Below are 71,651 nucleotides of genomic sequence, written 5' to 3' on the forward strand. Positions count from 1 at the left end.
CATTGCCGAAGCTGAAGGAGCGCCAATCGAGGGGCGTGATCACATCGAAGCAGGCCACGCACCCTCGCCCCTAGGCTCACTTCCAGGCGGCGCAGCCTGTACCGCGAGCCACGCGCTCCTCTGTTCGCATTTCATTTTTCCCCGATAGTACATCAAAACGTCGCATACCACAAGCCGTCCACATTCGTCCGACACTATCGAGAGTTCAGATAACCTTATACTTTTCCTTAGAAAGAGCAAGCACCCTGCTGACACGCCCACAGCGTGACTGACGCAGACATCGTACGCGGGAAGAAATGGTTTAACCAATCGGGCAATGCTTTCGTCATCCGATAGTTTGGTTTCTTGTACTGCAACGATGTCTAGGTCTTCGTCAAGCAGGAGACGTTGCAGCTGATACTGCTTTCTACTCGCACCTAAGCCGCGAGCATTTAGGGTAGCAATACGTACCGCGTTTCCCGGCTCGGGCTTCATTAAGTAGTAACTAATACACGCACAAAAAACACATGTAAACAGGTTGCAGATCCGTGCTAAACTGACAAAAAAACAAAACAGACCTAGTGTCTTGGCTCTTCTCTGGGGTCGTCATGGAGCGTCCGTGCTTTCGGTTGAAATCGTCCTGTTTTGTACATCACCTCCTTCCACCGAAGCTGGTGTTTCCGTTCTTCTTCCGCATGATCTAACGATGGTGTCTCGCTCAGTAGTCGTTTTACCGGTTGAGATCCTGCTTCGCTCATTTCCACTGTGTTGACCTCGTCCACGGGTTCCTGCACTTGCTGGGTGCTACGGAGTTGGATTTGGTCATGGGGCAGGTCCAGACGTTCCAGTACTTGGTTCGCCTCCGTGTCGCTTTGCTGTGTTGGGTCGCCAGTCGTTGTTAGCTGCCGTCCTGCCGTATCGTCCTTTCCAGGCGCCTCGGCGTCTCCTGTCGACTTGTGTACTCCAGCCACAAAAGCTGATGGGCCAGGGCTGGGGTCGGGCGTCACGTCGACAGCTTGGCTTGGAAGTTCCGGCCGTTGTCCAGTGGTTGCTTGGCTTTCTGTCGGAGCCACTGCTTCGTTTCCAGCTGCCGCCTCTGCCTCTGCCTCGTCCATTTCCATTTCCGAAGTAGCTTCCGACGCCGCAGTCCGCAGAGCGGCCGCATAGGTCCGCGGGCAGTCTTCTTCTACGTGCCCGAATCCACGACACGCGTTACAGCACGGAACACGGCAGTCCTTTCGTATATGCCCTGTCCTTTTACAGCGTAGACACAAAGGAGGCCTTCCAGGGACGACTACCAACGTGTTAGCTCCCAGCACACGTAACTGGTGGGGCAGTGTTTCGATGGTGACTCCTTCCTTCAGCGCCAGTGTCACCGTCCTTGTGTTCGTTCGCACTACCCGAAATCCTTCCGTGCGCCAGACTTCCCTTGTGACTTAGCTCGCTTTTCCAAAAGGTTCGAACGCCTTTCGTAAAGCCTCGTCAGTCACGTGGAAAGGCACCCAATGTAACTTTAGTCAAACGTCTTGTCTGTCTGGATCAATCACCAGACACCGCTTCCCCTTCACTTCCAGCTTACTGGCTTTCACCAAGCGCTGCTTGGCCGCAGATGAGCGCAGGGTTACCAGCCAAACATGGTTCATTTGGTAAGCCCCTATCGCAAGGACGTCACTAAGTACACTCAACCTCTGCAGTTCTTCTCGGAAATCGTCGATTTTGTAAGGTCGCCCTGAGACGTCGCAATGCAAAAATACAGAGTTCAAGGCGACAGTACCTGATAGCAGCGTGGGCAGGACAACGCGATATTCCTGGGTATCGTTGATAACAGTTGCACCGCGGCCTGACACGGCCGTTTTTGCCGCTCCAACGGAGCACATTATCGCACGTCCGCACTGCGCGGCAGCCGGAAGTGGAATCGAGCTAAACAGGAGTTGGACGTCAGTAGAACAAAAAGAGCTGCTACCAGTCTAACACCAACAAGGGTGAACGGCCTGCATTTTTAAGGTTATAATGATAATACAATTAATGCAAGGGTTTTAGTATATTCTAGCATTATTTCAGTGTGATTTTGTACCTAAAATAACCATTCACGGCTGTATGTGCTGTCTTTCATCAATCATCTCGCTGTTACTGTGTCTGGTGCTTCTACACGCAAGCAAATAGCTAGTTCTGTGTTTAAGGGAATCGCTCCTGCTGTGCCATTGACGCTAACAAAAGGTTACACGTAAGTGACAAGGCAAAGTAAACATTGCCTCTTAGTTGCACAGGCCAACACATTAATCTTAACATAATATTTGCAGTGAAATGAATGAAAATAAAGTGTACGCTTATGCTACCAAAGCTCTCTTTGCCGCTCCAAGAGCTGCTCCACACTGAATCGGACCAGTTGCATCACTGCTAAATGAACTAACAGGCCACTTTTCACACCCTCGTAACCCTTTCTCCTATATGTGAAGGATCACAGACATGGTACTTGACCTTGAGACCTATTAACATGTATACTGGGGGTTTCAGTGAAAGCCTTAAAAATTCCTAAGGATAGGGTAATTGAAAAACAAATGAACTCTTTTCAAAAACCAAATGTTAGGAATTGCAAAAATATATAAAAATTAGCTATGTAACTAAAAGTTGTAACTTTATAATTAGCAGTTTATAGGTCTATGTTGCAATTAGAATTTTAAAAGCTATCACCACGGAAGGCTAAAGCAATTTATGGAAAGTAAAAAAAAGTAACCGGCTTGGAGATATTCGCCGACAAACTTTGCTCTGTAATAGGTATGATAAGACAAGCACGCAGCGATATCGAATTTCAGAAATCATACCAATTACAGTGCAGAGTTCATCGGCGAATATCATCAAGCCGGTGTCTTCTTTTTACTTTCTGTAAATTGCTTTAGCCTTCCATGATGGTAACCTTCAAAATTATAATTGCAACATGAACCTGAAAACTGCTTATTACAAAGTAGATTAGCACATTTCAGTTACTTAGATAGGTAATTTTTATATATTTTGTGATTCCCAAAGTCTCTCGCAGCTCATATTTGGTTTTCGAAAAGAGTTTCTTTGTTTTTCCATTACTCTATTCTTCAGAATTTTTGAACGTTTTTGCTGAAACACCCAGTAGGTGCAACATTCCACAACACTTTGCTCAATTCTATGTCATTCCATGGCTTTATTTTCTTGTTTGAATTTCCTAAACTTCTATTAGCTTAGGAACATAAGACTTTTGTACCATGTGCCCCCTTTTTTAGAATCTGAGAGTGCAATATTTTCTGTACGCTGTAATGAGAGTTGAGAGACACCACCTATCGTAACACTGTAACCGAGTATGTCAGGTAACGCAGTGACAGCTACCATAAAAAATGCTAATACACCAAAGGGCTGGGTCCCTAACAAGGCAGCAAATTTATACCCTAAACTTATAAGCAATATCTGCTATGTTAACTTCCCTTCGAATACATTTTCTCTTGATTGCAGCATGGTTCTCTCATATTGAAACCCTTTGTTATGCAATGGAAGAGCTCTGTGACGGATTACCTTAGGTAGCTCTCATCCTGAGATGGCTCATAAGTTGTGTCTGCATCCTCCACCAGCACAGGGCTTGAACACATTCTTGGAGTTTCAAATGAAATGTCCCCAAGCAGGAAGTCTTCTTCTGCCGGCTTGTGTGAAGGGGCAACCCGTTCTTCAAAGAAACTTTCCTTGCTTGCCCTCTCAGTAGTCGATGGCGGCGCAAGTAGTGGCTCCATAGCAGGTGGCGCAGGACTTGCACATGGCAGCACAGGTGTTGGCTCTGTGGTGGTTGGAGCAGAACTTGTGTCTGGTGGCGCAGGTGCTGGTTGCCACGGGTCTGTTTGGGTTTCTTTTGACTCTTTCGTGCAGACGTTCACTTGTGTAGCTGAAATGTGTGTAAAAACTTGCACTTTGTTTGTTCCACCAGGTTTCCGTTGGGCTATGTCCACAATGTTTGCTACACAATGTTTTTATGTGAAGTCATTGAGAATACTAAATACAACGAAGTCCGAAACTACTTGGCTTTATGTCTTCAGAGCAGCTGTTGACAATGATAATAAAGGCCTAGAATATATTGTACCTATGCGAGTTAATATAAAGTCTTGCCCGAGCAAAAATATGTCCAGAATTACACATGGCACGCTGCTCGTTTAAAAAGTTCAAAGTGGAGAAAATTTGTATAAAACTGGGATGTATACACCTTTTCATTTCCGCAATTGTATAGAGAATACTGGCGTACCTGTCGCCATTAAGTAGCTTCACTGCTGTTCGTTCTGATTTCAGCGCGCTCGCGGCTATTTTGCTGTGTTATGTGGCACTCGTTTAGCTCTATAATATAAATATTTATTATTTATTGAAGCCACCTTATGACTGCCATGTTAGCTGATTTCAATAAGGCAGCGCCCATGCGACAGTAAATGAAAAGAATACAACACTGTCAAGCCTAGACATAGTTGGAACTCCACGTCAGTTTAATAACAAAAACCTTTGCCAAAAAACGAGGGACAGGAATGCGAGGAGCACCGACAGAGTGCTGACTAACAACTGAAGTTAATATCTGCATAGAACAGGACAATAGACATTGAAACAAATCAGATAGGAAAGGATTGAGGAAATAACCCGACAAGACCCGTCGCACCAAGCCTCCAAGCATATATACATATCTGCCGCACTCGATGTCAGACTTAGCCCAAATAGGCTTGAATGATTTACATACAAGGCATGATGTAAGCAGTGCTCACCTTTGTTTTCAAACTTTTTTTCGATGCTGTATGTGTGATCAGCAGATGCCAGAGATATGCTGTTCCCATAATCGCTGCTAGCTGTGAGCTGGAGCTCCTGCAAGCAAAGAAAATGTATCCAAAGTTATCTTTGAGTTTTTGCCTGGTGGTTAACTCTAAAACAGCCTGGTTCGCATTCCCCATACAAAAGATTGAAAATTAGCAAAACATATTTTAAACAATAGAAGGGTGTGCACTTGGGCTAGTTGGCAGTTCATGGTTCAGAGGGTAAAAGCGCTAAAAAACAATGGACAAGTGAAAGACGAACAACACAGAGCACTAGGCTCCGAGGTGGCGTTTTTAAAATCTTTCGTAAAATAGATAGTAGATAGATAAGCATTGATTTGATGATGTCGCATTTCTGTCATCACATCTTGATTTCACGGTGTGTGCATATAGATATGTTTTTCTGTGAGTAAACTTCAGTTGCAAGAAGTGCTCTGTGTTGTTCGTCTCTTTCACTTAGCATACATCTACTTTGGCAAAATTAGCATCTTGTACAAAAACAAGTTAACATGAAACAAATCTCTCACTTCTATTGTGTATCATTTTATCTTTGAGTACTCCCTCCTGCGTCTGGCCAGTGGGTGTGGCGACGAAGGCGCTGGAGAGGAGAAAAATGGAGGAGAGCACCAAAGGAGCGAAAGAGGAAGAAGGGAGCTAAAAGGAGACGACCGGCGTCTTGACGCAACACGCCTCCCGTACAGAGCACGGTTGAAGCTACGCGTCGTCTGCTATGGGTCGACTTCTTTTTCACCTGAATAAAAGTTGTCAGTCAAACGTCAAGAAAACTTATTCGTTAGCTTGTTAACCCACCGAGGAATAACGGTAAATTATTTTGTCAGAGCCTGCGATATAAAAGGAAATAATCAAAATTTAGATGTTGATCCCATGCATTCCAACGGGCAAATGAATGAAAATGGCGGCCCTCCTCGCTCAGCTAGGAGCAGCCGGGAGTTCACGCGCATGCGCTCATGCCTCTCGCTCCGCGCCGCGGGCTGGTTGGCTCACGCGGGAGGGGGGCGTTGCGGCGGCGAGATCATAGACTGGCCAAACTCTCCTCATATACGGCTCTGCTCCCTCCCTCTCATGTTCACCACCGCATACTTACAGAACAACGTAGAGAGTCTGGTACATCCTCCTCAGCAGGCACGATTTCAATGGGGCTCACTGCCAAGTCTTGCCCGGACAGCACCTGTGAAGAATAACTTTTCATGTTGCTGTGGTACAGGCATGCAGCCAGGATATTGATTCGGAGAATGGGGTGAGGGGGGGGGGGAGAGAGAGAGAGAGAGAGGGGAGAGGAGGTCCCAGCAAAATGAAAGATTTCGGCGTTGGGGGGGGGGGGGGGGCAGGGGCCCCCCTCCTCTTTGGGATCCGTGACTGCTGTGGTATTCATGTGACATCGAAGTAGTAATTAACCCAGTGGAACATTTAGTGCTGATAGTATTTAGCTACCAACCACTACTTACAATGGTGTGTTCTGGACCGTGATCTGTTCTCATGTGTTCCTTGCATTTTGCCGGTGTTTCTGGATCATCCTACGGAAGAATTTTAAGATTAGTGTTAATATTTGTAACTAAGGTAGTGTGGTCATACAGAACACATGATCCAGATGGAAAACATATGAACAAATCAAAAGCTTCAGGCATGACCAACTCTTTTTCCATGGCTTTTGTGATCAATTGTATACAGCTGGACAAGGATGTTAAGGTACCATTTGAAATTGTTAACTTGAAGGTGATATCTGTGCACCATCCCCCCCCCCCCCCTTTGGGATACATGACTGCTCTGGTATCCATGTGACATCGAAGTAGTAATTAAGCCTGCGGTACATTTAGTGCTGATAGTATTTAGCTACCAACCACTACTTACAATGGTGTGTTCTGGACCATGATCTGTTCTCATGTCATCCTTGCATGTTGCCGGTGTTTCTGGATCATCCTATGGAAGAATTTTCATCTTGGCATTAATATTTGTAACTAAGATGGTGTGGTCATACAGAACACATGATCTAGATGGAAAACATATGAACAATTCAAAAGCTGCAGGTATGACCAACTCTTTTTCCATGGGTTCAGAGATCAATTGTATACAGCTGGACAAGGATGTTGAGGTACCATCCAACGTTGTCAACTTCAAGGTGATATCTTTAAGTGATTGCAAAAATCACACTCGACGGGTAGACATTTTATGAACAGGTCGCCAAAGTAAGATCCATCGAGTGTCAATTATCGTGACAAGATGCATATGCCAAGAGAAAGTTGTCTGCTTCTTGCACAGGAGTTGTGGTGAAGTCAGAACGACACCAAGCTCTGATTGAATATAAAAGAATAGTGGGTAGCCCTGATACTGAGTGCCACCCGAGGGTGGGTGGTAGGGAGGGAGGGGGGGGGGGGGGGGGGCGGGCGGGCTTTTTTCCAAATTTAGCCGACCCTATAATATACACCTGCATTTTGAACCCCCACCCCTCCTGCGTACCCCAAGTAGTGGACATCCAAGCCACCTCAACCCCCCCCCCCCCCCCCCCCCGCATTCCTGGATACGCCACTGGTTTACTATTTTTTTTATTTTTTTTTTCAATTGGCCAATAAGAGCTCGTGATTCTGACGCTACCGCAACAGCTGTGCAAGAAGCAGACGAACTTGCGCTCCGTTTCTAAAGACTTCCACGGCTCACGAGCAGCAATGATTGCAATGACTGTGTAAGTCACAGCGGAGCAGCTTGCACAAAAAAAGTGCTCGCGTTCTAGAACTAGTGAAAACTATCGGCGTATAAATTGGTTATTCACCGTCCTGCGCCGCTTGCCCACTGCAGTAGGTGCGGCGCCCATGTGAAGTGACGGGACCGAATCGTCGCTCAGGCGCTTACGTTTTAGCTCAAAGCCCATTTTCTTGGAGACGTCCCACGACAAGTACGACTCCGCCGAGAAATGGTCGGAGCACACACGTTCGACTCCCGGTAGGCGGGTGTCGCTGCTCATTCCAAGTGCCTCCAGCCAGTGACTTCGTAGTGGCTCCTTGGTAGGCACGCGATGAAATGTGACGCTGGCATCACCTTTACGGAGCACCCGCCCGCAGCCTTTTGTGAGGCACTTCATCCTTAGGGCGCCGGAACCGAAAGTGCAATTGTCATTTTTCTGCAGAAAACATAATCCCTGTAAACTGCGAGGGCATCTACAGGCAAGCAGTAAAGTTCTTTTGAACGCTGCACCGTCAACCGCACTTATCCTCGATGTATCAGGAATCTGGAACTTGCCGCACAGCGCGAGACCACGGGAGACAAATTCGTACTTTGGTTTCTCGCAAAATGCGCCGCCGGCGTCGTGCGTCGTCTGCTGGGATCCGCGAAGGAGCCCGCGCGCCCGCGCCGCCTCTTCCACCGCTTGGTGGCGTGTATGTCGACGGGTCATTTCTTGTTTCCGTACTTTATAAACTGCATTTGTATCTTTTCTGATCTAAACTAGTGAACAAAAACTACTTTTATAAATAATTGAAACGGTTCGCGCCACTTATATTTTGTATTTCGACCAAAAAAAAGCTCTTAGCGGCTCTGGCCAGTAGGAAGGCCAGGACCAAAACGTCACATTTCGCGCGCTTTAGGCACCGTAGGTCGCCCCCGTAGGTGGAGGAGGTTTCCGCGTCGTCCGGTTAAAATATGACGGACTCGTATTTAATTACTCTCTCCGTGCTGGCTGGCTTGCCCGAACCCCGAGGGACGTGGAAACCGCAAAAAAGATAGACGTTTAAATATTATTGCAGGGCCCCTTTAAGGGCGGCACTGATTTGTTTGCCCCTTTATTCGAGCATACATTTCATCTCCGAGAAATCATGATCTTCCATTGTGCTGGAAGAGGTCTCGTAGTACAAGTAAAGGACGCTGGTGACATGTATAGGGTAGAGTCATTACCCAGTTTCCTTACTGTATGCTAGTTTGAAAGTGTCTAGATAGTTATACACAGACATGGTCTTTTTACTCCAGTTAAAGCACTATTCAATGCAATATGTTTTCGAAGGTTGCTCAGGAAAAACTATTTTATGTAAATTTGAATACACAGCACCATTTGTTGTTGACGGAAGAAAGTTCATAAAATTTATTCAGATTTATAACATGCTTTTGATAAGATCAATCACAAATTGGTTTCGTAAAAACATTTATTGCATGGTGTAGCACTGTCACGTTCGCCCGGTCCGACACGCGAAATGATTGAGACAAGACCAGGTGAGACAAAGGCATGTACATACGTAATGATATAATGAAAGAAAATCAGGAGGTAGTTATCAACAATAAAGAAAGAAAAGGAAAAGTTCAAAGCAGACCGGAGTCCCCGTGGTCAAGTCCCCACAAAAGCTCGACTCACGCCTGACGTGGCGGGGCTTCAGGAGCGTGGCGGGGCTCGTCGTGGCCTCAGGAATCGGAGCGTTGCCGGGTTCTTCGTGGCTTGAGGAACTGTAGCGTTTCTGGGCTCTCAGGAACCGGAGCGTTGCTGGGCTCTCAGGAACCGGAGCGGGGCCGGTCACGTTGAGGCTTCAGGAGCCGGAGCGTGGCCGGGTTCTCGGGAACCGGAGCGGGGCCGGCTTCGGTGAGGCTTCAGAAGCCGGAGCGTGGCCGGGGTCTCAGGAACCGGAGCGGAGCCGGTTTCTGTGAAGCTTCAGTAGCCGGAGCGTTGCCGGCTTCAACAAGCGACGGGTCCGAACTCCCGCCCCTGCCCGTCGTTTCTCGCGATCCTCTTCTTCCTCTCTTCTCTTCTTTTTCTTCTTTTCTTCCCAGCTCCACACCCGTGACAATGCCCCCCAACTTTGAGAAGTTCATCGTTGAACTTCTTCTACACCGTCAATCTTGAAGTCCATTGGTAAAGTCTCGGACTGACAGTAATTCCCGCCGGCACTTGCGCAGCACTCACTCTTGGCCTGGGCGATCTCGAGCCTTGGCAAAGACCGCATCCGTTCTCGTAGCACTTGCACGCGCAGCACCAGTCTACACTCTTGACCGCCCCCGATGTAACACAGCTCCTTCATTTCACGCTCGCGCGCAAAGTACCAAAAAAAAAAAATCATGCGTGAAGCATTTCGAGATAAAACTCAATTCACATTAAATTGCGTCCCTTTTCCCCCCTCAAAAAAAGAACCATGTTTTCACTTCGAAACCATGGATCACCGAAATCTAAGCTACTTATCTTTTTACTCCACCAAATCTGGTAAATAAACCTTGTCTTGGTTCGAGGATTCCTTTGTCGGAAACTTGTACAAACTCTGGGCTCCATTAGGAAGAAAGGGGGGGAGGGAGAGAGCATGCAGTAACTCGATCCCCGTATTACCCCATGCGCTATCGAGCAAGAAAAAAAAAATAGGCACGAGGGCATTCTAAGTCTAAATTCCTTATTTACATCCGACTTAAGTAGTCTGCACCTACATTATCCTTCCCCTTAATGTATTCGACGTGAAAACTATAGTCTTGCATCTTCATGCTCCATCGCATGACTCGACTATTGGTGTGTTTAGCCTTATTTAAGAATTCCAACGGCTGGTGGTCAGTTTGCACTCGGAAATGCTTTCCATATAAATATAGTGCAAACTTTTCAACGGCCCAAACTAGTGCCAGGCATTCCCTTTCAATCGTGGCATAATTCTTTTCCGCCCTGATGAACCGTCTGCTTGCGTACGCGACAGGGTGCAGTACGCTATCTTTTTCCTGTAGAAGGACTGCTCCCAAACTGACGCTTGATGCGCCTGTACGTAGCACAAATTCCTTGTCTAGGTCGAGAGCCATGAGGATGGGAGGTTTACACAATTCCTCCTTCAGGCGCTTGAATGCCCTTTCCCGCTCGTCGTCCCACTGCACCTCGTTGCGAGTTCCCTTTTGGGTCAACACTGTCAGAGGAGACGCCACCTCTGCGTAGTTAGGAATGAATTCTCTGTAGAATCCAGTCAAACCCAGGAAGGACCTGACCTGTCGTTTTGTTGTCGGCCTTTGCGCCTCTTGGATCTTCGTCAGGATCTACTGTCTTGGGGCTACTTGGCCTGATCCTAATCTGTGGCCGAGAAAGCTGATTTCGTGAAATCCAATTTCACACTTTTTTGGCGTGACTGTGATCCCCGCATCGCGCAGCCTTCCGAATATAGCCTTTAGTGCATATATGTGCTCCTCCCAGGAGTCCGTTGCCACCAGAACATCATCGATATAGTGGTGTGCATTCGGTATGCCTCTTAGCAGGATCCGGATCAGCTTCGTGAAAGTCGCGGAAGCTGTCTTTAAGCCGAACGGCATGAATCTGAAATGATACAGACCGCTCAAAGCTGAGAACGCTGTTTTATGCTTCGATGATTCTGTCATGGGAATCTGCCAATATCCTTTGGCTAAGTCTAACTTTGTGAAGAAACGTTTACATCCCACTTTAGCAAACGTGACATCTACCCTGGGAATGGGCTTGCCATCGGCTACCAACACGTCATTTAGCCGCCTAAAGTCAATGCAGAATCTGCTGGACCCATCCGAATTCTTCACTAATACTATAGGCGCGTTGAATGGTGATGTTGATCTCTCGATCACTCCCAGCCGCAACATCTCTGTTATTTCCTTTTCCACTGTTTCGTGTACCTTTATCGGCAGAGGGTACTGTTTAACATGCACTGGTGCCTCAGTTGTCAGCTTCAGATCGCACTCAATCAAGTTTGTTTTTCCGGGTAGATCAGAGAAGATTTCTTCGAATTCTCCAATCAAAGTCGCAACTTGTTTCTTCTCCTCTGTACTCAGGGCCGTATTCACCAGTACGTCTTGCCCGTTTTGTTGTCGTGTCAGGGACAGAGTCGGGACATCGTCTATGGCGTCTTCCTCGTCGTTTTTGTTGTCATCGTCAGTTGCTGTTGCCGCGCTGCACCTCGGTGCCGCCGGGTCCATTTCGGTCCTCTCTTCATATTTTTTGAGCATATTTACATGGAAGGCTTTTCTCGTTCCTGCAATCTCCAGCTCATAGTCAACTTCATTTCTTCGTGCCGTGACGATGAAGGGACCCTTCCATTGTATGAGCAACTTGTTATTGTCGCTTGGAAGGAGGATTAGTGCTTTATCCCCTACCGTCATTTCTCGGTTGACTTTCTTCCGATCATAATACGCCTTGTATTTTACCTTGGCTTCATCCAAGCATTGGTGTGCCAGTTTGCAGGTCTCCTCCAGTTTGTCTCTCAGTTCCATGACGTAGCTGTACGACGTTTTTGTTTCCTCGTTCAACGCCTCGTTGGACCACACTTCTCTCAGTATAGTTAATGGCCCCCGTACCGTTCTCCCATATAACAACTCGAATGGAGAGAATCTCAAACTGGACTGGGGTACCTCCCGGTAAGCGAACAACAGCGCTGGCAGGTACCGGTCCCAATCCTTGGGCCTCTCCTGACACATTCTACGTAGCATCAACTTTAAAGTTCCATTGAATTTCTCTACCAACCCGTTGCTCATGGGATGATAGGGAGTAGTCAAAAGGCGTCTCACTGACAGCAGGCGACCCACCTCCTTCATCAGGTCGGAAGTAAACGCGCTACCACGGTCACTAAGGACCTCCCTCGGTACGCCGTATCGCGTAAACATGTCAACTAAAGCTTCCGCTACTAGCGGAGTCCCGATGGTTTTCAAGGCTACCGCGTCGGGGTATCGAGTAGCCACATCCACCATGGTTAAGATGTATCGGTTCCCCGAGTCTGATTTGGGAGCAATCGGACCAATGATGTCAATGGCCACCCTCTGAAAGGGAGTTACAATCGTCGGCATGGTACCTAAGGGGGCCTTGCCTACTCTCCCTTTGGGGACCGTCCGTTGGCAAATGTCACACGACCGCACGTACCTCTTAATGTCGCTTTGGACACCCGGCCAAAAGAACTCTTCAGACACTAGTGCTATTGTGTTGCTCACGCCCTGGTGGCCTGACATTATTCCGTCATGTGCCATCCCGGTGACAGTTCGCCGAAACGTGTTCGGGAGAACCATCTGGTCGGTTTTTCTTCCGGAACTGTATGTACAGCTCCTGTACAACAGCTCATTCCTAATGAAAAACTCGTACTTCATTCTGCCCCTGTGCTTCTTGGTTACTTTCCCAACGTCGTGGAAGCATTTCTTCAGGGTTTCGTCATTCTTTTGCTCCTGGATGAGCTCCTCTTTAGTTGTTTGAAGCAGTGGTACCTCAGGTACTCGCAGTTCGGGAGGTGATGGCGGGGGTCGACATGTAGGTTTCTTGGTCTGCACAGCCCCCGCGGTGCCCATGAACTCTTTATCGCCCCGTTCGAGTAAAGATTCGTCAGCAGAGCGTTCTAGAGACTCCACATGTGTCTCTTTCGCCAGGACGCCTTCCGTCCCGGTCTTCTGTTCATCGGCTGGCTCTGTCGCCGACATATGAGCTTCCCTTATTTTCATATTCAAACTCCAGTTTGGATCGGGGTCATTGGCATCTCGTACAAGCGGCACATTTCCCAACACCCGATCGTACAGAGAGTCGTTTACACACTTCGCTGTTAACTTTCCCGTGTAGTATGGTGTCCTAACCATAATCTCGGCCTCGGGAAGGTACCTTACTGTTTTGTCCAGTAGAAACACCGGGCTCAATATTCCCGTGTACGCTTCCTTCGGAACCAAGCTTTGGCGAACAACGACGGTGTTGCAGCCCGTGTCCCTGAGGACAGTTATTTTGTGGCCACCCATACCTCCCTCTACAACTGGCAGATTCTCCACTGGAAACTTGGGAGGATGTACTACTGCCGAGTTGACAACCGGAATCTTGTCACCATTCTTGAGGGTAACAAAGCCATCTTCGGGCTCGCTCACCTCTCCGTTTCTTGATTTCGTCCAAAGACATGACGCCTGATGATTGTCGTTAGGCTTTGACCTGCAGCTATCTGCACGGTGTCCAGTTTTCCCGCATTGCCAGCAAGTAATTCCTTTGGAGGCCGGCGGACGTCCATGACAGTTTTCCGCATTGTGCCCAATTTTGTTGCATAAAAAGCAACGCAAAGCTTTCCTGCCCCCTCCTGTTTTAGACTTATCTGCTAACGCCACACTAGACTGCTTATTCGTCTCGTCGATTTTCGACTTACTCGTAGTAGGCTGGGCCTGGGCCTCTAGGAAAAGGTCCGCCTTTGACGCAACTTCTTGCAAGCTTTGGCATTCTCTCTCTCGGAGAAAAATAGTCAACTTGGTGGAGCAAGTGAGCAGAAACTGCTCGACTAAGACCTTGTCACGGAGGGCTTCAAACGTGTGTTGAATATTGGCCATCTCAACCCACCTGTCAAAATACCCAGCGAGACGGGCAGCAAACTGTCTCCTCGTCTCTCCCTCTTCGTGCTTTGCATCCCTAAACCGTTCTCTATACCCTTCTTTAGTGTAGCGAAACCTTTGAAGCAGTGCCAGCTTCACTCTCGCATAATCCAGTGCGTCTTCTGGCGACAACCGACCCACTACCGTCAATGCTTCACCAGTGAGGCACAAACTCAGAGTCGTCGCCCATTTCTGCTGAGGCCAACCCATTCCCGTTGCAATACGTTCAAAGCGTAGCAAATATGCATCTAAGTCATCCCTTCCTTCTTCGAACTGAGGAATTAACTTATGAGGGCTAAAGCGTCGCGCCTCGCCGGTTGTCGCGGCCAAGTTAGTAGCCTCTCCTTCACCTATACCTTGGATTGCATCCTGACGTGGCGCCCCTGCGCTTTGTACTGATAACCGAAGTTGCAGAACTTCGCGTTCTTTGTCCAACCGGACACATTCCTCCTCGCGTTCCTGTCGCGCCCACGCTCTTTCTTCTCGTAGTCTAGCTTTTTCGTCCTCCATCCATTTCTTCAACTCATCTCCCTGATAACCCAACTCCTTTCCCACCGCCATTAATTTCTCGTTCTCCATGCTAGTCTTTTTGACTCTAGCAATTCGTGTGTGTCCCGGACGAAGTGATCCAATTAAACTGATGGTAAATGGGATCCTGGCAGGCTCGCCACAATTGTCACGTTCGCCCGGTCCGACACGCGAAATGATTGAGACAAGACCAGGTGAGACAAAGGCATGTACATACGTAATAATATAATGAAAGGAAATCAGGAGGTAGTTATCAACAATAAAGAAAGAAAAGGAAAAGTTCAAAGCAGACCGGAGTCCCCGTGGTCAAGTCCCCACAAAAGCTCGACTCACGCCTGACGTGGCGGGGCTTCAGGAGCGTGGCGGGGCTCGTCGTGGCCTCAGGAATAGGAGCGTTGCCGGGTTCTTCGTGGCTTGAGGAACTGTAGCGTTTCTGGGCTCTCAGGAACCGGAGCGTTGCTGGGCTCTCAGGAACCGGAGCGGGGCCGGTCACGTTGAGGCTTCAGGAGCCGGAGCGTGGCCGGGTTCTCGGGAACCGGAGCGGGGCCGGTTTCGGTGAGGCTTCAGAAGCCGGAGCGTGGCCGGGGTCTCAGGAACCGGTGCGGAGCCGGTTCCTGTGAAGCTTCAGTAGTCGGAGCGTTGCCGGCTTCAACAAGCGACGGGTCCGAACTCCCGCACCTGCCCGTCGTTTCTCGCGATCCTCTTCTTCCTCTCTTCTCTTCTTTTTCTTCTTTTCTTCCCAGCTCCACACCCGTGACAAGCATTGCCACTTTAAAAAGTCGCTCACGAGGTGAGGACGCTGGGAGAAACCTCAGTTCCCTGCCTCCAGCATGAGTTTCCTACCTTCGTCAATGCATAGAGGCCGGACGTTTGTAAGACACTCCCTGCCATTCGCATTCCGTCAACGACAATAGCTAACATATCGCCCGAATTGTTTACGGGTGTTCAGTAGACCATCACATGTTTTTGTACCAACTTGGAGTGGTGCCTCGAGGACCAAATGCAAGACGAGAATGGCAGGGAGGAGGCTCCTACATTTGGCAATGCTTTGGCATCTTGCAAGCCTCAACAATCCACGCAGAGGGAAAGCATGAGAAAAGGCGACAAGTCCTCGCTGGAGGTTGGGCATTAGAGATGCCCTGCATTTCTCATCTTTTCAGTGACTATTAGCACCGAGATTTTCTGGCGATATCCTTTTTCATTTGCGACATCACGGGCAGTTGGATACTTCAGCCCCATGTTCCAGGTAAGAAAAAGAAAAGCCTTTCGTGCAAGGCTTGTCAAAATATTAGGTGCCAGAAAATATCTGCCATCTACTTTCAGTCTTTATTAAGAACCCTATGTTCATGTTTTGCGGCCGCATTGAAAAGCACTGCAAAAGAGCCCACATACTCACCTGATCTCGCCACACCAGCCTCCCCCTGCACAGTAAGTTCTGTCTGCTATGGTCATTTAATGTCAATAGATGCACATTCCAATGCAGCAACTGAAGCTAGCTACAGTCACACTGTCTTCCAAATGCAGTCTGCTACTAATGCAACAGTAGCTTGGGCTACAAACAGGCTGCAGGTCACCCCTCGTTTTGGCGAAGGGGTGACCACATGGTCAGCTGCTGCAGTTTCCCAAAAAGTTTTTATACCTTCAGTAAATCAAGCAATAACCAAAACTATCTGCTATAAGACAGTAAAATATAACGAAGCCTTAGCAAATAGTTTGAGCATTGAGGAAATATATTTTTCAGCACATCCGTGGTGCGAATTCTCTATTTTGATGAAGTAGAGTGCAGCACAATAGGGCAAGCACTTTGGTACAGTGATTGTATCAGAGTGATGGTGAGCCCCCGTCGCATCCGAGCTAGCAGAGCAGACCCCTGCCCCAATGGTTTCATGCCATCCCTTCAATTTACTTCTAAAATTCTAGATCTTTTCACCCTCCGTTGCATAGGCGCTGCCATCTTGGAATCACATGACACAGCGACCATAAAGTGGCTTCAAATTGTCGCTCCTCTCTCCCCTCCGCTTCTAGGCAAAGGCATAATGTTTTCTTTTGTTTTTTGCTGCATTTTATTGCAATTTTTTGTTCTGCTTTGTGAAGTGTCGTCTGACACTTATTTTTATTACCTAACTGCATGCCATCATTATGCGCACAACTTACAAACCTTATTTTATAACAGGTTACGACTATTTGCACTATCGGCATACCGGTGGTCCGAAGAGAGAGCAGAGAAAAAAAGCAGGCTTCCCGACTTTAGGCATACTTTAATTCAATGCCGGCTGTTGGTGTTGTTTGCAAAAAAGAAAGCTTAAAAGAAGAAAAGAAGTATATGGCAAGTTATAAAGTTTACTACTTTGTATTTCTGAAAGGACAATATATAATTCTTATTTTGATCAAACCAGTCTCACGTAGCTCTAAGTGGTGGATACATGCTCTACGATTGCATCAGGCAGCAAACTATACTGTGCCTCAGTGAAACTTGGCAAAAGGCGAAAACTTTTTCTCGGTTAAGTCCTGCCAAGCAAAGTACCGGCATCCAGCTATGGTCACCACACCGTCACCAGCTGGCAGGGCACACTAGTTTTTAGCTCCACGCTGTGATAAAAGAGATAGAAATTAGATGTGTTCTATCTAGAGCACTGCGCAGGCCTACCGTAAACCTTGGTCAAGGTTGAGCTGTTCTACCAAGAGCGATGGGCTATCTTTTCTACTTTCACACATTCTGGCAGACAGATTGGACAAATGTGATTCAATATGCCTCCCAGCCCTCTAATTGCGTGCAGCCTACGTAAGAAACTCGTTTTCAAAAGATGCTGTCACAACATGGCAGTCGAGCAGCCCGCTAAAGCTGCAATCTTGTCCAAACAAGTGTAACAGTGGTTTTTGTATGCTAAGCGCACTTTGTTGTCAGGACGAACAGAACGGGTTGCCAGGAGGCCCGGGAGTGGCCTCGAAAAGTAGGCCCACACAGTGCTCTAATGTGCACCACCGTGGGACAAAACACAAGCGAAGATCGGCAGCTCTGCTGGCATTCAGTCTGTGGCAATGGACTTACGCTTGTCCAGGGCCTGTGCTCACTCTATACAGTACATATCCAGAAAGAGGAGATCGTAATCGGTTTGTTTCTATTCCTTTATTTTACCCTCGGAGCCAGGGGCATTACACAGTGCAATTGTAAATGCAACCATAGGAAAAAATAACATGTTAAACAATGGTGTCAACAAGCCATACAATACTGGTTAAAATGCAAGACTGAAATATATGAAACTTAAAGGACACATCGTAGGAAATCGCGTACTGCCGCCGATACACCAGATCCCACGTGGTCCGTCAAGCAAACAGAGTCCAGCCTGGTTCTTTCACGGGAGCGAGAATTCTGCTCCCTTTATTTGTTCCTAAAACACAATGCTCAAAAACACTCAATCTAAGCTGCAAAGACATGCGACATTACACCGATATTCGCACTCGCACGTGAAGCCAAAGCTAAACACAAAGAGGGCCGCCAGGCCTCGTCTCCCACGATTACCCGAAATCCGGTCGCACAGACTTGCCTGTTCTCGGCACCGCCCAGTCCCCAGAGGCCCTTCTACCCCCGGTCCCCTGTCAATATATCGATGGGCGAGGAGGTTTCTCCTCGCCCGCCCTGGGGCGCCTGTGATGCGACATGCCATCACATTCTACTCCGTTTCACCTTGTGTTGTACCGCAGCCGACGATATGAGCCACCGGAGCCAACCCGACTCTTTGTCGCTGCCAGATAACACTGTGCTCCACGTGTCGTTGCGCCCAACGGACAGGCCACGTGACACACTTTTGACACTGGATTGCCTCCGATGGCTCGCAGCATTCAGAGTAAAGTGCAGTATTGCATTCTTTGCTCTAGTAACTCACCACTGCCGAGCTGCTACGCCAGAAGCACTCAGCAGACCCCATACTCTGCCGTCCCTACGCTCCGTTCACCCCTACGCTGACAGGGCGGTAGGAGCCATGTGGTTGGTGGGCCTTTATTTCCTGTGTTGTACAATACCCCAAGAGTTACCTGTGTTGAAACGGGACTATCTTGACCCCCTCGGTCTTAAGCGAGGCCCCTTGCGGCCATTCAGCGCCGTCTACTCATTCATAGATGTTGCTCCTTTCGACAAAATGTCTGTGGCGACAGCTAGAACTAGTGAAAAAGCGGACACCATAGCTCTTCCCAAAGCACCCTGTTCTTCCTCAAGAGCGGCTAGTTCATCCAGGAATAGTGCAATGGTGCTTGGTGGTCTGTGATCGCCAACCACCGGTCATAGCCCCAGCAATGTCCCCCCCCCCCCCCCCCCCCCCCACTGACGTTACATGACGTGACTCCAAGCCGTAATCACTATGGCTGGCGACGAGCCATAAAAGGCCTGCGCTGGCCCTTTGACCCACGCGGAGTGCAGTGCGGGAAGTGAAACGGCATCGGTGGCCCAGTCGCTGCAGTTACCCAGAACTGTTTTATTGCTGTCTCGGCGAAGGTGCAGGCCCGCTGTTTGATGCACGTAGGTAGAAGCCATCAGCCACAAGCATCGGACACCTGGGGTGGAAAATTTACACCCAACAAAACAATAACCACGAGAAGAGTGGTCTAGCCGGTGAATTCCAAAAACATAAAAAGCAGGCACACAAAGAAGTATTCCTGTTACCTTGTCCTGCGAAAACACAAAAAGCAGGCACATATAGAAGTATTTCTGTCCTCTCGTCTCATGCTCAAGCATTATTTTGGATAGTATACATCAATATTGCCTGTCTCGCAGTGGCTCTCTGAACAAAATGTAGTAGAAAATACAACCAGTTGAATACCAAAGGAGAAGTAGAACAGAGGGGCACTTATCTGTTATCACTTTAACATGCACATTATGGAAGAGCACAACTCTTCGCGATTACCTGTAGCAGAATCGCTTAGCAGTTCTGCTGCAGGTGTGAATTTACCACGAGGCAGAATACAGTATTTGTGCAGAAAACACCATCGGAGGCCTACCACTATGAACAGTGACATTATTACCCGCCACAAATTCGACGCGCCGGGAGGGCCATTCGCGAAGCCTGAGCTGTTCGTAAATCCCGTCGTTCGACAGAACGGTTTTGTGACTGCACGAGCTCGTGGAAAGCTGACATTCCCAACGCGTTTGGTACTTCTTTAAGTGCGATTACTGAATGCAAATGCGGCGCAGGCGGCACCCGGAGGCCACATGCCACTCCCGTTGATTATCTATATTACCTTCTTCTTTGTCCCCGACGCTACGTGAGGTAGCCTAGCGCTATCAAATTCCACCACAGCGGTGTTGAATCGACGATCGAACGCCACCAGTACGTAAATTGCACTCACCTTTTACGTTCCGAACAAGCGTCCCACGGGCCTCGATGTGGCGAGACGGGGCCTGCTAGCTTGCATGAGTGCGCTGTGGACTTCACTGTCCGACGCTCGTTCCCAAACATTGAATATCACGACCAGTTCCCAAACATTGAATATCACGACCAACTCCACTCGGCAATACCGCGGCACATAGCACGACAACGTATAAAACAAGAAAGACCGCTGGAACCGACGCGACCGCTCCGAAAAGCGCCCAACAAACACTTGGAGGAACAAAAAGTCAACACAAAACAAAAATATACGTACGCACACAAAAAAATAAAATTGAAAAAAGCAAAAACAAACAAAACAAAAACTTAGTCACTTCCGGTTTGTGTTGTTTTGCTTGTTCTTGCTTTTTCTATCAGCCAATAGGCGTTGCAACCTTACTGCGGCGAAACGCTCGTATTCCGCGCCGGCCGCGCAAATGACGCCGGACCAGGATGCATCACGCGCTGGCTCCAGGCAGCCCTCGCGCGGGAAGCGCGGTGAATACGAACAATAGCAGACGACGGAGCACCGCTCCGTGTGGAGTCGTGTTTGAAGAATCGGGCTCACTCGGTCGAGAAGCTGATCGAGGGAATTCGTCCTCACCTGTGTGTCTACGACACGAGGAATCTTGAGTATCGTAGGCCGTGCGCTTGTCAAGGATGTAGCGTATGTACATTGACTTCCGGCGCAGGCGGTGCACCGACAGTGAAAGCCAACGTTACTAGAGCAGCTCAGTTAGGAAACTCGCTTTCCCGACGCCGTCCCATTTCGTAGCGCGCACGAGAGAGGGCGCTGTAGTCCCAGTACGATCTACGCTCGGCTCGGCGCCGCTCGCTGCTGATGCTTGTTTCTTCGCTCGTGTGCTCGTCGTCCTCGTGTCTTAGTTGGATGTTAGCTCTTCGAGTCTTTTTCTGGTGCTCATCAATCAATGAGGAAGAATGCCGACATGCTGTGCTTCGAAAAGTGACGAAAAGCGTCATTTCTTTACCGCTCCGAAAGATGCTGGGCGCCTGAAGGTATGGCAAAACGCAATCCCTCGAAAAAAGTTCACGCACACACCAAAAAGCTATGTGTGCAATTTGCACTTCCAGCCGGACGACATTGATCGTCATTACTCGCTCAAGATTAATGGGCAGACGGTTCTGATCCCCAGGGGCCAATGGTCATTGAAGAAAGGTGCCGTGCCACGTCTGTTTCCGAATGTCCTCGCGTATCTTTCGAAACAACAATGAAGAGGGTCAAACGAAAGCCCCGCGCCGATCGCAGCTTTGCTCAGACTTGAGCCAGTTGTGTGACCCATGAAGTGACCAATGCAGATGAGGCAGAAGACGATGGCGTCTACCTTGCGAGCAGGCCCACCTACGTTTTCGACGTCTTTTCCGGAATCGATGCAACCCAATCGCCAGTTGAAGGATGGTCCTTTCAAAGGACGTCCGACAACCACAGGATTTTCTTCAAGCTTGTGGAGAATCAATGCGTTGTTTCGGTGATGAGGGCGGTCACGTTCAGAAAGGACCTTCCTCTAGTTGTCAGTGTAGGGGGAAAGCTGGTACCAGAGGCAAGCTACAGGAGTCCAAGTTCGACGGATGTTCAACTTCGGTTGACAACTCTCGAAATATTAAGAGTGTTTTTGAGCTATGTTGACTCCCTCAAGGTTTGTGCTGGATGCCCCTGTGAAAAGTTTCCAACTGTCCCAACCTCAAAAACAGCTGTCCGGGACGGGGATATGTGGCGCAGAAAGACGTGCCTAGTGCTTTCAGAACTGACTACATGCCGAGAGTGCCGCCTCACACGAAAGGTCCTCTGCGAAAGAGAAAAAAGAAACTCTTCGAAACCAACAACCTCTCAAAGGAAGCCTTGTGTACTCGTAAAAAACCTCTGAAGGAAAGCCATCCGGGCTACAGCTTTTCGTGAAAAAGCACGAAGGGAAATGCGGAATCTAAAGCGTCAGCTTTCTGAAATGTCAGACGACAAGATCGAAGCTGCCATTTCTGTGTTGCCATGCTCACAACAAGTTGCTTTTCGAACAGCAGTCAAGGCTGCCTCAGTGAAATCCGCACGTGGGAGGCGGTATGAAACTAAGTGGATGATGACGTGTCTCCTCTTGAGGATTTCGAGTCCGAAGGCATATAGGCTAATGACTGCAATAGATCTACTCCCTCTTCCGACTACATCGAGACAAAGGCAAATCATTAAAGGGGTCCCCCGCCAATTTGGCTTCAACATGGTGGCCTTATCCAGCATTGAAACTTTCTTTGTGGGTAAAACTGGGCACCAGTGCTACGGCATACTGATGTTGGATGAGATGAAGGTGCGGAGAGCCGTTTCTTTCAATCCAGGCCCCTACAAACTTAATGGCCTCGTTGATTACGGAGACGGCGTCTGTTCCGGAACTGCCGCTGACCATGCCTTGGTTCTAATGTTTGTGCCACTTTGCCACAGCTGGGTACAGCCCATTGCTAGTTTTGTCGCAAAGAATGCCGCACCTGGTATAGTCCTTGCAAACCTTGTACTCCAGGCGATCATAGAACTGGGAAAGCACAAAGTTATAGTAGTAGCTGTCATAAGTGATGGTGCTACAACCAACAAGTCGATGTGGTCATGCTTCGGTGTTTCGGGAAAACTGCAAGATTCCGAGCACAAGGTGGAACATCCGCGTGATCCTAACCTGAGCCTATACTTCTTGTGCGATGTCCCTCGCATCATTAAATGCGTCCGGAATCACCTCTTGCGTCACAAATATGGCATGGTGAGTTGAATGCAGCTTAACTCTGTTTCCTTTTCAAAGGTTTATTAATTTCCAGGGGATTCATTGAGTTAATTTGTTCGCATAGTATTTTTAATTTTCCAGATCGGGCAACACAAGATAAACTTAGACCACTACAGGGTCCTGTACAAGGCTGATTGCGAGGAGCAGATTCGAGTGGTGCCGAAACTGACGGAGGAACATGTACACCCCGATAACCTAAGAAAGGTGAATGTGAGGTTGGCTGTCCAGGTAATTGTTAGATCATTAAGCTTTTTACAAATGCCACAAAAGACTACGGCGTTCTAAGGAAAACTGTTTTCTACTTACAGCTTTTCAGTCGCAGCACCGCTGTTGGCATGAGGGTCTACAACCGACTGAAGAGCCCCGGCCTGGAGGACTGTGAGGGCACAGTTCAGTTCACTGTTCTCATAAACAACCTGTTTGATGCGGTAAATGTCAAGCTGCCTCAACATGGCATAAAAGGAGATTCAGAGGAAATCAGGGTAAGATAACACATTATAGACATAAAACCTGACTTTCTGGGTAATCTTTTACACTCAGGGAGTGCTCTAGCAGCATACATTATTTCTTGCAGATGATCACAGACTTTTTGGATCTAGTAAACCTCACGTAGCACAGTATCTCCAGAGGAACCGTCATGTTCGCATCACAGCTTACAATGGAGTCTCTGCGCGGCACCCTTGCTTCAGTTGGAGACCTGACGTCGGACATCCTCAACTCCGGAGCAGACTATGTGCTCACTGGAAAACAAAACCAAGATCCCCTAGAAGTAATCCATTCCCATGAATCAACATGCCGCACTCATACGCAACCCTTTCTTATATAGAAATTGGTTTAAGGGGAAGTAACAACTAATTTTGTTCTTTCTAGCGCTTCTTCGGGGTGGTCACGACCTTCGGGGGTGATGAAGACCACCCAACTGTTGTGAGCGTCTCGCATATCTATTGCCTCTTGAACCTCTACACGCCCATCAAAGCCTGTGTGACTGGGAACGTCATGAGAGAGCCAACAACTGTTCAACAATGAGAGCCAAGAAAAAAGAAGTTAAAACAGGACATGAAAGGCTCGAAGCTTGCCTTCGGAGTAAGCTCTTGCAGATTTGTATTTCTGCCCATCAAACACCACACCATGACCACATGCACGATCATGTTTACACTGACACATCGGCTTAAGATTGTGTTATTTATTACCTGTGTGGCTACTTAGTGCGCTCAATTGGCAAGCACACGAAGTGTGAGCCCTGCATGAATGACATTCAGGGAGAGTGAAACGAATGTTGAGAGGCCTACCTCACGCTCGCGAGGGAATTCAGGGCAGGAAGCCTAAAATACCCATCGCGCAGAATGTTCGCAATGTTCAAGAGTGTCGAGGGCAAGATTGCTTCCGCACTGACGGCTGACGACCTATGTGGGGACATAATGTGGAACCTCCTCGACGCCCTAGAGGGTTGTGCAATCGCAAGGCTAGGGAGCAGTGCCCACAGTGATATGTCTACTGTTGAGCTCCTTCGGTCATATGTCATTTTGCGCATTCTCTTCTTTGCTAAGGACACATGTAAGAATCTTAGTGTTTCGGGAAACGTTACTACCGCCAGGAAGAAGGCCAAGATCCTTTAAAGGGGTAGTCTGCAGTTTCTTTTAGCCACCCAGATTAACTACATTTTCTGAATATGTGTGCTTCCCTCTTCCTTTTATGTTATTTTGTTTCTTTAAATTTACGTAGCCACTGAAAAAAACTTTTCCACACTTACCAGTGGTGTGACATCACTGTCAGGCAGGCCTGTACGTCAATCAGGCAGGCCTGTACGTCAATCAGGCAGTCTAAGGTACCAACTATATTGTGTATGTTCTTTGTTCTGTAGCGATATTCGCCAGCATTCATTTCCCACAATCGCAAAATACTTGTATTTGTTAGTTTATTAAAATTGTTGTGGGAGTACTTGAAAGGGGCCTGGATTCTAAGTAGTCATTGGATTGAATTCAGCATTATTACAGTGACTAAAACAAAGCACAAAGGTACAGTATTAAGAGCTTTCTGCTGTTTAGATATCTCTCCAGGTCCCCGGTGGAAATCTCGTATGGCCAGTGTAAGTTGCAAGAATGCCTAAGCATACACTTGAAAGCAGAACAAATGTTGCGGTCACCAACAAACTTTTTTAGGTGCGCACGTTGCAGAGTTCCACAACCAGGGCAAGAGAATATCAAAGAATTGTTTACACTACCGACCTTTATTTACAAAGACAAACATATTAAAAAAAATCAAAGTGAACGTAGGCAGCCTTTTTATTTGAAGGTTCAATTTTTAGAGCGTGGTGCCGTACGTTGAGCTACTCAGTAGATCGTTTTCGAAAGACCGCTGTCGGTCCCGGCCCGTGCTTCGAAGCATGATTAGAAGGTGCAGCACGCGCTTCCTCTACCAAGAGCGGTGCAAAAACTGCGATGTGCTGATATTAAACTTTTAATAATTTGTTTTCGAAGGCCCACTTTCGCTCCGGGTTCGTGCTTCAAAGCGTGCTTCGAACGTGCAGCACGCATTTCCGCTACCAAGAGCGGTGCAGCAAAACTCCTAACGTTGAATATTGTTAATTCTCGCTTTACCTTTTTTGAATAGTATTGCCAAAAAAAGCATTCCGCTTGCGAGGCCTCTCGTCAAAAATTATACAATTTGAGATGAATTTATTATTACTAGACCGATACGCTAGCGAAAGGTTCACAGCGGAGTCCGCAGGAACATGCAGGTGCAGCAGACGACGCGGAAAAGCCGATCGTGCGTCGACAGCAGCGCCACCGCTTCGCCCGCTACCGCAGCGGACCGCGCTACCCCGGCAGAGGCTGCCTCAGTTTCCAAACTGAGCCCCTCTAGTAACGTTGGTGCAATCGCGAGTTTTCGTCGTGCAAGGTACGTCCACGCCATCGCTCGAACTTGGCGCTCAAGAAGCGCGAGGATTTTCGTCTGCTATTCGAAACGAAAAGGAACCGGAAGTGGCGCACTCTCGCAGGAAACGTGCCCTCGCAGTCAGAGTCTGCGCATGCGCCGCGCCGGCGGCACACCGACGCGCGCCGCGGGAGCCGCGAGGGCCGCCGGAGTATAAAGAGGGTGATTTTTTGTCGCGCGCGGCGTGACTGACGTAACGAAGCCGACTTCGGCCAGCGTTCGCTTGCGCGCGCGTTACGTCGGAGTATAACAAAGCCTTAAGTTTTGCTCCCACTGCTGTGTCAGGCTAGGGCAGAGCTGTGCATGTATCTGATGAAGGACTTGCGTAACTTCCGAGGTATCATTGTTCGAAACGCAGGGATGTAGCGCAACAGGAGTCCTTCAGTGCTCAGTAAGTAAGAGTCGAACTGTTCATCACCCTTGTTGTTGACTGGGCTGGACGCTGCCAGCCAGGCTGTGACTTGTTGACACAACCCATCGTCGTGCGGGGCCTTGAGAAGATCCTTTCATGAGACCAATGTTCCCCACCGTGAGTCAGGTAATTCTTGTGCTGTATATAACGTCTGCAACCAGACCTTTAACTTCCTGCACGTGCTCCTCAGAAAAGGGGGCGCGGGAAAGTGTATCAGCAGTTTGGTATGTAAATCCCAAAATGTATATAATAGCGTATTAGTATTGTGGTAGCATAAGTGCCCAACGAGCGAGGCGGCCAGCGGGTTTCTTAAGTCTTTTCAGCCATGACAACGCTAAGTGCTCACATTCAATTTGGAATGTTTCCGCCATCCAAATACATGTCAAATCGCTTTAACGCATACACTATGGCTTAGCAATCTCTTTCTGCATCACTGTTGTTACGCTGTGCGGAATTGAGGGTCTGACTTGCGAAAGCAACTGGCCGCAGTAAACTGACATGTTCCTGCAATAGAACCGCTCCGAAGCCGCAATCGCTTGCATCTGTCTGCAAAACGAATGGTTGGTTTAGGTTCGGAAGGTAGAGACACTCGTTTTCTGTAAATGCCTTTGATAAGGCTATGAACGCGCTTTGTTGCTGTTCGCTCTAACACCATTTGACGCCTTTTCGAAGAAGGTGATTAAGCGGCTGAGAAATCTCGGAGTAGTAAGGAATGAAATCCTTATAGAACGCAATCATTTCGAGATATCGCTGTAAACTTTTCACGTCATGGGGGCACGGGTACTCAGCGGCACGCTCCGTTCCAACGAAGAAAAACTGCGAGCATTTTTTCTTCGTTGAGACGGAGCGTGCCGCTGTCGACAACAAATCCGAGAAGGTTAATTTTGGGCTCGGCCCATTGAACCTTCCCCGGATTGACTATTACGCCCGCGTTCCGCAACCGCTCAAGCACGATAGTCAAATGTTCGAGATGCTCCTCGAATGTACGCGAGAAAACAACATCATGCATGTATGCCATCGCGAACTCGTACTTTGCGTTTCCGAGCACAACGTCCATCAAGCGCTGAAAGCTCGCTGGCGAGTTGGACAAGCCAAATTTCAAGCGGGTGAACTCGTCAAGCCCTTTGTGGCAAATGAAGGCAAATTTCTGCACGAATAACGGATGCACCTTGATCTGAAGCAATTCACGGCTGCAATCCAACGTGGTGAACACCGTCGCGTTACCGAGCGCGTACAGTATAGAGGACATGCTGGGAAAGGATAACTGTCCCGTACTAAAACTTCGTTAAGCCGTCTGTAATCTATGCAGAGTCTGGCAGTTCCATCTTTTTTCAGAAAGTGAACGACAGGAAATGCCAAAGGACTCATCGACTCACGTACTGCACCAGTGTCCAGCATCTCCTGAAGGGCCACGACCAGGAGCTCTCTTTTGTGCATGCTGATGGGGCGTAAATTGCACCTCCAAGGCGGTGCGTTACCGATTTCGATCCGCCACAGCAGGATGTCCCCCTTTCCTGGTCGCTCCCTGAACATTGGAGAGAACGGCCGCAGGACGTCCCCCAGCTGTCTCTTGTAGGTCTGTGCCAGGACACTTCTGCAGAGTATCCGAGATTCCGGATGGTAGGGCAGCTGCAGGTGTTGTGAAGTGGGCTGGGAGGCTTGGGCCAGTGATGTTCTCTTGTCCGGTGAACGGAGTCATGTCAGCCTGGTTTCCCAGACGGTAGCCGCCACCAGGGAAGTCGAGCGCCATGCTTACGCCTGCAATAAAATTTCGACCTCAGATCACGGGTACGGCGAGTCCAGGGAGATACAGAAAGCGCTGACGCCGCTTCCCATTAAATGAAATTTTAAGCCTTACGGCTCCGCCCGCCGATATTGTTGGACCAGAGGCTAACCGCAGACGCGTGTCTGCCGAACGAAAGGTTATTTTCTTATTTTTGCACAGTTCATAGGAAGCGTCTCCTATAAGCGAGATAGCAGCCCCGGTACCCAAAAGCGCGGCAAAAGGAAAACCGAGCAAAGTGATGGTCATGCGTGGCTCGATCATTTCGCTGTTATGCTGAATTTGACATACCGATGGAACAAGTGACGCTGCGTGCGTGATCCCGGCTGTGAGAGTGGCCATCGGCGGCTCTGCAGTGGGGCTCATCGGCGCCGGCCGTAGTAGTTTCCCGATTGGGTTGCCACGTGACCACCCCGAGTCTCACGGCCCATAGGCGCGCGAGGGTTGGCCGGATTTCCACAATCCCTCCGCTCACATGCATCCCTTCCGCCATTTGTTTCGTTCTGCCTCGGGTTTGTATTTGGGAACTTTTTTTGGAAGTGGCCGCGCTGTCCACAGTTGTGGCATTGGTTCGAATACTTGTTAAAGTCCCCTGCACATGGCGTTTCAATGCGGGGCCTCCTGAGGCCCCGCATTCCCTTACAAAAACGGGTCTCAACATTCTTTTTAATTTTTTTAGACTTCTTATTGACTTTCCGCGATCCTACTGAATTCCTTTATAAACGCACTTTGTTTTGACTATTGTCAAAAAACTTTCAAAAGAAAAAATATTGAATTTTTTTGTAGACTTATTTATAAAAAAATTAAAAAGAACTTGTAAAGACGTTTTTCTATAGGATATTTTCTAAAAAAATTCAAAAGGAAAAACAATAGATTTTGTTTTGTAGACTTATTTATAAAAAAATTAAAAAGAACTTGTAAAGACGTTTTTCTGTAGTTATTTTCTAAAAAAATTCAAAAGGAAAAACAATAGATTTTGTTTTGAAGACTTATTGATAAAAAAATAAAAAAGAAGTTGTAACAACGTTTTTTGTAGCGTATTTTCTAAAAAATGAAAAATAAAACCTATTGACATTATTTCTTTATAATATTTTATAAAGAGACATTTTTTTATTATTTTATTTGGTCTGCGGTTGTGTGCGGGGTCCGATATGACGGATGTTTTTTTTTCTACTTTTTATTGAAAATGTGTTGACTTCTTGTTCACTTCGATTACTTTATTTTGACTGACTTCCTGTTGACATGGTCAACAAAAAGTTTGTTGATTTTGTGTTGAAACTTTTTTTATGATTTTCTATTGACTTTCTATTACACTACGTTGGATCTTTTTTCTGTTGACTTCCTGTTGAATGTGTTATCAGAAATACTGCAGACGTTCTATTTACTTCGTGTTTAAATTATTCAGTTGACTTTCTGTAGCCAGTGTCAAAAGAAAGGCTACAGACTTTCTGTTGACTTTTTATTGAACATAATACATCTTGACTCAATGTCAAAAGTCACTAAGTTTCTCAATAGTCTCTGACAAGTTGAGAACCATAGGGAGGAGCTTCCGTTCTCCTGCCTCCAGCGCGAGCCTTCTATCCTTGACAACTCTTCGACGTCTCGCGCCCCTCGAGCTCGACTGCGCAGTCAAAGCACGACGGAAGGCATGGGGCGCGTGCTGGAGGGCAGGCTTTCGAAAAACACGCCCTGCCGTTCTCACTTTGTAAATGACAATCGTTGCATTATTGACCCTATTCAACTAGTAAAGAAGAGCAAAATAACTATATTAAAGTGGAGCAACCGCCTTGACTGGCTTCGTCCCGAGTGGTGCTATTCAGAGAAGCGATAAACATTTGTTCTATGAGCCGTTTTTGTGGATGTTGTTTTAGCGACTACACGAAATTATTATTAGTTGTACCAATGCTTTTTAGTAAGAGATAGAGTCCACGAACTTCGAAACACTGTCTTTTCTTTGACAGACTTTCGAGAAGGAGATCGGAGACTTGAAAAACTTTGTAAGTGCTGAGGTGGTCACCGGCCAAATGATTACCTTAAATATGTAGGCTATATAAGGCTCTGGTGCTGTCAACAGGACTGTGTTTCTGGTGTTGAGTGCTTGATGGTGTTTGTGTTTGTTTACATTGCTTATTTGTGGGATGTGTATGTATCAAAAAGTCACGATTTCCTAACGAAATTAAAAAAATATATTAAAAAATTTAGTGTTTTTTTTAAACGTTAATCTGCGGTTTTGTCAAAAGGAATTCAACAAAATTTATGTAAGAAGGAATTCAAAAGAATGTATGTAAGAAGGAATTCTAAAAAAATTAAGTGGCCAATTTTAACTAGGAGTTAAATAAGTTGTCAAAACAAAGTCTAAGAAAAATCAAAAAAGTTTAAAAAGAAATTCAATAGGACTCCAGAAAATTTTCAACAAAAATTCAAAAGAATTTAACTACAGATTTTTGTAAGGGTTGAACCAAACTGGAGCGCCTCTGGCTGCTTTGATTGGGCATTCTGTGCCCGTCCCGTGGAGGTCTTGGCGCCGGAATTGCCTCGGGGCCCTGCCAAGCACGTGCGGGTTCGTGAGTGTTTACGGTCGAAGGCGGTGGAAGATAGTTTTTCTGAGCAAGGAAGATTTCCTCTGTGCTGCGGGAATGCCGGGCTAGCTCTTCAATGGTCTCAAAGGTGCGGCCGTGTAGGCACACGGGGTACTTTGGGTGACATTGTCCGAGAACCCGAGCTATACTCTCCGACTCCAAGGCATTAGGTTGCGCTCTTCGTGCGAGATCCTGTAATGCGTGAACACCAAGCTTTCGTTTGGACCCGAGCTTTCGTTCGGATGTTGCGTTCGGGACTCGAGTTCTCTTAAGATTTCTAACTCGTAACCAGGTGGCAGGAACTCTGCTCTGAATTGCCGCTCGAACTCCGCTGGGCTGGTGAATGTAGGTGGCAGCCTTAACCAGCACGCAGCGCTAGACTGTACAGCGAGTGGGAGTATTCGGCTTATCCCGAGGGATTCCGAGGCGCCTGAGGTGGCTTTGTAGACGTCGAGCTCACCCAGGAAGTCGGCGATTGATTAAGCATCGTTGTAGCCTACGTAGACAGGCACCATCAGCTGGGGACGCAGCTCCGGCTCACGTGACTGCTGCACGGTGAGACGATCTGTGACCGCATCACACATGGCTGCCACCTTCAGTAGCATATCGGCTTCCGCATCCGCCGAGCCTGCTCCGGGGGCAATGCTTGCTCCAGGTTTCTCGCCATTCTTCGTTTCGGACCGTTGGTTGGGAGACATGGCGGGAAAGAACAGAAACGCCAAGCAGACAAGAAAATCGCGTGCGGCAACAGACGGTAACAGGACTCGAGAAAGATAAACACACCCCCAAAGCGTCACCCGCGTGACTAAGTAATGCTTCGAGGCTGCAATTCAACAAGCAATCGCGCTGTTGCGAATACAAGCACTACCTCGAAGAGAAACACCGAAGTTGAAAAAACACTTACCGAGAGAACAAGCGCAGCCCCGTGTCGCTCCGCCAGAAGGGCAACAAAAGTACGTTCGGCACCATGTGGTAGGGTTGCCTTGCTGCATGTCCATCCGGGAGGAACAACACGAAGCCGGGGTTTCCAAAACAAGAAACTACATTTATTAGAGTAACAGGAATGGGTTGTTAGTATTAAAGTATAACATTGCCGTAGCGGTCAAGCTACACGCCTCAGTGACCTCAGTCCGCCTCCCCCTGTTCTATGGGCGTGTCCTCCTTTTACAGGCTCTCGCGCCTATTCCTCATGCGCTGTTGTGCGCTTTGGACTGTCCTTTTTGGGCGGTCGATAGCGGCCCCTGGGCGTGGTGGCAGACCGTCGCTCCCACAAATTAGGTCATCAAGCTTTGCGAAGCCAAGACTGAAATAACGTAGAAAGTTGAGCTAGCTAGTACTTTGAAGCAAGACTGGAAGAAATAGTCTCCGTTTATTCTTGCAATTTCATCGCGTCAAAAAAAGCTTTTGAATCAGTTGCGATTCGTGCGAGTATAGTTCGGCGAGACTAGAACTAGTACGCCTTTGCAAAGCCATGAACATTCCTACCCGATATCGTTTCATGACCCGTTTAAGAAATCCAGTACGCCTACAGGACGTTCCGAAAACAAAATCCCCAAGGATTTTTTTTTTTAAAGAAAATATGGAAGGCCGTACGCTCATTCTCCGCCCAAAGGTAGCCCTAGAGGTCCGAACGAGATGCCAAAGTTTCAGGACGAACCGATATTTTGTTCAGGAGTTATCAGTGAGTTTTTAAACATTTTATCGGAAAATGGGGCCCATTTTTGCATGTTTTCGGTTCCTGGCGCCATAGAGCACCATGTAATCGAGAACTCCTTAGGCCACCATTGTTACATTGACATTTTCAGGCAATAATTTATAACTTTTGAATATAATATCGGTTCGCATTTAAACTTTAGCGTCTGGTTCGGACCTCTAGCGCTACCTTTGGGCGGAGAATGATCCTTCGGCGATGCGTAGTTTACTTTTGCGGTGAGAAAAACTCTGTAAATGTTTTCGGAGACACCCTGTACTTTTCCATCAAACATTTCAGAGTGTCAATCGCTGTAATGTACGCGGTTCGATGATTAACGAGGCTGAAAATCTGTTTACACCTAGAAAATCAGTCTGCGCTGCTGCATTGAAGATAACATAAACATGTGTTCAGTGTCACAACGCAGGTTCTTCTTTTAGACCTAAACGTCCACAGCCTCGTCATTCGTCTAGCTCATTCGTTGATTGCAACAATTGACTTTCGTGGACGCTTTACGGGAAAGTAGCCAAGCAAGATTCCTTAGTGTATTGACTCGCATACAAGCGAGTTCTGCAGTGTCCTGCAACGTTGATAACAATACGGAGTGAATGTTTCTGTAGACGTCAGCACGTATTCTACGCCAGGCTGGTGCTTCGAACCTTGGCAGGGCAGCTGACGCATTTCCTGCAGTGTATGAACCAACGCGGAGGCGCTGCTGTCGGCACGGCGGAGACGCTTCACTTCTGGCCAGTCAGGTTTCTGCGCACCCATAGTGCCCATACCTGGTGTGGGCAAACTCAGGCTTGTTTGCAAGCAGCGTGTTGGTTATACAGGGAGTTCCCGAAAAACAGAACCGTGTTTTTCGGCCCGGATGAAAAAACTATGCGTCGAAGAATAGAAAGCTCAGACCCTTTTGGGTAGTGAAGCGGTTGGAATGGAACGCGAAAGTTTTAAAGGCGACGTGCTAAGATTACAAGTTAATTGAGGAAAAATGAAATTTCGCTATGAGGTTGCGTGCACCGAAGCCTAATATCGTCAAAACAAGAAATGATATTGTGAACGCCTGCGCGATTTAAATCAGTGAAAAATACCTATCAGCCAGAAAAGGGATTATTTTCTTGCCAACAAGCATGTTTTACTGAAATTGATGTTACAAGCGCCAACAATGTAATTTTTAGTTTTGACGAAATTAGGCATAGGTGAACGTTAGAAAGTGTGTTTTTCTCAATTGTGTTTTGATCCCGGCAGCGTCATGTTCTCAAACCTTGGCATTCGAAACGAGTCGCTAGGGTCACATTTGCTAGGAGGCTATGGTCCAAAACTTACTCGATCCGACTCCACAGTAAAGGTTTCGTACCGTGGCGCTTCAAAACTTACTCGAGCTTTCTCGATGACGTCAGAACTCACGTTCCAGAAGCGGGTTGTTTACAACGGAGTAAATACTCAGGCTATCCTCCTCGATCGGGGGGTAACGTTGGATGAAATCGAGTAAATATGTCACGTGATCCGTTCGTCGTCTGCTTTGTGGATCGACAGACGTCAAAGCTCGCTTGCACCGTTGGCTTTGGTGGTGGACATTCAAAATGACAAAGAATGAGGTGCAGCCATTTATGTGTGGTTATTGCGATTTGCTGTTTTCAACGCAGGAACTGACTGCATTTCATCCAGACCATGCACCTTCCCCGGGATGGTATACGTGTTGTTATTATCAGAGTGCGAGCGAAAACAGGAGCTTCTCCGTATCCTCGACCTCTGCGTTGGAGGGAATGCCGTATTATCACGTCCAAGGTTGAAAATGTTCGAACGCAGTAAATGATGAGGTCGTATTTTTGTTTCCCCCAGAGGGCGAACGTAAGTTACGTACCGGTACCGCTACACCGTGTGGAAGCAATTTTTGCAAAACGTATAATCGGTGCAAATTACAATGCGTGGAATATATGCGTTTAGGGCACCTGGACTAGAATTACGGCATTCGCGCTGATTAATAAAAAAATGACCGCATCTCCACGTGGTGAATGACGTTCATTGGGGCGAAGCTCTGGTGGTGCTAGTCTGCGTAGACGCTGAGCCGCAGCATGCCGAGCCTTTCGTTCGTATTCAACCATGTCAGAAAGAGAATGTATGGTATGGAACGTGGTTATGCATAGGGCTGAGCGTCGATTAAAACTTTTAACCCGATTAATAGCCATTTTTTAATCGGTTAATTAATCGATTAATCGGTCTGGTTCATTTCCATGTATTATATATATAAAAAATATCTTTCTTGTATGTGCTTTTGTTGAATATGTGACAAGCGGCGCAATATAAAATTTGATTTCGTATCAACCTCAATGAGCAGTTGACAACAGTTCCAAGACACTCGTACTCACAGATTATTACTTCAGCTGCTTGAGGCAAAGAGGTTCGTTGATATTCTACTGCAAGAGCGACCTCCCTAGATTGTTCACAATAGTCTCTGCTGCGCTAAAGAGACACTCGAACGGCGTTGGTGTGGCCGAGCCACGTCTAACCTTCTAAAATTGTTTGAATTTACAAATTTCGTTCCTATAGTTTACTTTAGGGTAAAATTCACCTAAAGATCTTTCTCATCAAGCTCTGCGTTGTGAAGGCTTTGAATGTTTTACTTCCCATTGTTTACGCAAAAGTTTACCGATTAACCTCATAAAAGATTAATCGCGATTAAAGAATTAATTGATTAATCGGTAGGTTAATCTATCAATTGCCCAGCCATAGTTATGTACGCATTTGAGCATTTGACCGCAGCGCCCTCTCGTCTATAAACGTTGAGCCAATGCATGCAAAGTTTAACGCGATCATATAGGCATTTGACCGCAGCCCCCTCTCCTGTATAGACGTTGAGCGGCTACATGCAACGTTTCATCCATGACATGCCCAGCTCTTGAGTTACTACCACATCTCAGAGCCCCCTACTCGTCCCGCAGTCGTGGCCGAGTGGTTAAGGCGATGGACTGGAAATTCATTGGGGTCTCCCGCATAGGTTTGAATTTTGTCGACTGCGCGAACATTTTTTTTCATCATTTTTTTTCCTTACACGAGCACGTGAGCTCACGAGCACTATCACGAGCGCGAGCGCGAGCACCAGCACCAGCATCAGCACCAGCAAGATCGATATGAGCGCGGACGCCGGACGGACAAAACTAGACCCTAAGGAGCTTCGCCCCTGAAACAACTTTTTGATGTCTAACTGTAAGGAGTAAGTAATTTGGATCTCAATATACAGCTCAAAAGGAAGGTGGGTAAAAGGAACTGGTGAATCCACCGCAGAAAACACCGCGTCGCCATTAATATTATCATCACTTCGAGTCACTCTCTCCATGATCAAAAGGATCGTCTGCTATTTTCTGCCATCGCTGCTATGTTTTCTTTTTGCCGTAGACCAAGACGAAGCCAATCCGCGTAATATCCAGGTGATTATTCCGGCCGTTCCAAAATCGAGTCGCGGATCGTTTACTCGTGATGTCACGTGGTATTACCCGCTGACGTATAGGAGACAGGTTACTCGATCAAGATTTAGAACATAGCTGAAGTTTGAGCATTCGTCGATGCGTAGTTTATTTACCTGTGCCGCAAGACACAGTTCCCTTTTCTCGGGAACCCCCTGTACATTAAGATCCCGTGTTGGAGATGGCATTGGTCAGAGGCTTGCGACCTCTTGAGGTCGTAAATGCACTTCCTAGACAAGGTTTCTGAACCGACTATACCGCCAAGTAAGCAGCCAGTGCCTCCCAGTCAAAGACGCTGTACCGTGTTTGTGTGTGTTTGAGCTTCTTCAGAGAGAAGGCCAGTGACTGCCATCAAGGAGGATAGAAAAGATGGAGAGGGCATGACGTCATTTGTTTGAAGCCTAGTCGTAAAAAAAAACGTAAATAAGAATAATGTAAACATTCACAACTTTTTCTAACACTGAGAGGACCCGAATTACGCAAATAACGAGTACAAAAATCTTTCTCTTTTTGCGTTGCGTCTGTTTCGTACGGTGTATGGTCACCAGCGGACGCAGGGAGCATTTAGGGTGGCCAAACTAATGTGTGTGGTGTCGCGCGCCGCTGTGATGGGGCTTTGCGTTGTGAGCGGCTGCCAAATTCGCTCCGGTCGTTCTTCTCTGGGAATTGCGTTTTCCCGGTAAGGCTTTGGTGAATTAAACTCCGAATTTTGCAGTCACGTAGGTTCATTAGTAATCCCCCGAAGGTCACCAAACTGAGAAAGCGATGGGTTTTGTTCCTCGGTCATCGTCGCGGCAATGACGCGACGATGACCGAGTGTGCGGAATCATCTGTGACTCTGTGCATTCCAAAGCAGATCTCAAGAGCGTATCGAAGAAAGTGAAGATTCCGATGACAGTTCATACGTTTGCTTGCTCTATATCGGTACCCTATCCACAGGTGAAAAAAAAAAAATAAAAAACATACCTGGGACGTTTGGGTGATGGAGAAAATTTAATTGTAACTTACAATAGTACATCAGGCGCGAACACAAGATGCTCGTGCTGTTTAGTCAGCAGGACATTGCTAAAATAGACATGAAAAATAAAGCTAAACTACAACAGAAAAAAGCTGACGCGGGAACCGCGCACTCCCCGCTAAACGTCTCAAACTCAGCTAAGTCGTCAGCATACGCGAAGTGTAAAACCAAGTTACATATTTTAGCCCAACCACGATATCTCTATACAGCGACACGCTTGCTCCGCTCTGATTAAGGAACATCTAAGTTCATTCGTACATATGTGAGGTCACACGTAGCCGGCGCTCCATGTTTTTCTTCAGTTGCGATGTGCACCAACACGAGCACCAGGCGACGTACTTGAGCAAGTGTATCGCGATCATGCTTGGCGGTAGTGTCCAGCAACGCACCTATCAACAGCCTTGCTAAATTCACAAAGAACGTAACGCCGATCCTCGACAATCGCCCAGTTTTCGGCAAAGACAACTGGGACCGGACGCCACGCTCGCGCATGCTTGCACTCGACGAGTGCTGTTTAAGAACCACGAGCATCATGGTGTCTCGTCTGCGAAGAAATTTGTTTTCGTTTGGCTCAGGCAAGGAGGTTAGAAGCTGCGTGAGTGGCTGTAGAGCCATCAAACACCGCCAGCGCCTATAGTTGAGGCGGTTTGTTTTGGTTTGGCATGGGGGAGTGAGAAAGCGTGAGAAAGGGGGCGAACATCAAGAGGCTTGGTTTGCGGAAGCTACGGGGCTGACGTCATGGCCTCTCTACGTCTTCTAACCTTTTTCGCTGCCACTGGCCGTCGGTGTGTTGGCGGTGTGGCTCCGAAGGAAATAGTTGAGGTGGCCGTCGTGGTCGACATTGGTGCGATGCATATAGGAGTTGCAGAAGGGCGGTGGTCTTCGGCAACGCTCAGTTCGCTGAATTAAGAAGCTGGGCTTCCCAGCTTCTTAATTCCAGCGAAGAGGAATAGCAAAACGTCCTCTCTCTCGCCAAGGAGGTCGAATGTTTGAGGCAGCTGGGCGCAGGGTACAATAAGGTGCGTGTAAAAGAGTGATCTTTACCACGGGAAGAAAGAAATAGTGTCACGGGTAATGACCAAAAGAAAAATAAATACACATAAAGAAATAATCGTTTAATGTGGCGAACTTGTGCCAAAAATAAACGGGTATAAACGATAATAACAGAGCGTCGCGGGCGTCGGAGGCGGCGGAGCGGCAGAGTCGAACGCTGGGCCAAAACTGACTCCTGCTTGCCAGGCGGAGCCGCTTTTGTACACGCGTTGGCTTCTGGAGCATTCCATGTAGAAGGTTCGACGCGTAGAACATTCTAACTTCGAATTAGCTAGACGGTTCTCGATTTCACCAAAACATCACATTACAGTGTAAACAAAAATGCGTAGCCGCGGCCAGGAATCGAACCCTGGCCATTCGCGCGGGAGGCAAGCGCGATAACCGTTAGGCTACGGCCGCTTTTTTTTTTTTTTTTTTTTATTGCCGGTGTTTTTACAGAGACGCGCACACATACAAATGAAATCCAGCTACTACGCTACAGTACCACAGAGATTGCAGTGCTAATGTTGAGTAGGATTAAAACTCTTTCAACCCTTTCAATTCTTCAAAATATGGCAACCACTCTACGGTGGGAAACGCAGTTTTGTACGCTGCAGTCAGTTCACAAATTGTTTCAGTGAAATATTTCCGTACAGGCCGTATGAAAACATCAGCATTTCTCACAGCCATTCGACTTTTCCAGATGCTATGAAGACCGATGAGCATGATCATATCTAAAGGAATCGCGTCATCGGGATCTGTGTTTAAAAATCTAATGCCATGGGAGGTTACCGGTAAATCTTTTTTCAAGGTTCTTTGCAAGACGTCCCAAAAGAACAGAGCATCCCAACACTCTTTAAAAACATGTTCAATTGTTTCTGGTTTTTTACATAAAAAGCAATGGTCACCCCATGGAACAAAAATGCCTTTGTCCTTCAGCTACTTCTTTACAGGAAGCGTATTTGTATGAAGTTTAAAGAAAAACGTTTTCAAAGAAGGCTGGACGTGCATCCTTTTAACGCGTCTCAGAACATCTTGATCTCGACGCTCGCAGCATCCGATGCGATACAATGGCACAGGGAAAAGAACATCATATAAATCATGCGTCAGTCGTTTTCGCGTTACTCCAGAAAGATACTCTAAAGAAAAACAAACAGACAGAATCTGAAAGGCGGTTACAACTTCGCTCAAGAATGCACTGAGTCGACAAAACCCATGATTGTATGACGACACAACAAACAAAGGCACTTGTTCGGACAGTCTTGTTTGTATCACTGTGCGTAGAAAAGGATCTACTTGATCTCGAAGAAACATAAATCTTGATACAATCTGTTTCACCCATAGGTGTGACAACGAGAGGCCCCCCTTGGATACGCGACAAAAAAGGTTGTCTCGGCTTAGTCTCTCCCAACTTGACTGCCATATGAATACCGCAAAAACACGATGTAACTTTTGAATGTTAATGCGAGAACAACTGATGACCTGTAGAACATACCAGATTTTGGCAATTAAAAACACATTGCATATTGTGGCGCGAGTGAAGACAGAAAAGGCGCATCCTTCCCACTTCTGCGCCGTTCGCCGAGTTTCGTCAATCACTGCCGACCAATGCGCATTACTCCTTTTATAATGTTGAAGAGGCACACCAAGATACGAGGAAGGCGTTAGCATAAAATTTATATCTTCGAACTGCTCCGGCTTCGTAGCCCACGAGCCATGCCAAAAGCCAACACATCTCTCCCAATTTACGGATGCCCCAGTTAATTCACAAAAAGTTTTAACAGTGGACACAGCTTCAGAAATACTACTTTTATCGTGGCAAAATACAGCTACGTCATCCGCGTACGCCAGCAGCTTGACCTCTATGGCATGCAGTCGAAAACCATGTATATTTTTGTTATGAATGATGCTCAGACAGAAGGGTTCTAAATAAATATTAAACAATAAAGGTGAAACCGGGCATCCCTGTCTTACAGACGACAGTATTGGAATGGGCTCTGACAGGCGACCGTTGACAATTAGCTGTGTAGTACATCCGCTTTACGCCATTTCTACTCCATTAAGGATCACTTGCCCCACCCCAATATGTTTCAGTACACCATACAATACGCTATGTTGTACCCGATCGAAGGCTTTTTCAAGGTCGATTTGTATCATGGCTACTTGGTCCAGTTCCATATCACAACATTCAAGAATACTACGTGCACAATGAACATTCGTAAAAATAGTTCTTCCTTTAATCCCACAAGTTTGGTGTGAGCCGACGATTCTGTGAATAACGGATTGAAGCCGTCTTGCAAGTACCTTCATAAATATCTTATAATCTACATTGCTCAAGGCAATAGGTCCATAGTTTTTAACACTCCTCAACTTTTCTGCGTCATCAACCTTCGGAATAAGAACTCTATGACTATTCAAAAAGGAAGGCGGCAAAAGTTTTGTTTTCTAAGAATCAGCCAGCACTTTATGAAGCTGTTGTGCTAAAATATTTTTATATTTTTTGTATAGAGCTGTGCTTAGTCCGTCTGGTCCGGGCGTCTTACCTACTTTCAGCTCATCAATTGCAGCGCTGATTTCGCTTATCTCGATCGGCTGTTCAAGCCAAGCAGTCGTTTCATCGTCTAATCTCGTCATCAGTACTAGAAGGACCTTCTCGAAATGCATTGTATTAAAGGCTTCGTCACGTTGAAAGAGCTGACTGTAGTAGTCGCTGAAAGCTTGCGCGATGATTCCTTCGTCAGTACTTATCAAGCCGCGATACTCTATTTCAGAAATTTTCTTTTTACTGGCATACTGTTTTTCTCTGCTAAGTGCTCTTTTGGTAGGTTGTTCACCAAGAAGAAAAGTCTCTGCACGTGATCGAATTATAGCGCCTTTATATTTCTCGTTCTCGGTGGCTGCCAAACTTGTTTTTGTTATTTTAATATCGTTTATGTATTTACCGGGGAATTTACACTCCAATTTAAAAAGCCTCTTTAAATCTGCTTGAAGCAGTTTCTCTTCTGCGTCCTTCAAATATTTTAAAGCATTTGATCGTTCTAGAGCAGCTAACTTTATTTCTTGCTTTGTGATTTCCCATGACTCAAAAGAATTAACAAAGTAACCGCTTGTCATATTTGCCAGCACCTTTTCAAGTCTATTAGTGAAAGATTCGTCATCGAGAAGCTTCACGTTAAATTTCCACAGCTCCCAACAGAATCGGCTCTTCGCCGTTCTGGCTTTTCCCAAGGTGAACGTCACCAGCGCATGATCACTAAAAAAGACCGGTAGAACCTTGTACTCATCTGTTTCCGTCAAAAGATCGACAGAAACATAAGCTCGGTCAAGCCGAGCGTTACTAGATGGACAGAAATGTGTATAGCTTAAAGTTTCAATTTTGTTCTGGAAAGTTGCAACGTCATGGAGATAATATTCGTCAATCATATCTCTCAATACCAATGCACTGGAATCTCTGAAAATATTCGTGCTCGACCTGTCACCAGTTTCACAGACGCAGTTAAAGTCTCCTAGCAGTACTATTTTCCGTGCACAGTTCAGAACGTGGCGCGACTCAAAAAATTCTTTCCTTTCTGTTACCACGTTAGGGCAATAAACATAAATAATCCTCCAACTTATGTCATACATGACAAAATCATACACTATGAGCCTACCGACCTCATCTACGGTAATAACATAATCACTAGGACTTAACGCCCTTCTAATAAACAATAAGCATCCCCCAGACAAACCTTTGGCGTGACTAACGCAAACATCAAAACTAGCCTGAAAAGGCTGGACCAGCCTCTCGGTAGCTTCCTCACTTTCCACTTTCGTTTCCTGTACCGCGAAGACGTCCAGATCGTTATCCTCCAGGACTCTTCGGACCTGATACAGTTTACGACTCGTGGACAGGCCCCGAACGTTCAGAGTCCCGAATCTTACTGGGTTAACGAGCTTTATCTTCTCCTTAGATATAAAAGTAAAGGAACACTACGGAGACAGAAATCCTCACCAAACGCAGGCCTTTCGGGTCATGAACCAGACACCCCCTTTCCCCGAGAATTCAAGGTAGGGTCCAACTTTGACGCAGCACGGGGACACCGGCCGGGCACACTTTTCCATGGCGGCTCAGCATCCCCGCATACACTGGAGGCGCCTGTCACCCTTGGCTCCGTCTCTCGTGTCCTTTTAACGGCCAGGGTGCCAGCTTCAGCCATGGTGATGTCCTTGGTTTCCTCTCTACCGGCGCACGACTGTTCATGGTCTTCTGAGGATGCGACGCTCGAACAGGCATCAGTCCTGACCAAACAAACTGTTAGAGCGGCAGCACCAGATGGTTTATCGTTGCTCACGGCTGCCATCTCGTCTCTATTCGTTGTCTCCGGCGTTCATTCGGGCACCGCCTCCTTCGGAGCTCCTGCCTCATTGGCCTCCGCCTCATCCATGTAGAAGTCGGACGTGTCTTCCCCTCCTACAGGGCCTGCAACAGCCGCGTAGGACCGAACGCAATTGTTGGTCTCATGTCCGTACCGACGACACTGGTTGCAACGTGGTGTACGACACTCACGACGGATATGGCCAGTGCGGTGGCACTTGAGGCAGAGCGGGGCGCGTCCAGGTGCCACCACGAGCGTGTTTCCACCGGCTATTCGTTCCTGGTGCGGTAAGGTTTCCACAGTGACGCCCGCTTTCAAAGTAATGAGGACTATCCGCGTAGTGGATTCGATGGCCTCGCACCCTTGCACTCGCCATTTTTCCCTTGTAACTTCAGTTACTTTCCCGTATTGCGACAGAGCGGTACGCACCTCGTCATCCGAAACGTGGTGAGGCACCCAGTGGATCTTGAGACGAACGTTCTGTCCATTGGGGTCGAAGACGAGGCAACGGCGGTCTTTAACCAGAAGCTCCCGAGTTTCAACCAGTTTCTTCTTGCTTTCGTTGCTTTTGAAGGTCACTAGCCACACGTGGTTCATCTGGTAAGAACCCAGAGACACCACGTCGGCGAGCAGTCCTACGTGGCTCAATGCATCGCGGAAATCCTCAACTCTGTAAGGACGTCCTTTAACGTCCGCGTGCAGAAACACAGAATTTAAAACAGTGCGACCAGTTGGCAGGGGTGGCAGATGAACAGCATAATCCAACTCAGCAGTAAATGCCTTATCGCCACGGCCCTGCTGGGTCGTTATCGCCGCTCCGTCGGAGCGTGACATTCCGCGACCGTACGCTGCGGTGTCCGGAAGTGGAATCGTTAGGCTACGGCCGCGCTGCCTACTTGGCGCGCGGCATTTTACTCCCCCTTTAAAAAGTGCATCGCCCCGATGCATCCCAAAACAAAACAAAGCACATAAAAAGAACGGCAAACTAAAGAGTCACTTGAAACACACAAGATCCACAGTCCTATCGAGCGTAGTACGGCTTCAAGCGCACGACGTGGACGACTTCAGGTCGTGGTGGGCGGCGTGACGATGTTCGTGTTGCGTCGGGCATCACCTCGTAGTTCAGCTCGCCGAGGCGACGAAGTACCTTGTATGGCCCAAAGTACCGTTTCAGCAGTTTCTCACTGAGGCCGAGGCGACGGATGGGCGTCCACATCCACACACTGTCTCCGGGCTGGAAGTGAACGTCCCTGCGACGAAAGTTGTACCCGCCCGCATCGACGCATTGCTGGTCTTGAATCATGTATGGGGCGAGCTGCCGGGCTTCTTCGGTGCGTTGAGCAACCGCCTGGGCGTCGTCGCTCTCATTGTCAGATGGCTCATGGGCAGCATTGCGTCCAGCATGGTCGTTACCTTCCGGCCATGTACTAGCTGGAAAGGGGTGAATCCAGTGGTCTCCTGAACCGCCGTATTGTAGGCGAACGTGACGTAGGGCAACACCTCGTCCCACGTCTTGTGCTCTAGGTCGACGTGCATAGAGATCATATCGGCGATTGTCTTGTTGAGTCGCTCGGTCAGCCCGTTGGTCTGCGTGTGGTATGCAGTGGTTCGACGATGGCCGGTGCCACTGAGACGAAGGATTTCTTCCGTCAGCTGGGCCATGAACGAAGATCCACGATCTGTGATGAGGACTTAGGGGCGCCGTGCCGGAGGACAATGAACTCAATGAAAAACTTGGCGACTTCAACAGTCGTGCCTGCTGGAAGGGCTTTCGTCTCGGCGTACCGTGTGAGATAATCCGTGGCGACGATAATCCAGCGGTTTCCCGACGTTGACGATGGGAAAGGGCCAAGTAAATCCATGCCGATCTGCTGGAACGGCATAGACGGGGGAGAAATCGGATGCAGAAGTCCTGACGGTTTCGTTGGCGGTTTCTTGCGTCGCTGACACTCGTGGCATGATCGAATGTATAGGTGAACGGTCTTCGGTAGCCTCGGCCTGTAGTACTTTTCTAGAATCCTGGCGAACGTCCTGCTGTAGCCAAGGTGTCCAGCCGTTGGGTCATCATGGCATCCTTGGAATATTTCGTCTCAAAGGCTGGCAGGAACAACCAACAGCCATGCTGTGTTGTTGTTGACGAAGTTCTCCTTGTACAGCACCCCTCGCCGCATGGAGAATGTATGCAGGATTCTTAAGAAAGCACGGGGAACCGAACTCGCTTGTCCCTCTAAGTGCTCGATGAGCGCTCGCAGTTCAGGGTCGTCTCGTTGGAGTGCTGCCATGTCGCTGACGTCCAAAGCGCCGAGGAAACACTCATCGTTGTCGTCTTCGATACAGGCAGGACCGGCCTCGACAGGAGCTCTTGACAGGCAGTCGGCGTCATGGTGCTTCCGGCCGGACTTGTTCACAACGGTCATGTCGAACTCCTGCAGTCGTAGGCTCCACCGGGCGAGGCGTCCGGAGGGGTCTTTCAGATTCGCGAGCCAGCAGAGCGAGTGGTGGTCCGTGACCAGGCGAAAAGGACTTTCATACAGATATGGGCGAAACTTTGTTATTGCCCAGACGACAGCAAGGCACTCCTTTTCAGTTGTAGAGTAGTTCCTCTCCGCCTTAGACAGCGTGCGACTCGCGTATGGGATGACTCACTCTGCCCCGTCCTGCCTTTGAACAAGCACCGCGCCAAGTCCGGTGTTACTGGCGTCCCTGTGAATCTCTGTATCAGCGAACTGGTCAAAATGGCCAAGAATCGGGGGCGTCTGGAGTCTTCATTTCAGCTCATCGAATGACCGCTGGTGTTCATCTGTCCATTCGAACTTTACGGCGTCCTTCGTGAGGTGCGTCAGCGGTGCGGACAGCTTGGCGAAGTCCCGAACAAATCGTCTGTAGTAGGCACAAAGTCCGAGGAATCTTCTCACGGCCTTCTTGTCAGACGGCGGCGTAAATGCAGCCACGGCGCGGGTCTTCTCAGGGTCAGGGAGAACACCTTTGTTGCTCACGACGTGGCCAAGGAACTTAAGTTCACCATAGGCGAATCGACACTTTGTTGGCTTGAGTGACAGGCCGGCGGTCTTGATGGCTTGAAGCACGGCTCGAAGTCGTTTCAGGTGCTCGTTGAAGTCTCGTGAAAATACCACAACGTCGTCGAGGTAGACGAGGCAGCTCTGCCATTTCAAACCTGCCAGCACGGTGTCCATGACACGCTGGAAGGTGGCTGGCGCAGTACAAAGCCCGAACGGCATCACTTTGAATTCGTATAATCCGTCGGGAGTGACGAAGGCAGTTTTCTCCCGGTCGCGTTCGTCGACTTCAATCTGCCAGTAGCCACTCTTCAGATCCATCGACGAAAAATATCGGGAGTGGCGGAGTCGGTCTAACGTATCGTCGATGCGGGGGAGCGGATAGACGTCCTTCTTCGTCACAGCGTTCAGTCGACGATAGTCCACGCAGAACCGCAGGGTTCCGTCCTTCTTCTTTACAAGGACGACTGGGGACGCCCATGGACTTCTTGAGGGTTGAATGATGTCGTCGTCGAGCATTTCTTGGACTTGATCCTGAGTCACCTTCCTTTCCTTTAAGGAGACTCGATACGGCGACTGGTGGACAGGGAGCGCGTCGTCGTCGGTAATAACGCGATGTTTCGCCATTGGTGTTTGGCGAACTTTCGACGACGTGGCAAAACAGTCACGGTATTCAGCGAGGAGATCAACCAGTTGCCGGCGCTTAGGAGCTGGGAGCTCGGGGTCAATGTCGATCGGCGGCGGCGGCGTGCTGTTCTGCTGTGACGAAAAGGTTTCTTCGGAGATTGCGGTGACCACGACTGGCGCCTGAAGCTCCTCAATGTGGCCCACAGTGGTACCCTTCGTTAGGTGCTGCGGCTCCTCTCGGAAGTTTGTCACAAGAACAGTTGTACGTCCTTCTTGGAGATCCGTTACGCCTCGTGCGACGCCAATTCCTTTCTCAAGGAGCAGTTGGACGCTGCCTTCTAGAAGAGCTTCACCGTCCATGGCTGCGTCGGTTATAACGGTGACGAAAACACTCGACCGCGGCTGTAAGTTCACATGGTCGGCGATAACTCGGATCGCGGTTGACGTCGTGTTGGTCTCTACCGGCGGTAAAACAGGCTTCCGCAGCGTCAGCTGGTTTGCCCCGAGGTCAATGACGGCGCCATACTCGCAGAGAAAGTCCATTCCGAGGATAACGTCCCTCGAACAGTCCTACAGAACGACGAACTTCACAGGGCACGTCTCACCGTGGATCTCGACGCGAGCAGTGCATCTCCCGACTGGTGTCATGAGGTGCCCTCCGGCGGTTCGTATTTGTGGTCCATCCCACGGCGTGGTGACTTTTCGAAGGCGGCGGGAGAGCCTCCCACTCAAGACTGAGTAGCCTGCTCCGGTGTCCACGAGCGCTGATGCGTCGTGGCCGTCGATGACGACGTTTAGGTTATTGGACACCGTTGCAGGGACGTCGTTTCGATCTCTGGTAGCGTTCGAGTGGGGGCCCTCCGACGTTCGTGGAGGATCTTGGCGTCGGTCGTCTTCGGCAACTCCACCTCCAGGGGTTGCCGCGCCTAGTTTCCCCGGCGAGGAGCGAGGGGCGACAGGCTTTCACGTCGGGGTCGGTGAATCGGCGAAGCTGGACGTCGTGGCGACGGCGATCGGAACTCTCGGCGGGACGCAGGCTCGGGGGACTGAGGTCGTCGCAGGTACTCGTCGATCTCCCGAGGGCGTTCACCATACCGGGGGCGCGGGTCGTTTGGGTGGAATCCACGCAGCCCGAGTCGTCGGTATGGGCATCTGCGGTACACTCCCGCAGTGGCAACATAGCGGGCGTCGGTCGGCCGTCCTCCAGACGTCTGTCTTCCTCGGCGCAGGTTGCTCTGGGTGAACGTGCGCTTGATCTTCCTGTCGGCGGGGGTAATGCGGCGTTGGGGCGTCTCTTCGGAGTGGCGACGTGGCTTGGCGGGGGGCTTGCGGCGGTCGTCGGGCCATCGCGGCGTAGCTCAACATGGGTTCCTCCGGTGCCACCGTGGTGACGGGAACCTCTGGTTGGAGCGCCCGATGTACTTCTTCTCGGACAGCCTCGGCGATGGAAACGGCTGGCGGGCGGTTGGTAGTTGGCAGCAACTTTCGCAGTTCCTCCCGGACAACCTCTCGGATAATTTCCCGGATGTCCGGTATATCCGGACTGTTTTCGCCGTTAAGCGGTGAGGGTGCAGCGACGCCTGGATGTCGCTGGTAGTGGGAAGCACGTGCCTGAAGCGCGCGCTCGATGTTGGTTGCTTCGGCGATGAAAGCTTCGACGGTGGTAGGCGGGCTCCGCGTAAGGCCACCGAAGATGTTTTCCTTGACGCCGCGCATCAAGACTCGCAGCTTTTTCTCTTCATGAGCGATTGGGTCGGCGCGATTCATGAGGTGGAGAACGTCTTCGACGAAGCTTGTGACGCTCTCGGTCGGCCCTTGTGTTCTCGCTCGCAGGAGTTCTTCGGCACGCTGCCGTCGGTGCTGGTTGGCAAAGGTCCGTCGCAGCTCGGCCTGGAATTCTTCCCACGACGCAATGGACGCTTCGTGGTTCTCGAACCAGGTGCGTGCCGTGCCTTCCAGAGCAAAGTAGACGTTCTGAAGGCACTGCTCCGGTGTCCATCGGTTGTGGCGGGCCACTCTTTCGTAACGTTGTAGCCAATCTTCAACGTCCTCGTGTATCTCCCGGGTGAAAGGCGTCGGAGTCCGGGGTGTGACGGGCAAGTATACGACGGCAGAAGCGGCCAGGATCTCCGACTGGTTGGCCATCGCCGTCTTCTTGGGCCTTGGCTTGTCCGGCAGCAGACCGTACTCAGGATCCTCTCCCTTAATGCGGCGGCTGGTCCGAGGTTCAGGTTCCGCGGTGAGTGGTCTTCTCACCAAGCCGGGAATCGGACTTGCGCTGCGGGCCCTCGGAGGGGAACGCTGCACGGGCATGCGGCACCCAGCACGTCCACCAAAATGTCACGGGTAATGACCAAAAGAACAATAAATACACAGAAAGAAATAATCGTTTAATGTGGCGAACTTGTGCGAAAAATAAACGGGTATAAAAGATAATAACAGAGCGTCGCGGGCGTCGGAGGCGGCGGAGCGGCAGAGTCGAACGCTGGGCCGAAACTGACTCCCGCTTGCCAGGCGGAGCCGCTTTTGTACACGCGTTGGCTTCTGGAGCATTCGATGTAGAAGGTTCCTCGTGTAGAACATTCTAACTTCGAATCAGCTAGACGGTTCTCGATCTCACCAGAACATCACATTACAGTGTAAACAAAAACGCGTAGCCGCGGCCAGGAATCAAACCCTGGCCATTCGCGCGGGAGGCAAGCGCGATAAGCGTTAGGCTACGGCCGCGCTGCCTACTTGGCGCGCGGCATTCTAACTTCGAATCAGGTAGACGGTTCTCAATTTCACCAGAACTTCACATTACAGTGTAAACAAAAATGCGAAGGCGCGGCCAGGAATCGAACCCTGGCCATTCGCGCGGGAGGCAAGCCCGATAAGCGTTAGGCTACGGCCGCGCTGCCTACTTGGCGCGCGGCAATAGTACTGAGTAGCAGGTACAGGTCAATTGCTTGAGACATCATAATGAAAAACAGCGCGACTCACCCAAACTAACTCGCCAAATGTACATTCTAAAAGGCTAAGGTATCAGCGCGGTGGCGGAGAAACTGTCCGTTCACGCACTTGCCTTTCTATATTCAAGCGTCTGAGAGAAGACGGGTTTTTAAGCCTCTTGCGGGGGCTTATATGACAGCTCCGGAACAGCGCATCCGGTCGTTTGCTGAGTTGATAGTGATGCCATGCCTGGTGTGATGTGCTGTGCTCACCACAGGTGTGTGGTGTGCTCCTCTGCAGATGAACTTTCACTAACAGTTCGTTGAGGTATGTAAGGATGAAAGGTAATCCCGTTGCCACATATTCAATAAATCGTTGAAATGATTGCGAAGCATTACTAAGGCCAAAAGGCAGGCGTCGAAATTAAAATATGCCGAAGGGCGTTGTGACAGCTGCTGTGGGGATGCCCTCTTTTGTTAAATAAATTTGATGGTATGTGAGGTCGGTTTTCCAAAAGATGGTAGATCCTCGAAGACTGCACGGTGAAATATTCGCCGTTTGGGAGCGGCTACAGGATTGGAACGGTGGTTTAGTTAAGAATGCGGTAAACTCCGCATAGTTGCCAGACGCCGTCCATTTGTGAGACCATGTGACACAGCGACGCCCCAATGATAGATCATGACAGTACTGTTCCGAGTTTTCCCATGGGGTCTAAGATCTGCCTTAGCAATTTTTAGCCCCTTTGGCGCTAGGCGGTGGGGTTGATAGAAAACAGATGAGCCCGTTGTTGGTATGTAATACGTCACGTCATGTCCAACAGGCGTCCAGCCGGGATGTCGAGTGGTGCTTAAAAGGTGCCATGCACTTGATTGGAATCGGAGGTGATCGAACACCGGATTTGCATCTCGGAAGCGACTGGTACAAAAAGTTTTGTCTTTGATTAGAGTAGGCGTGACGTCGAGTAGTCGACTAGCAGCGAATGATGCTACAGAAAGTGTGCGCCTATGGTCTCCTGATCGACATCGTACCCCAGGAATAACCACTGAAAACAAGCTTGATTGTTGTATGCCAACATGCAGCGAGAAGCGTTTTGCATGGACTGGAATGGTCGCACAGTTTACAGCCATGTACAAAAAAAATGACCGCATCTCCACGTGGTGAATGATGTTGATTGGGGCGAAGCTCTTGTGGTGCTGATGATACTGATTTTGCTCATAGGTAGTGCTGATGGTGCTGATTTTTTTTATTGCTCATAAGCAATGCTGAGTTCCGGGTTGCGTTCCGACTTCATTATTACTGCTTTATGGTCGGCGAAATGCATAGCCAGTGGTTATTCTAGCGGATCAGCTTGGACCGCTAGAAGCCGTGGGAACGCACCTACACCCCTTAAGTCAACGGTCCACGTCAGAAAGAGGATGAGTTGTATAAAACGTGGTTATATACGCATTTGAGCACTTGACCGCAGCACCCTCTCGTCTATAAATGTTGAGTCAATGCATGCAAAGTTTAATGCGATTTTATACGCATTTGACCGCAGCGCCCTCTCCTGTATAGACGTTGAGCGGCTACATGCAACGTTTCATCCATGACATCCCCAGCTCTTGAGTTACTACCATATCTCAGATCCCCCTACTCGTTCCGCAGTCGTGGCCGAGTGGTTAAGTCGATGGACTAGAAATCCATTGGGGTCTACCCGCACAGGTTCGAATCCTGTCGACTGCGCAAACATTTTTTTCTTTTTTTTTTAAGAACACAGATGGGATGGCACTCGATGTGAGCACGGACGCAGGAGGAAGCTAGACCCTAAGGCGTTGCCCCCGTATAGACTGACGAAATTGATTGGCATGTGTCGCATGAACGGCGCTGGCTTCGACGCCGTTCTTCTGATGGTTACCGTGAATGAATGGGAAATGGAAGCTAACAAGAATAAAACGATATTGCATGAATAAGCAATATGTATCACTAGCTTACATAACCTAAACGACGTCAATGCATGAGTCTACGTATCAAATCAATTTATACTAAGATTAAAACAAAACTAAAAACACGCTGATAACATCTTTTGTTCAGTATTACGTACACACATGGTATTTGATAATAGATGTTATATAACTATAACGAAATAGCTTATCATTTATAAAACAGTCACTCGAGGTATAAGAATATGGAAACATTTTTTCATAAAGAAAAAGGTGGTCACAGGCTGACTACCTACGGGGTGGTGAAACGCTAGCACATATACACTCCTCTCGTTACCTCATCTCGGTGCATTCCTAATATAGAGGTCTCATCGAAGGATGGTTTGCTCTTGCAAGTCCCAGACTGAACCGGTAGATACTCGCCGACCGTGGCTCTGGAGGAATAGTCGTGCTGTCTGAGCCTGTCTTTTAAGCACCTAGCGGTTTGCACAAAATAGACTTTGTCAAAAGGGAGGGGTATCCTGTGTTTTGTGCTCCTATTCTTAGTCCTCGTTGTTACGCGCTGTTACACCTACTCCACGTTTAATCTCCACAGCCTCGTCCAGTGTTAAGTGCACCTTTATGATACGACTGAGAGTTTAAGGTCCCCTCCATTTTTTACATGCTGCACATTCTGTACACGGCGCAGGGAACTGCGTATAGAACAGGTAATCCCCCACAATATGCGGAAAACTAATCTTCTACCGTCTTTTTCGAACTATTCCCACTCTGTGGAAATAGTTCGAAACTATTTCCACAGAGTGTCGAACGATTTCCACTCTGTGGAAATAGTTCGACACAGAGTTGGAGAACTATTTCCAACTCTGTGTCGCTGCAGAAAGGTTGCTGTTAATCATGTTGTCTAGTTTCAGCATTTATTTCTCTGGTAAAATTCAGCTTAATACGTTTGTGATCACTACCAAGACTTTTGAAACCTTCTTCATCTATTTTCATTACTTTTAACTTACCATATATTTTATGTGACATGAGTACGTAATCTATAGTTGAATGTAGATTGCCAGTTTCCCACGTTATGTGCCCGTCACAGTTCTGACTCGTATTACATAAAACTAAGTCATGTTCTTCCACCAGTTCCAGTAATATGCTTCCAGTTGAGTCCGTATACCCATCCAGACCCTCGATATGGGCATTCATGTCTCCCATTATAATTATTTCAGAACCTTCCCCTAGATCACTAATGTCTCTTTATATGCAATCAAACATTTTCCTGGTTTCCTCTTTTAGCACCTGTCGCTGTCCATAAATAAACAACTCCAAGGACGGTCGATTCTTCAGCGACCTTTCCTTTTAGCCACAAATGTTCAGCACACTCTTTTCTAATCCTTTGAAAGTTCATATTCTTCTTAATAAATGCTCCAATTCCACCTCCCTTCCTCGTTCCCTCCTTTCTGTTGTATTCTTCCCACACATAGTCAGGGTTGCAAGGTGGCTGCTTCATGTCTCTGACGTGTGAACCACAAACCCATACACGATTAAGTCCTCCTTTCTTAGTTGCTCCTCTACCTCTTCCCATTTTAACCTATTTCTACCACACTGCATGTTGATATATTCAATGTTTGATTGTGCTGTTTGTTTATACCTGTTCTTACGCTTTCTCCTCTTTTAAACCCTGGATGCCTCTCCTGACTTTGTTGGGTTTTAAGTTACTTCAGTGCCCCCAGGGCCCTCGGTCCCCCCAAAAAAGCACTCACCGTGCGGCCCATCCTATCCCCCACCCTGAAACCCGTGGCCTCACTGTAGTGAATGCCAACTGCAAAAGGGCGGGAGCCAGCCTCGTACACTACCCTATTTACTTCCATTACGTCGTACCGAAGCTGTCGACTCATACCCTTAATTACTCTGTTGGATTCGACAACCCTCCTCTCCGTTACCCCGGACTGCCCCCAAACTTCTGGAATGGTGCACACAACCACGTTCGCATTCTCAGAGACGTCCCTCAGCTTACGCATTCCCACGTTTAGCTGCTTTCCAAGGTTCTGGCTCCTACCGTTGAGCACATCATTAAGCCCCTCATGAATTATTACTAGGTTCCTTTCCTCCCGGTTATCCCACACCCCCTCACGTGTTGTGGTCATAGCATCCATCATACACTTCCCTGGCTGGACCTCTACGCTAACCGTCTGGTCTCCCTTCACCCTGTTATATACACCCCTCTTAACCCGTGCTACGTTAGAGCTCCCCACTACCAGTACCCTAGATCCCCCTGGTACCTGCGCGCCTTTGTCCTGCGACGTATCTCCTGTCACTTGACTGCCCGACGCCTGCTGCTCAAAGGCGCCATTGAGCTGAGTGTCACTCAGCTCTCCAGCGTCGTCGAGCCCGCCAGCCAACAGGCTGGACTCCCAACCACCAGTGACCCCAGCCTGCAGACTGGTGGTTCGTCCTGCTAGAACTGAGACTTCCTCCTTTCTTCCCTCGCTACTCTCACTCGCTCGAATTACCCCTTCCAGGCGCTGTACACTACTGTCAAACTCCTTCTTACGCTTCTCTAAACCCGCCTACCATACTTCCCCCAGCTCTTCCGCCTGTTTCTCGAGGCCGACCCGCTGCTCTCTCTCGTGATTAAGCTGCCTAGCCAGCTCCTCAACCTGGGTCTCGAGACCCATCCGATTCTCTCCTTCTGCCTTAAGCTGGGCCTCAATCTCCCAAACTTTACCCTCCCATTCCCCAATTACCTGCTGAAGCTTCACACAAAGCCGACACTCGAAACCCATCCCCGCCGCCTCCTACAGACTCCCGAAACCCGTCTCTTCTAGGTACCACCACCTCCCACACCCCTCGCACTGCACCAACCCGTCCCCACCCTTGTCATGCCCACCCAGATCTAGACCCATGTCCAGACGGGGAACAAACCATCCCTTCCCGCCAAAAATTCAAACAAAGCCTACTTTGCGAAACTAACTTCAACTGCTGCTGTTCGAACCTAATACTGCTACCGCATAGTCACTTCCAATCAACACTCAAAAAAGAGAGAGAAAAGAAGAAAAACTGGCACTTAGCTTCGGATGCTCGAGGACAACCAGGAAACACGTCCGCTCACCGCAACCGCCGCTCGCAGGCGAAAACCCACTGGATGGCGCTGCAGGCGCCACGGGGCTCCTGCAGCGCCATCCAGTGGCTAGGAGAGAAAGCGGCACGTCGGGAGCCGAATTCGAGATTCCGATCAAGGTGTATGTACATGGGTATCGAAGATTCGTCGAAAAAGCGGTTCAAAACAAATCGCCAGCGACATCGACCTGGAGGGTCACGTGAAGGATGCGATTGAAGCGCGACTAGGAGAGGTGGGGACAGATATTATTAAATTAATTAGTTTGTGACTAGAAGTATAATCATTAGTATTGTTAAACAAGCTAAATACGGTTATTAGATAATATCAATCATATTTAACGCGCTACAAAATTTAAAACTTTTTTTTTTGCTAATATTATGCATATACTTCTTATTAGCGTCCTCCGTTCGCCACTAGCAAAAAGGCCGGCTAGCAATTAGCGGCGAGATGTTTTGGTGGCGCCCTCCTATGGTTCCCCCTTGTGACGTCATTACCTTGAGAACGACAAGTTCGATGGTTTTTCCGAATAGCATGGTGGAAGCCTGAAATCATTGCGCTCTGAAAGCAACACTGCCAACACCGTGGAAATTAAAGTTCTTTCATTCCTCTTATTTCCGTCGATGGTATACCCTTTCCGTCGTCATAGTCAGCTTTTGGGCCAATCGTGGAAGGCCGACCACAGCGACGCTTTCGGTCGCGCACGTCGCCAATAGCGAAGCACAGCAAAGTGGGTTGTGGGAATATTTATACAGCGTGTAGTTGGTAAGCCATTAAAGTTGCGACGAGTCACTCGCTGTAGATGAGCAATTTAGCCAGTGCAGTACAACCGCTAGCCTGGCGTCTTTAACGTGCACCACGCAGCAGTGATACACGACCGCACGCCGGTACGATGGTCATCCAGATCGAAACGGGCAGGGGTGGGGCTCGAACCCAGGATCCCTGGGTTCTGCAGCGCGAGCTTTCGCTCCACGTGCGTCGAGCTGGGTGTGCACCTTAGCCCACTCGGCCACCGATCCCCTAGCAATAGCGATATTTGCGGTTCTTTGTAGATCTCGCTGCGCGCGGAAAGGCTGGCTGCTGACGTCCGTCTGCTTGCTTGAGTTTGGGCGTCGACGTGCTCTTCGCTTTTAATTGTTTCAGCGGCAGTTAACACCGTTTCGGAAGTTTTGTTGTTTGCTCGGGCGTGACTAGCCCAGTTACCTGTGCGGGAACTCGGCTGTCGTGCGCTTGGATCTTCGACGCTACTGCGCCCAAGGGGCTCAACGTCTTTTGCGACGATGAGCACAGCGCGATACGTAAAAAACGGTGCTCCGTGGAAATGTGTGAAAGCGACACCCGCACGGCTGGCATCTCGCTGCACCGGTTTTCCCTCGATTCTCAATGGTGAGACTTCGCTACTCTCAGTAACGTGCCTGCTGTGTGATGTCATGCTCCCGTTCGGCCTTCTCTTAACTCTTATTAGTTTTACCTAAAACTATTAGGGTTGTCTAAATGTGCACAAGAAACTACAACTGAAGGCGTAATATGTTATACTAGGAATGTTTTAACTTCGAAATCACTCTGACTTTGCAGCGTTGTGTGCCGTCATTATAAAAGTGCCCACGATATTCAAAGTTACCTGTACCGGTCTGGCTCTGAGAAACCTAGTGTCGTGATCATCGGCGTGGTTATCAGTGGTACAACACAGATATATAATAGGGCATCTGTGCGTAAGACTCGTGTTTTTACTCTTCATGATGTACACAGAGCGTTGACGTCATGCATTTGTTAATGTGCTTGCTATGATTTGCTTTGGTTTGTGGACATTTTGGCTACATTTTTTTTCATAAGTATTCACGGCACCCTCATAGCACCATGCCTTATCGTACAGACGCGAAGCCTGGGTTCGATTCTGCAAAAACCGAAGTCTACAGGGGAAGACTCCTTGGCAGCTACGGGGCAGGGTAGTTTGCTCCTTACATCTCGAGGAGTCAGCTTTCCTGCGCCTTGGACACCTCCGCCAAAATGCGTGGCCAAGTTACCACAAAAAGTAAGCAAACCAATAAACCTTCCGTGCACTTTGTGACTAAGCATGGTTAATTCGTTCTTAGAAAAATAGTTACCACATGGAGTTGAAATATTGCTTCTGTGGCCTCATAACAGTTTTATATTATTTGCAGAGACGACACATGGCAACATTTTCAGCAAAAGCTCTCCGGGTTCAGCAGTCGTGCATGGTGAGCTTTTTCACTGTAACTAACATAAAGTGGCACAAACTGCCAGCACCTCTGCATTACCTCATGGTCTTCATGATTCGAGCCTTTTGCAATAGAACTAGGTGAGATCAGCTGGGAAAAGCTGGTAGAACATGGACAGAGGTACTGCTAGAAGTTCATTTCAGGCCCGTTTTATATTGGCATGTTTTATTTGAGGTGACATAATCAACGTCAATATCGGTCCACAGAGCATCTTTTGCCTTGCCGACACCCAGTCTTTTATAATAAAGCTGTCCATGAAAAAAAGTGATTAACATTTTGTGTTAAAATAGGTGAATTCACCATAAATTTGCAGAGGTGGGTTCGCCACCCTCATCGAGCTACACATGCTTCGGCAGTTAAGACTCACGGAGCTTCTGTAGTCACCCTGACGACCAGTCTTCCGAAATGAAACTTTCGTGGGAACAAGGGGATTTTCTTTGTCGTGTGTAAGAATAGACATATAGGAAGGAACTCAACTACTATTCCATGGCTAACTTCACGCTAAATTTGCAAAGAGGATTTCGCCAGCCTCATCGAGCTGCACGTACTCCGGCCGCTCAGACTGGTGGAGTTCCTGTAGTCACCCTGACGACCAGTCTTCTGAAATAAACCTGTCATGTACGAAGGTGAATATACTTTTTATGCGTTAAATAGGTGAAGGGAGGACCTCAACCTCTTCTCCTTTAATAAGTTGACATTAAATTTGCAGAGCGGATTTTTGTGGCTTCATTGGACCACACATACTCGTGCACCTTAGTAGACAACAGTCCACTAGGGGCCAATAATAAGTGGTGGCTGAATATTGTGTGTGCTATCTTTTTATTCCTTTTTCTTTGTGAACTTGTTTTCTTAACTGGTAGAAACAGCGCGACTTGACGAAGGACAGGGAACAAGGTGTATACAGACAGGCGCTGTAAAAGTACAGAGAGGCACTGTTTCTGCCAGCTTAACTGAACAACTCGCCCAACTTTCCACTCTGATGAACTTGCTTTCTTAAGTACAAAACGAGCGTGTTGGTAACTGTAATTAGACATGAGGAAGATACATAGAAAGGGGGGACGGCCAACGAAGACTTCCAACTAGCAACAACATTTATTGACCCGAAGTTTGCATATATAGGTGAAGGAGGGGAGGGTGAAAGACGCTACACTGGAAAGTGGGAAAGCGATGGGGGAGAGTGTAGAGCCAGGGAAATGAGGGGCGATCCCGTGGGGTAGATATCTAATCGCTCGGAGCCGCTGAAACGAGGGACGTCAGCTCTGGCCCCAGGAAGTTTATCTCCCTCCTGGATAAGCCTATGGACGGGGATCCGAAGTTGCTGCGACTGTAGTGCATGGCGAAGGCCTCCATGATCTCTCGTCCGTATCTTGAGGCGTGACCTCCAATCCTGGTGGTCGAGGGAAGGTCGGCCGAACAGGGTTCGCTGCACTCAGAGGTGTGTTTCGCAATCGGGTGGTAACAAATCTCCGAAGTGTCGGAGGCGGCTTTCTTGATCTCGTTTGCATGTTCCCTCACCCGATCGTTTAGGCATCGGCCCGTCTGTCCGATGTATTTAGCACCGCAGGACATGGGAATCGAATACACGCACTCTTTGCAGCAGGTTACATAATTGGTCTGGTGCTTTTTCTGGCACGGGGGCGCTGGACCGGGGTTGTTGACCTTTCTACAAATAGAAGCTAATTTGAACTTGCAGGAAAATACAACGTTGGTGTTGAAGCCGAGCGCAATAGATTTCAGGCGATGTGAGGTGTTGTGTATGTAGGGGATGCACGCGAAGCGTGACTTAGGAGGGAGGGGTTTGGATTTCTGCCCCGCGACAAGTCTTTTGATTGTTGTTTCAATCAGGTCTCTCGGGTATCCTGCCTTTATGAGGCGACTAATCTGCTTGGATAGGCTGGGGGCGGAAAGGTGCTGACAGGATTTAACCTTTGCCGAAGCAACTAGATTCCGAACGATCCCATTTTTTACATTCCTTGAGTGTGAGCTGTTGAAAGGAAGAACGGACTTAGAGGACCTCTGCTGGTGAGCCCAGCAGATACCTTTGCTAGTTGGGACCAACCTGAGATCCAGGAACTGTAAGCCCTTAGGGGAGGGGGCCTCTTTGGTGAACGTAAGCCCATGTGAGTTCTTCTGGAACACGGTCTCTATGGCTGCAGAGTCAGAGATGGCGGAGTGTAGGATGAGATAATCGTCAACATAACGAAAAACCTTCGCATCGGGAAAATCTCGTTGAAGGTCCGCCTGAACTTTGGCGTCAACATAAAACAGGTACATTTCGCTGAGGACGGGAGCCAAGCAAGACCCGATACAGACGCCGGCCCTTTGTATGTACACTTTACCCTCATATTCAACAAGCGTTGATTGGAGATACAGTTGTGTCAATTCGAGAAATGAGGACAGCGAGACGCCACATGAATTTTGAAAGTCTATGACACCTGTCTCGTGGATGACTTCAGAAATGAAGCCCAGGAGGGTCTTCACATTTAGGCTATAGTAGAGATCTACAACATCGAGCGAGAACGCTCTTACAGCTTCAGTGCCGTTGTTGTCTTCGTTGTCCGTCCCCCCTTTCTATGTATCTTCCTCATGTCTAATTGCTTTCTTACTTGCAGTTTTTGCAAAAGCCTTTCAGTAGTACAAAACATGTACCAGTTTGCACAGCGACCAATCACAGCGCAGGAGGGCGGGGCCATACCCGATCCGACCAATCACAGCACAGGAGGGCGGGGCCATACCCAATCCGACCAATCACAGCGCAGTAGGGCGGGGTCCTTTCCCTCTCTCCCATCCTAGTGACTAATGCCAGGCAGTGGGCATCGATGGCCCCGCCTACAGGGCATTAGCCAGTGACTGATCCGAGCTCAGCGAGGTCCCGCCCTCGAGTCACGTGCTCGGTATAGGTGTGAAGTCACGTACGCGTCGCGTGTCAGGCGCGTGCAACTTACCATGACCTCAAACTTCAGACCTCAAACCAAAAGCATGGTTGACCAGGGTTGACAGCTGCGGCCATCATCTGATAACAACCACGCGTTGTCACAGGGTCCGAGCCTCGTTCGACAGAGGGCGCTATAGGACTTGAATTGCGGCGCTCAGGGCGTCTCACATGTGATGTCATAGGGTTCGAGCTGCGTCCGACAGAGGGCGCTAACGTGATGTCACACAGTGTTCGTGCTGCATCCAACAGTGGGCGCTGCGCTCCGGTCACATGACGTTCACGTGTTTTGAATTTGAATCGCTGAAAAAAAATTGGTTTGCTCTGTATGTTTATACAGCCTCGATGGAGATGCGCCACAACGGGTAATCGGTCTCTTAGCTGTAGATGAGAAATTTAGCCAGTACAGTACAACCGCTTACCTGGGATTTTTAACGTGCATCACGCAGTAGTGATCACACGAACGCGTGCCGATACGAAACTCATCCAGATGGAAACTCATCCAGATCGAAACGGACGGGGGCGGCGGGGACTCGAATCCAGGATGTTCCCAGCGCAAGCTTTCGCTCCACGCTCCGAGCCCACTCGGCCACTTCCTCGCTGTTGAATCGCTGCGCGGTTAATGCCCCTTATATTCGATAAAAAATGCTCCGCGGCCGGCTGGGAATGAAACTCGCTACAGCAGCCCGACACTCTACCCCCTGAACTACGAGCACATTGCCTCCGAGACCGCTATAGTCGTCTTAGTTATTCGTGTGTGTGTGCAATTCAGATCACGTGACGTCCCGCGCGCTACTTGGCTTTTGTAATACGGTTAAAAACAGGATGCGTCATTGCCGCAGGTCATGTGCCCATGGTCGTGTGACCTTGCTGGTCTTCCTATCACGTGATTTCGCGCGCGCGGGATTCAAACGATGCTCGCGCACTCGTCACCTCGTAAATGGCTTTCGTAATCTGGGTGAAAAAAAACAAACAAACAACCCTCCACGGAATTTGAACGCGTCATTTCTCCAGGTCATGTGACGAAGCCTATCTACATTTCCGTCATGCAGGAACAAGTCTAGACAGGTTTTGATATATCTCGAGAGCTCGGAATGTTATTTTAGGTCTTGTTTTCGGCCAGGGAAACGCGCTGCAGTTCTGCCTCGTAAAACGAGCCGAGAACGGGCTCTTTTCTCACCATATCGACTAGGTGGTAGGTATTGGTCACACCTAATCGAATTCGATCCACGATAAACACCTCCTCCGTAAACGACTGCTTGTACTTCTTCAAGAGAACGTGACGATCTATGGAGATGCGCACATGCTCACCCATGCGAAATTTAGGTATTTTCACGCGACCGGAATCGGGGAACAGTTGAAAGAAAAATTCGGTCTGGTTCTGTGTGGGGTAACATCAATCGGCCTAGCGTTCAGTGTCCTGTGGTGGCTAAAATGATAAGATTTGACGATTTCCGGGAGGATTTCAATTAATCGTTTGGTTCGTGCATACTCAAAGTACTTGTAAACCCGACTCATTATGGTGCGTTGTACGCGTTCCACTATCGAAGCCTTTTGCTTCCAATTCACGGAATACAATTTAATGTCGTTTTTATCCAGAGACGAGGGGACCAATCTTCCGTAAAATTCACGACCCCCACCCTACATAAACGGTTGATTTCCCACATTTTTCGAAAGACAATTTTCAACACACTGACAACCGTCCTCGCCCGTCTTTCGAGCTATGGGGACGACGGTGAGAAATCGTGAGAACGTATCAATCACAAACAAAATATATCGTTTTCCATCGTTGTACTTGGTAATTTTTTTAATTTTCACTAGGTCAGCTTGATAGACCTCTCGCAGTCCCAAGGATAGCGTTTTGCGGTAAACGCGAGGGCGCTTGGTTTCCCGGACTTTACTGTCTATACGTGCGTGCGCGCCTGTGTTGCGGTGTACCGCTCGGCGAATGCATTCAAGCTTCCTCGGCGAGCGACTGCCGATGGAATGACACACACATTTCCATACTCGTGCGCAAGCAATTTCCTTCTCCCGCTTTAAAGCTCTCCTGCTGATCCGCTCAGTAACCTGATCTCGAAATAAAGCCGCACAAAAAGGACACAAAGCGAGGATGGAACTTTTTCTTTTTTTTATTCAATATGCATGCATCTAAGATATTCTCGAGACATGGAGAAACATATGGCGTGCGACAGCTCTTTATACAAATATCAAACAATTGGTGAAAAAAAACAAAAAACCTCGCGATACATAAAAATGGCTCTTTACAATACACTCTGTACACACACACACACAAATATATCAGCTTGAAATGTAAAAAAAAGCACTTCACGAGAGGCTCCAATGTCCGAAAGGAAGAGTTGAAACGCCGTCAGAGTCGATGAAGCGCTTGTTGTCAAACGGGTTGAGTCCTATCTTCTCCACGGCAACAGTCTTGTTCTCGCACAACTTACGTGCGATAGTCCGCTGCGTGATCTTGTGCCGAGTTTGTTGCTCGAGAGTTTGAACGTACAGCTCGTAGGTTAGCTTACGGGACTCGCACCTTTTCACTCCTTTCGCCCTCACGTAGTGCTTTCGGGAGGCTAGTTCCATCGAATAGAGTTTGGGTTTTAAACAAAGAAATCCAAGAATGTGATCTTTGGGGATCTCGTTTTTGAACACTCCTAGTTTCATTTTGTTTGCGGGAGAGAACAAGTGGTGATCGCCCGGGTACCCAGAAGTATCCAGGTGAGTTTCGGCAAGGGTCGCGAGCTTCGAGTCTGTATCCGGGTCGGTGATTTGGAGGATGAACGAGTCCGTGTCGCTGTACGCTGCGCGAGCGTCGGGGAAAATGCGCCTGACCTGCTTGTAGAAAATGCGCAGCGATTCAAATTCAAAACACGTGACCGTCATGTGACCGCATCGCAGCGCCCTCTTTCGGATGTAGCACGAACCCTGTGTGACATCACGTGAGCGCCCTTTGTCGGACGCAGCTTGAATCCTGTGACATCACACGTGAGACGCCCTGAGCGCTGCAAATCAAGTCCTATAGCGCCCTCTGTCGGACGAAGCTCGGACCTGTGACATCACGTGGTTGCTATCAGATGATGACCATAGCTATCAACACACACGCGGACAACTGAGACGACTTAAGCGGTCTCGGAAGCAATGTGCTCGTAGCTCAGGGGGTAGAGTGTCGGGCTGCTGTGCCCAAGGTAGAGAGGTCGATAGCCCGCCGGCCGCGGAGCCCTTTTTAATCGATTAAAATGCATTTACCGCCCAGCGATTCAAATTCAAAACACGTGAACGTCGTGTGACCATAGCGCAGCGCCCTCTGTTGGACGCAGCTCGAACCCTATGACATCACACGTGAGGCGCCCTGAGCGCTGCAATTCGAGTCCTATAGCGCCCTCTGTCGAACGAAGCTTGGACCCTGTGACATCACGTGGTTGCTATCATGTGATGACCGCAGCTGTCAACACCTGGTCAACCACGCTTGTGGTTTGAGGTCTGAGGTTTGCGGTGGTTGTTATCAGATGATGACCACAGCTGTCAACACCTGGTCAACCACGCTTGTGGTTTGAGGTCTGAGGTTTGAGGTTCGATGTCTGCGGTTCGAGGTCTGAGGTTTGAGGTCACACGCGTACCTCGGGGGTCGGAACCCGGGCGTGCTCCGATTAATCACTGGCCAACGCCCATGCCCTGTCATTGGTCCCTGGGCTGGTAGAAAGGGAAGAGGCCCCGCCCTGCGGCTCTGTGTTTGGTCGGGGCTAGCCCCGCCCGCTTGCGACTTTGATTGACAGTTGGCCGAACTGGTACATGTTTTCTACTACTCCTTTTTTCTTTCTTTTTTTTGCAGTTGATCACAGCTACGCTCTATGTCAAGATGCTGCTCCTGCTCAAGAGTCCAGTGGGGACGTGGCTGACATGGAAATTTTGGTTTCTTCACCGTCGCCTAGAGACTCTCTCTCTGGCTGTGCTGCTGGACCTTCTCACAAATGTGAGTGCTTTGTATGGAGCGAACTTTTTTTTTTGGTGAAATTATAAAAGGTCAGGCCGCAGAAATATAAAGCTCGAAAACGCCACGGGATATTAAACTTTATCTTGAGAGCTGATGGCGCATGGGGTCACATAACACAAGACCGGGTCGCTGGCAGCTACAAATCGAAGTTGATTCAATGTTCACCACATTCTTGTTTCACGGTATTGTCATTGTTAAGCACACAAAAAGACAAGAAAATGTTTCACACGCAGGTGTTAACACCATCAAATCAAAACAGCTGAACCGGTTTCACTGAATCGTAAGTATTCCCGCAAAACCAAACGTAAGACAGTGTTTTTTTAAGTTATCGAAAAGCTGCCGCGGTCATTATTGTGGATGCTGAGCCTGTCATGGTCCCTTGTCCTATCTGCCAAACTTTAGTTGCCTGTTGTTGTTCGAGTGCTCCACTCTTACAGTGCCATGGGCATAAGTAAGGCTTGGTCAAGTTTTAAGAAAATACATTTCACAGTTTGGATACCTTTTCTGACTTGCATGTTTCTGTGTGCGCCCTTTTTTTGGACTATCAGGTCTCTGGCCAACAGGAAGCGCCTAGTTCGACATAAAGATGTACTGCTGCTTTCCTAAAGTTGAATTGCATATGTTTAGTCTGTCACACTTGCTGTTCTTGTTTAAAGGCACTTCAAATCATTGAGGAATGTTCTTGAGAGTGAATAGATTGCACATTTAATAAATTGATGGCGAGTTCAAGTTTTTCTTAGAGACCTAATCTGGGTCATTTGTCAAATTGCAGCACCCTGCAAAAACCGCAGCATCGGACACAAGAAGACGAACGTCCTGAGAGTCAAGGTGCGACAGCTTCAAGAGCGTAACTAGAGGCTGTATTGAAGGCTGCAACGACAACGTCAGATGAGGACTGCTGCCGAAGTCATTGAGAGTGTCCTCATTCATGTGCCTCCTCCTGTCGCCGCACTCGTTGAAGCCCATATTAGGATGAGCAGTGTGAGCTGGTTTGGCCAGAGATGGTGCAGCCACAACAAAGTCTTGGCTTTAGACCTCTACTTTCATTGCGCCAAAGGCTATAAGTATTGCAGGCGGCTGCTCAGGCTGCCATCAGTGAGGTCTCTGCCGCTATGGCTTCAGTGTGTGCCAGTGAAGGTTGGATTTTACTCTGGCATTTTCGAGCTGAAAAAGAGGCGGGAAGCTTCTTTTTCTCGAGCCGATCGGGCCTGCAGCATAGTCTTTGATGAAATGCACATCAAAAAAGAGCTTTCATACAACCCCTCGTCTGACAGGTTTGAAGAACTTGAAGAACATAGTGAACAGCAAGGCAAAAAGCTGGCAAACAAGGCTCTCATGTTCATGCGAAAGGAGTCGGAATACCGTGGAAGCAGCCCCTTGGCTGCTTTTTGCTCACAAATGCACACCTTTAGATGTACTAAAAGATTTCTTTTTCCCAGTGTTACAGCGCACTTGTGGACGCTGGCCTGGAGCCGGTAGCTGTTGTATGCGATCAAGGGTGCCAGAACGTGTCTCTTTTTCAAGCATCGTAACTGCCGAAAAGCCTTACGTAGAGATCAATGCAAGCCACTTTTTTCCTTTCGATGCTCCACACGTTTTGAAGTGCCTCAGAAACATGTTATTCAAATAGGACTAAAAGGTTGGAGATTACATAGTGAAAGTTCCTACATCAAGGAAGCTTATGAAAAGGACCGTAAACTTGAGATCCGCTCTATGCCAAAGCTGAAAGAGAAGCATTTTAATTTGACCTTTCGTCAAAAGTGTCGGTGAAGCTAGCACCTCAAGTGTTTAGCAATCACTGCGCAGCTGCAATGTATGCCCTTCTTACTTTTCAGCAATTGCCAGCCACAGCTGTTCACACAGCGAGATTCGTTGAAAGAATCGATCGTCTCTTTAACAGCCTAAATAGCTCGCAGAAATTTGCAAAGGCGCCATATGCCTCTTCAATGTGTAACGGCTCTATCCTTGAGGAGTTTCTGAAATAGTGCAGTCTGGTTCTTAAAAGCCTGCAAGTACTCGGGTGTAGAAGGCAGTCGCACTGCATTCGTGGCTTCTTCTTGACATCTAGGTCAATGCTGTTTCTCAGCAATTACCTCGCGGTTAATTACGGTTTTTTCCACCTTTTAAACCGCCATTTGAACCAGGACACCCTTGAAAACACTTTTGCTGTTATATGTTCAAAATCAGGTGCAAACACGAACTCCACTTTCCGTCAATTTCAGGCTACGTTCAGGCACCTTTTGATTAGCAACCTATTCAAGCTGTCGGAAAAATCAAACTGCGCTGACGACATGTCTCTCCTTGCTACGTTCCCAGTAGGCCTCTAGGCACCTTCTGCTCCTCTTGCCTTAGGAAGCAAAGTTTTTCTTACCACGGCAAACGATTCGCCTTCAAACTACCCTTTGGCAATAGAAGAGAACAATATGATTTATTTTGCTGGGTGGCTGGGATCGAAAATCCCCAAGGTTCATTCCTGTGTAGGAACATCCCAGAAATGTGAGCTGAGGACAGAAAATGCGTGTTTTTCTGAAGGAAATCAAGTGCTCGTGTATTTGAGTGTGAAAGGCACTGCCGACTCTCACTTTGGAAACCTCTCAGTTCCTTCCGCTTCTTTCAGATTATTTGTTGAAGCTTGTAAGGAAGTCTTCGAGACATGTATCAACAACCTAATTTCAAAGGAGAGCGTAGGGCGAACTCTTTGTGTCCTTTTTCACCAAAAGATTTCAAAGTCTCTGACTGTATGTGACGAAAGTGTTTATCATGACTTCTTTTTGTTGATTGTCAGAGTCATTCTGCACTGGTTCGCATGGAAAAAGAATGCTAAACTATTTGATACAGCAGCAAAGTGTAAAGCTAGACAGCAAGTGCACAGGCTACGTACATGAGACCACCCAGAGTACTTTTTAAAGCAGTGTAGGCATGTTCTATTCGAACCTTTCATTTTCTTCGGTTTCTTGAGGAGTAATGTAGTCTTGTAACTGATTCACATACATAGCGTTTAAAGCTGTGAAACAACCCTGGCTTATGAAGTGCAGCGTACAACTGGGCTCCAAAACGGTTTACTTCACTTGGCTTCCTTGACCTGCACCAAACAATCGCTGCGTTGCACTGTAGCAGGACCAGCTGATGCAAGTTAAGATATTTTAGGCATTATGGTACCTTGCCCAAGGAATGTGTAGAAAAGTGTCGTTTTCATCTGTGTGTTACAGTCGTGGCCTCAGTTGTCCTCGCAACACTGTGGAACCTCCGAGTTATTAGTGTAAACTGTCAATGACCTCACAACATCCAGCCGATAGTACAATGTCTAATTATGTTATAATGTTCCTTATGTACCAATCTACTGGTTTTCTTCGACCATGATACTTTCAAAATAGTTGATACCGATTGTATAATTCTAGTGAGTAATCTGATTGAATGATTGTAAGCGAATAAAACAAATAAGACGTGACTGTTAATGCGACGTTGGACATGCATTAGAGTTAGTATTGTGCATTTCATACACCCGGCGCACTCCAGTAATTTGATTCACTCTTTGTTTCTGACATGACATCCTTTGCTTTAAGGTTTCTCACATATTTCCGAGGGATCCAGAGGGAACAAAGAGCAAAACACTGCTGCTGGAGTTTAACCGCAGTGCAAAGACACGATGGTGTGACGAAATGAAACTAATCTCATAGCAGGTCGGCTAACAAAGTCGGCTGCAGAAAAAAACACTTTGAACAAAATATAACAGCAAGGGCAAATAATGGCGTAAACGATCCAGTATTCCAGTATAGAGTAAATACAAGGTGTAAACACCCTTAGAAAAACCCGAGACTGCACGTAAAAAGAACGACCCATACACTAAAAAGTATCAAACAAAGCTCAAACACAGAGCTATGTTTGAGACTTTTTGGTATATTAATTTACCTGTGGTCTCTGGAACTAATTTATGTCTAATTTTCGCGCCAAACCGCACGCACGGATGACGTCACGTTTTTTTTTCGGAAGTGTCGTCATTTCCTGTTGATTTTTAGTTCCGCCGGAAGTGCCCCCACGACTCATAGATGGCGCTAAAGCAGCCCCACGGGCAGCTTTTTTTTTTTTGACATGTGGGCTTCTTTGAAAGCTTCGCTACCCATGTACGTATACCTAGATCCCGATCAACACTGCGGCGACACGACCCTGCGATCGTGTCAGACGCGAGGCAGCTACGTAGCTGCCTCGCGGCCAAGATGGCACAGTGGTTTGATGGGCGCCCTCGTAAATGCACGTTGCGCCTTAGGCTAAGTGCAGTACCTCTTATTCTATAAGGCGGTAGTTTTCGGAGTAGGATGTCGTGTTTTATGGAGTCAAATGCTTTTTACAAATTTAAAAAAAAGAACGCCTAGCGTACAACATTGGTTTTCGATGTTGCCTAAGATTTTATTTTTTTATATTTAGCAATGCCATCTCCGTTGATTTACCTTTCTGAAATCCATACTGGTTGCTAGTAACAATGTTATGTGTAACACATAATTCACCTAAACATGGTATTTGCGATACCAGGTAATTGGAGGGTTCTAACTACTTGATCAGGGCTGTGTTAGAACTAACGCGTTACAAGTAACGACGTTACTGGTGACGCGTTACGTTTGTGACTAACCTACTAACGTACTCGTTAAAATCTCAAATAACTGACGAGTAAAGTAACGCAGTTATTATTTTACGGTACTTCGTATCCAGTTACGTTACCCCTTACTCGATACTTTTGATTAAAAATGGCCGCATGATTGTTTGAAATAAAAATAATTTTTATTCTGTACACTACATAAAATTGGCAAAGAAACACCAACAAAGCTATGTATATGCGGCATCATTTCATGCTCCTTCGGAAGACACTTTTAACGTTCCCACGACCTGGCTCAAAAGGCGTGAGATTATCTCTACCGAAACCTTTAAGAATACTTTGTGCTGTCTTTTTATAGAAGCGACTAAGATCACCATCGCTATACCCTGAGCAATCGTCTCGCTGGAAAGGGACATCCGTTCAGAAGGCAACAGCCTGCGGCCGCTCGAAGCATTTTGCCTCAGCGTTCCTAGCTACTCCAGCTGGTCACATCCTTTTCTTTTAACAAATAAATTGTCGTTCTGTCGGCAACAGAAAACATAAACTCTAAGCTTTAAAGCGTTGAGGTTCCCACGCGTTGAACCAAAACAGGTGTGCCAACGGTGGCCTGGTGGTCACGTATCGTTAATTGGAAATGTGACGTCGGTTCGTGAAGGAATAAAATAACATTTATTTTGCTGGATCAACTTTGATTACATGAAGAGGTCTATTTTACGTCCGTTACGTGGCGTGCATTCGGTCGTTCTGTTCAGAGCGGTTTCTTCTTCCCAGGCAGGTGCTATGGGCTAGGACTAGGCAGAGATACTCCAAAAAGTATTCGGGAATACAAATATTGAGGTACATGTGTTTTAAAGCCCAAACTACAGATATTGAGATAATGTGTTTTGAGGCCCACACTACAGGTATTGAGATACATTTGTCTATTATTCAAAGGAAATTTGCTAAAATATGTTTTGCAAAAGTTGTCAAAAAGTATTCCGGAATACAGATACAGAGACTTATAGAAATACTTTGGTCCCAAACGGTGCTACGTGGGGTGTAGTTCGTGGCGAATGCGCAAGATAATTTATGTTTGTGCTCCTCTCCTTGTGACATTTTATGCACTACCCTTTACCTGGAACTCTTTATTCATTATTAATGCCGCTGCAAAAACATGTCACCCCCGTTGAACCACATAGTTACAGAGTGGTGAAGGTTGCGTACCATGCATGATTAAAGGCGTCTGCCCGAAACGAACCCATTTGTGCCGTGATGGTACATGTCAATCTGTCGTTTAATGTTCTTCTGAGTCACCAATTGTGTGGATAGACTAGAGAACAGGGCCATAGGTTTTCTACACTTAATTCCTTTACAGCGTTCGCTTCGCTAAATTAAAAAAACGTGGAGGGCTTTGTGAGAGGAGCTGACTTCGTTACTCTTTCCAAGTAACCCTCTTTAAAACACAGTTTGTTTAATATTAGTGACTGAGATAGATGTTGTTATAGGGTGGGTTCATAATATAATTTGCGAAGCGATTCGTTCCAAACACATGTTTTCACCTTTTAAATTTATCTTAAAAAGGGCAACAAATGTAACGGGATACCTAAGTCTGGCCAACTATCGGGATACAAGCGATACCTTGTAAATGAATTTCACTACTGAGCTACAAATACATGTTTCAAATGTATCTCGATACAGAGATGCAGATACTCGAAAGTATCTCTGAGGCACTATCGTGATGCATTTGTTTCGCGATAATGCTTAGCCTTACTCTGGGCAAGGTTCCATTTTCCGAATCGCGCTCGCGAAGAGTCACGTGACCGAGGGGGTACATTACACATAATCCTCCTCATTCCTCCTCGCCTCGCGCAAACGCAACGCATGCGCACTAGCGACCAATCTCCCCAGAAGGTGTCCGCGTTAAATTGCAAACGTTCCCCATGGTTCGAGATGCATCCTCTCTTCAATCGGTTTTCTACAGCCTCCTTGAGGGGCTCAAGTGAGGGTGGGTGCAACTCAATTGTTCAACTGAACTTACAAATCGTCTTTACCGTCCCTCTAAAGATCATACGAACCGTCAAGACTGTCTGACAGAGAAACGAAATGTTACGAATTAAAGATCAAGCGAAATGTTCCGACTAAAATATCAGGTGAAATGTTAGAAGCAAAATATCAAAGGAAATATCATCGCTGATCTAATAATCCAATATAAAAATAGCTTCCGCCATTCTATATACATCCGACAGACATTCTATTGCCCCTATCGCCATTCGATTGCCCTCGCTTGAATTTTATGGACGCGGTATCACCCTTTTATTGACGTTTGGCACTGACGTGGTAGGCGCTAAAATGGCAATCAAATGGCGAAAGCACCCTTTAGCGTCTTTTTATTGGCAGGGGAGCATACAGAATTCGGGTATAGTCTTTTTATAATCATCCTATTGTCAATCTAGCGCCCCCGGTGGCAGTGCAATACCGGCCAATTTCTGCTGCAAGTAAAGCAAACTTTAAGTACAAACCATTGTTATAACGTACGCTAGAGGTTCAACTGGCTCTAGTGTGCCGCGGCAAATTGAATCGGACCATACATGCTAAATTTCTTCCAAAATTTAAATACAATTACAATTATTTTTCTCCGAAAGTAGTTTAACCTTAATCACAACTACTACTATATAAAAAATAATTCATTACAATTACAAATTTCACCAAAAAGTAATGCAATTACTTTACAATTACTTATTCCTGGGAGCGACCATTTTGATCGACATAACTTCAAACAACATGTTAAGAATGCAACGCATTTCTTCATTCCTTGCCCAAAAGTTTGAGGAGGCTTAACCATCGCAGAATATATGTCACGAATTGTACATTTCTTTCGTGAATTTTCTTAAATTAATTAGAGAACTTAACAATTTGGGATAATGAAATCCTAAGTTCTTATATTTTCAATAAATAATAATAAACTAGTTCATATACTCGACGACACCAGATCACTAAAATAAAATTGGTTGACACACTTTTGTTAGCCAGGCAAATAAAAATGTGATGATTAGCCATATCTTAATATTTTAATAGTGTTAATATAAGACTACAGTCCACATCCACACGCGCTAATACGACCATATTTACAGACAAACGTTTCATTTTTTTATAAATTATTTTTATTGAGTTTAAATTACAATGGCTCAAAATTTATAAGACCCGAATAGGGGCTCCCGAATCAATCATGACAATCTTCATGGGTGCGAAGTTAGCTCCAAAATGCTTATCCAAATAATGTCCGAGGTAAAACCAACAAACATAAACTTGAAAATAATACAAATAATGCGACAGTACTCAAAGAGGGACGCAAAAAACTGGCAAACAAATAAATAAAAAAACTGACTTCATAGACCATTAAAATCCTCAACCTCGGCTAGAAGCTGAACCTCAATTTTGTTTCCTTCAATATTTTGGCATGTTTGTGCGACTGCTTTCTGCTCTCAACACAGACGGCGCAACATGGCGCCGTTGAGGTAGGCTCCAAAGAGGATACACTCAGCCCGGAGTGTAAGCATCGAAACAACAAACACCGCGACGCTGTTTTTGCTGTGCGTGTGTGTGAGTGCGCGTCTGTGTGTGCAAGTGTGTCACCGAGCGCTAGGCCACTTGTGCGAGCGGTAAGGCTTTCAGAGAGGTTCCGTCGGTACCGTAAAGTCTTGCAAAAGTAGTTGTAATTGAGCCTGAAATTTCGCAATTACTGACGCTAGAATATAATTAAATTAGAATTCCGTTTAGCCGAAAGTAATAATTACAGTTACAACTTACAAAGAAAGTTATTAAATTACAGTAATTAAATTAATGTAATTGAACTACTACTCCTGTATGAAGCAGACAGCAACCAGTCAAAAATTGACTTCCGGTAATTCATTTCAATGGGAATAAAAAGGTGCCTTTTCTCCTTGCGCTTGCATATAAGAGCGAATTTCACAAATAATTTGTACGCACTAGGTGCATTTCTCAGTTAAGCAGACGAAATAACTGGTCAGTTACGGCGTTTTTATCTTAAATTCGTGGCAAAAAATTAGCACACCCGACCGGACATTGGGAGGCTCAGAGTTCAAATCCTGGCTCCGCCGTTTTTTGGCTTTCGGCGGGTTCCTGAAAACTTCAATTCTTTGATGCATTGGATTAAGCACGGTTCATTCATCTGCACATATTCGTTTATATCCTTCTCGGAGACAACATACGATGGTGTGAAGTGCCCGTGTTGTATATATCTATATATATATATATATGTGTGTGTGTGTGTGTGTGTGTACACATATATGGGCGGTTTCATTT

General features: G+C 47.7%; 2 protein-coding genes, 1 long non-coding RNA gene and 2 pseudogenes across 3 annotated transcripts; 4 read left to right on the plus strand and 1 right to left on the minus strand.

Annotated features, from left to right (window-relative positions):
• Positions 1-557: 557 nt before the first annotated feature.
• On the minus strand, positions 558-14,027 carry LOC120844620. The gene is made up of 2 exons (XM_042290216.1): positions 11,370-14,027; positions 558-1,085 (listed from the first exon to the last, which is right to left on the minus strand). The coding sequence occupies exons 1-2, from the start codon at positions 14,025-14,027 to the stop codon at positions 558-560; spliced, it is 3,186 nt and encodes a 1,061-aa protein (XP_042146150.1).
• Positions 14,028-20,423: 6,396 nt separating this feature from the next.
• On the plus strand, positions 20,424-21,826 carry LOC120844623 (annotated as a pseudogene).
• Positions 21,827-23,332: 1,506 nt separating this feature from the next.
• On the plus strand, positions 23,333-24,461 carry LOC115321013 (annotated as a pseudogene).
• Positions 24,462-55,382: 30,921 nt separating this feature from the next.
• Positions 55,383-56,242, plus strand: LOC120844624. Its single transcript, XR_005716446.2, has 3 exons — positions 55,383-55,624; positions 55,755-55,811; positions 56,146-56,242. It is a non-coding gene; the product is annotated as an uncharacterized LOC120844624 (long non-coding RNA).
• An 8,770-nt stretch (positions 56,243-65,012) lies between these two features.
• On the plus strand, positions 65,013-66,197 carry LOC115321012. The gene has a single exon (XM_029981254.2). The coding sequence runs from the start codon at positions 65,185-65,187 to the stop codon at positions 65,644-65,646; it is 462 nt and encodes a 153-aa protein (XP_029837114.2). The 5' UTR covers positions 65,013-65,184; the 3' UTR covers positions 65,647-66,197.
• Positions 66,198-71,651: the final 5,454 nt, after the last annotated feature.

This window comes from Ixodes scapularis, unplaced genomic scaffold, assembly GCF_016920785.2.
Source record: "Ixodes scapularis isolate PalLabHiFi unplaced genomic scaffold, ASM1692078v2 PGA_scaffold1__304_contigs__length_218370807, whole genome shotgun sequence".
Taxonomy (NCBI): Eukaryota; Metazoa; Arthropoda; class Arachnida; order Ixodida; family Ixodidae; genus Ixodes; species Ixodes scapularis.

Excerpts from the sequence above, each read along its gene's own strand:
- LOC120844620 (XM_042290216.1), bottom strand. The coding sequence starts at position 14,027 with ATGGCCAATATTCAACACACGTTTGAAGCCCTCCGTGACAAGGTCTTA. Across the intron at positions 1,086-11,369 it reads AGTACCCTCTGCCGATAAAG|GCAGAGGCAGAGGCGGCAGC; the intron begins GTACACGAAACA and ends GAAATGGACGAG.
- LOC115321012 (XM_029981254.2), top strand. The coding sequence starts at position 65,185 with ATGATTTATTTTGCTGGGTGGCTGGGATCGAAAATCCCCAAGGTTCAT.